General features: G+C 42.6%; 1 protein-coding gene across 1 annotated transcript; it reads right to left on the reverse strand.

Moving 5' to 3' along the window:
- Nucleotides 1-9,454: 9,454 nt before the first annotated feature.
- On the reverse strand, nucleotides 9,455-33,170 carry ST3GAL1 (ST3 beta-galactoside alpha-2,3-sialyltransferase 1). The gene is made up of 6 exons (XM_054385445.1): nucleotides 32,767-33,170; nucleotides 23,275-23,471; nucleotides 19,963-20,142; nucleotides 12,779-12,824; nucleotides 10,792-10,911; nucleotides 9,455-9,673 (listed from the first exon to the last, which is right to left on the reverse strand). Exons 1-6 carry the CDS (start codon nucleotides 33,076-33,078, stop codon nucleotides 9,500-9,502), a joined length of 1,029 nt encoding a protein of 342 aa, XP_054241420.1. The 5' UTR covers nucleotides 33,079-33,170; the 3' UTR covers nucleotides 9,455-9,499.
- Nucleotides 33,171-72,089: the final 38,919 nt, after the last annotated feature.

Here is a 72,089-nt window from a genome sequence, read left to right on the forward strand (position 1 = left end):
TGAATCTTCCTGTGCTTTCCATTATTATGAAGGAAGCATTGAGCAAACAGCTCAGAATTACTGCTGCAAATGAAGGTCAGCATGGTCACTGGAATGTACCCTAGCTGCTCCCAAATGTAGGTGACCCAGGGCAGGATTATTCTCAGTGAGAAACATACACAGAAAGGATAAGTCCCGTTACAAACCTCAGCTCATCTCTTCCTTACCTACTCTGGGATTTTGCTATTGATGAGCTATGAGTGAGGACAAACTATGGTGCTGCTGAAAATAACTGACAGCTGAGCCATAGTGGCTAGAGTGTGTGCAAGCTGGGCTGGCCAGTTTTGTCCTTGGGGTTAATTCTGCATCACCCATGGTCAGTTGTGAGGATCTGGCCAATTAGATTGGAGATACTGGGCTTGGTGGAGGGCCTCAAGCAGATCTCAGAGATGGTTAAAGAATGAGAGTAACAAATAAGAACTCTCCAGCTCAAAATGATGAGTGGACCATGGAAAGCATTCATCAGAAGAGATGAAACAGGACAATTGTTCACTGCAGTGATATCACAATATTGCACTGATATCACAATATTGAAAACCCAGGGGTCAAATGAGGCATTCAGACAGGAAATTAAAAGGCAATAGCTGTTCAAATAGCACAATTTTAAGATGGGCGGTGTACTGCCACAGACCCTGGAAAGGGCTCAGTATCATCATGTGAGCTGAGTGTGCAGGTCAGTTTCTTTTGTTGGTCTCTTGGGCCTGGCACAAGCATCTGCTCCCACAAGGTGGGTGGGTGGCAGCTCTGTGTCTGTGTAGGGTGACTATGGGTGATGTCAGTGTGCCCCAGCCAGAGCCATTTCCAGGAGTGCCCGAGGTGTGTGAACTATCCCTCAAAGTGGAGAAGCAATGGGATTTGGAGCGGTAACGCAGCAGAGCTGTTCTCAAGGACCAAAGCAGGAGCCAGTACCCTGAGGTCCCTGTCCAGTGCTCTGCCGAGTGGTCCCCACTGTTCCTCACAGGGCACTCCCCTTTGACTAGGCTCTGGGGCATAGCTGAGGCATGAGCATAGGCACTTCTGGCAGTCAGCAGCAACATAAGACTTTTACTTCCATTGAACCCAGTTAATTAATTTGCAGCATTGATTACTTTTTACAATATATCTGCCCCTCGTTTAACATCTGAGTGCTATGACTGAGAACAAATAAATCCCAAACTACACGAATTGATTTGATTACATTGGTAGCGTAATATGCAAGTCCTGTTAGAAACAACTGAGTTGTCTTTATGGTCCACAAAGGACATTTTGATCTGCTAAAACTAAAGCTTTTACATATCCAACTAGAAATATTTGAGTATGACCACACAGCCAGGGGTCCTGAATATTTGTCCCTGGTCAGGGAACTGAGTTTCAAAGAAAGAATTAAAAAAATTTAAAAAAAAAAAAATTAAAAATTTTTTATGATTACAACGATTTCTAAAATGGTTGTGATTACAACCCTTTCTAAAAGATGATGCACAGGTAGTTGGGACTGTCATCCTATCTCAAAGCAGAAAGGAAAACTGCATGAATAACAGCACTGAGGTAAACCCTCAAGATGTAAAGCTTTGCAGAGCTTCTCCTATCTCATGCTCCCCATTCCTTTTATGGCCAATGGGCTCCTGCATTTAGTTCTCATTCGGAGGCCAAAAGAGAGAGATTTAGCAAATAAATCCCTAACGTTACAGCTGTGAAGACAGTCGGGTGAGGTGGGAACAAGCTGTGACCCTGTGATGTGACCACGCTGCTATGAGGGAGCTGCGTGCTCCAGAACCAGCGGGGACGGGAAAATAGCGCCCTCTAGTGGCGGAATCTTTACAAGCGATTAGAAAACAACACTGCGCTGAGTGCTCCGTGTGAAAGCAGCTGTTTCTTCATATCTGTACCCAATGTTCCTTCTCCCTTCGCTGTACATCTCCACTCACTTGTTGCCTCATACTCATTATCCCAGAGAGGTGAACAGTACCTCCAAGGCTGTTCTGCCTACTGTCGTGCAGCCTGGGCTGATTTCTTTTTCAGGAATCAGAACTGAGCCCTCTCCCTCTGGCTTGTTGAGCGGACTTAGTGTATTGCATGTTTGCCCGTGCCAGTGTGGCAGGGCCAATTACAAGGGTGCGGAGAGGACGGCTGGTTCGGTGATGATGGTGGCGAGGTGCCCCATTAGCACACTAATTAGAGGGCTCCTTTCCTCTCTCTCCCTTTCACTGTCACCCAGTGGAAAACTCCGTCTCCATTAAGAAAGAGAACTCATTACTGGTGAAACAGACACTAATCAGACATTAGTTGTACCCATTAATGAAAAAGCTAATGAGGTGCTGAGATTCCCAGCACCGACTGAAATGAGTTAATCACATCTCACTACTCAGAGACCCATTAATCTGCATGTATGATGTTTCCCATTCCTTAGTTTATCACAGGAAATAAAAACGTTGTTCCAGCTTTGTTTACTTGCACCTGCTCTGTCTCTCTGCTATGAGAGAGACTATGTAAAGTCATGCAGTTGTGGGCCAGACTTGCAATTGGTGATAAGCAGCCAGGTTCCCCTGACCCCCAGAAAAATCACCAGAGAGAGAACTGTTGCCGATGGAATGGCACACACCTTCAGGGAATGAAGATCTGTGCCTGCCCAGGGAGGGAAGCAGCAGCACATACTGATTTCTCATCGCCTGTGGCTGATGGTTTAAAGTTATTATTCTACTGCTGCTGCTCTAGTAATAAGAACTGAACCACCACCAGTGCCCCTGCCTGCACTCCTCCTGAAGCAGCTCCTAGTTTTTCAGTTTGGATCTTGTCATTCCTGCTAGTGACAGGTAGCAACCGCACCTGATTCCAGTGGATTATCTTTAGGATCCGTGAGTAATGGAGAACAACTAATACCTGAGGTAGTTTGGTGTAAATTTGTCGTAAGGATTTATGTCAGGTGTTATTGGTTTTACCTGCTCTTAGACTTCAGGAAGGCTCTTAGCAGCCCTTGAATCCATAGACTTTTTAAAGTCATTAGTTAGTGGAATTAACTCTCTTCATAGCAGCTCATACAGTGCTGTGTTTCGTATTGGTGGCTAAAACACTGTAGATAACAGACCAGAGTTTTTGTTGCTGAACAGTGTTTGTACAGCATCAAGGACTTCTCTGCTTCTCACTCTGCTTGCCTCAGCAACTTGGCTGGGGTTAGCACTGCCTTGGGAGGGGACAGAGCTAGGGTGGCAGAACTGAATTGCCCAGAGGATTATTCCATCCCATGTAACGTCAGCCTTGCTTGGTAATAAATTGGGATAGAGGAAGAAGGAAATGGAGGTTGTCTTCTGTTAGCAGTTGCTCAGACACTGGGTCTGAGCATTGTCTGCTCTTAAGAGGTGGTGATTTATTGCCTTTATGTAGTTTAGTTTGTCTTCTTTCACTGATTAATATATATCTTGACCCAGAAGTTTTCTTCCTGTTCTCCCCCACCATGCCACCAAGGCAGAAGGGAAGTAAGCAAGTGGCTGTGTGGGTGCTTTGAAGCTGGCCGGTGTCAAATCCCTCCAGCATCCATAACCCAAAAGAATCACCAACACAATCCACTCCTTTGTTCATTATACTTTCTTTCCAAAGGTTTTCTAGGAGCATTATTGACTTTATTTCTGTTTCCTTATCTACCTATCAAACTCTCAAATGACAAAGCCTGTCATCTTGCAGAATTTCTCTCTACAGCCAAATCTGACATTCCCATTGACGAACCATTGGTCATCAGCTGCACCCATGACCCTGCCTGTGACTCCACCACTGCAAGCTGAAGCTTGAAGCCTCATCAGCGTCTTGGGGGATGTCTTCACATATACCCACCCCATGATATCTGAACATAAGGATGTATTATACAAAATAGTCCAATACTCAAAGGAGAAACAGGGAAGGAAATCACATTTTCCATAATTTTCCACCATATGAAAACCACTTATGCATGTGCTGAACACACAATGTGACTGCAAACTGGACATGGTTCAAAGTAGTTTAAGGACAGATAGGTGATTCAAACACTCAGCTCTAGACTGTGGGTTTGGGTTGAGCCTGGAAGAGCATTTCCCCCGGATGGTGAAAGCTCTTTGGGGCCAGCCCCAGAAAAACAAGACCACCACAAAAATTCACATAGGGAAAAAATTGTTCTAAGGGGCTTCTTGATTAGATCTGGAGTTGATCTGGAGGCTTGGTTGGGAGATCCTTGGAAGAACATCATGATGATGCATTGGTGGCATAGGCTAGGATGCTTTTCTTACAGATTTAGTGTCTGGGTGGACAGGGAGGCAGGTGGTAGTTGTGTGACTCTGGAGTCTCTGATCACGTGGAAACAATAACGATTGTGGGAAATACCCTGTCTTAGTGTTAATGTCACAGATACTGACAAATTACTATATTTGTACTCTGCCAGTCAAAAATTTATTTTGAAACTAAGGAGCAAAGCAACAGGCCACATTTCCTATAGGAGAAAATAGAGATTTACCTTTGCCTAGACATACCGAACCTTGGAGAACTTTTCCCTGTGCGAACCACATTTTATGTCACATTGCCTGAAGATAATAAAATGTAATGAGATCTCCTCCCTGAAAGTCTGTGGGAAAATAACAATTGAAAACAGAGATTTTAGAGGTGGCAAAGGACTCCCTTGCTTTTTGATTTGTTTGGTGTAATTGCTATCCTGAATGTAAGGCATCCAAGGAACCCATGCCATGAACAGAAGCCATATTGCTCCCCCATGGGCATTTTCTTTCTTCATTTTATAGCATAAGCAAAGTCCTTTGTCCAATTCCTATAGTCGGTCCATCTGTCTGGATGTTGCTGTTGTCACTGCTGCGTGTCTTACTGGTCCCAGGGTGTCTTTAGATTGTGGTTTTATGCAAATTAATTTCCTGACAAAATAATTTCAGACCTGGAAGCCACTCTTCTTGCAAGTGGACACGAAGCAAAATGACAAATTATTTTAAAGAGCAAGCTGTTTCTCAGTGCTGTTTTACTTTGCTGAGGATGAGAGAGAAGCCAAATGCTATGCATCTCCTCTACACAGTGGCAAATACAAAGGTACAGAGCTACTGTGAAGCATAGTCTAGTTCCACAGCCATCCCAGGTTAGCACTCCTACTTTGTGTGTTTGGAACATTCTGTGACCAGCCTGGTTATAGAAGTTCTGGGCAGAAACCAGGACCTGCGACCTGAAGTGACTGGGGTCACCTCTCACCAATTCCCACTCAATTTCAACACGCATGATGCTAGCTGGGCTATATCCATTAGTAGTAGTTAGCATCTCACTGATGCAGCTTCTTCAGAGCCTGGACTGAGAAGGATAGTAAGAAGCAACTCCTGAGTTTGGTTCTCTAAAATCCTACTGGAGCACAGCTCTTGTGACCATCAGACCATTGCCTGTAACTGAAGGGAAGCTTCTTGCGATGCCTTCTTACACTCCTACCGCTAAGCAACCAGGTTGGTTGCATTTCAAGGGGCAATTTGCAACATTGCTAGTCTGTGTACCCCACTCACTCCCTTAAGCAATGATTGGAGATGACACTCAAGAAACCTGAGCAGTTTATGAGGTCCACAAAAAATAGCTGAGTCTGCCCACGGAAAGCTGTGGTCACACAGATCAAGGAGTGTGGCATGCTGAAGTGACACCTGCTAACACCAGCACCCACTGAGGACTGGGTTTGTAACATTTGTCACGTCTCCCAGACTGGGTTCTAATGGACAGACATGACCAAACTGCCTGTGTGATCATAACAGCTAAATTAGGCCCTTAAAAAGGGACCTGGGATGGGTCCTCACCCTCTCTCCTGTGAAAGAACACGGGTCTGTCAGTCCCAGAGAACTGGTGAGTTGTATCTCTTTTCAAGTCACTGACTTCTGAGTCTGCCTTAATTTCCCTTATATATCACCTATATTCAGTATAGATCAATCAAGATACCAGAGGCATATAAAATTGTTTTTTTTTCTTTCTTTCTCCAGGGAAGCCTAAAGCTGCCACAAGCTAAGCAGTGTGATGCCCACGACCACAAGCTTTCCAGCAATCTCAAGTATGCATTTCTCTGTTGATGCCACCTGAGGGATGAGTAGGAGGGAAGTGGAACAAGGCTTCATTAAACTGTTATGTGGCAGAGGACATTCTATGAGCTAATGGAAATACTGTGAGAAGAAGTGTGCAGAGAGAAATGCCTTTGAATTGATTACAATAAAAAATTTATTTTGATTCATATAATAATGAAAAATTAAATAAATATAATGACAAAGAATGATCGAGACACCCCACCATCAGAGAACAAAAAAATTATTAGCATAATCAATTGTCCAATCAATAGTCAAAGAAATATAGAAATTAAATCTGGTCATGGGAGAAAAAGTGCTCAAGAGATTTGGCTTTGGTAAAAGAGACAACACACATTCAAAGAGTGTTTCAGAGACTTTGCAGTGGTGGCAAATACAGTTCAAGAGTTTGAAGCCTTGACATGTTGCTAAATACTTTTCTTTGTTGTTCTTTAAACAAAATAAGCCTAGAAAGTTACCAGCAGGTATTCCATCTTCAGTATTGGCAAGGGGAATTAGTTTTTCCATCAGCATCATCTGTTGATATCTCTTTGCTCTGAAGGCATTTGAAATAGCAGCAAGATTGTGGAGAAACTGAGCTAGAAGATCTAGCAAAACAGTCAGCTGCCTAAAGGACTCTAGAAATAAAGCTCTTCTTGCACAGAAACATGATGGCACAGACTGTACCTCATTCTATAGCTAGAAAGCTCTACTCTCTTTTCTCTTTATGCTCTGATAAATGGACATCAGTGGTAAACAGTTACTGCTTGCTGTCGGCAAGAAAATTAAGTGGGAATTGCAGCCTGTTCTATGATGAAGACACTAAATCTATCCACAATAGTATGAGCCACAATGTTCCATATTTGCTGTCAGAGGCAGAATATTGAGAGGAAAATTGGAAATGTAATCTGGACAGCATAAGGAAACTTTTAGAACAACACAGGCTAGAAGATAGCTGATTTTGGGATTTGGATTCTGAACCATCATGAGTTTTCTTCCAAGTCTTTCTAAAAATGACTGAAACAGCAACAAAATGTTTCTGAATTACTGCCAACTGTCCAGGAGAAAAAAAAAAAAAGTATTTGAAGCTCATGATGAAAAAAGTATCTCTAAAATCCAGCCACAGAGTGATGATACCCTGTCTTTTTCCTCTTAAAGTTGCTTGCTTGTATTACTGTGATACCTCAACAGAAGCATATTGATTAACAATTTAAACAGTGGGAATGCTTCAAACAAACACAGTTCAGGTAGAAATGTTTCATTCTTTTACAAAGGACATGTAGAAGACAGTGAGCCCATTGAATCTGCTGTGTCTGTGACATACAGATGAGTAGTTCTGCTGGCCACCATGCTGGGAAAGGGCTTCTTGACATGAGAATCATAAACAGGTCACATGAGGCATGAGGTTCTGAAAATTCTGCCCTTTTTGTGTTGCTAAACTGAAGGGTCAGGTGTGTGCAGTGAAGGGAAATCAATTCCCCACTCAGACATTCAGCATCCTCATCTATTTGTACACTCTGAGTCCAGTAATAACGCACATGGGTAAAGCAGTTGATGTTGGCAAGTGGTACTGTGGCCCAAACCAGGGGTCTTTCAGGTGGCCATAACATTGTGCTGTGGATTGCTGCCTTGGAGCGGAGCTCACTGTTAACAAATGGCACAGAAAGAGAAGGGTAAATCTGGGACTGAAGCACATCATTGATCAAAGGGATAGGCTTTCACTGAGTTCAAATACTCATCCTCTTGGACATGCTGTCATAACTGCTGTATGAAAATCCAATCATTTAGTTGATGATTCCTAAAATGCCGCAAACCTCAACCATTGTAATACATTAAAAATAAAATATGCCCTATCTCCCAAGCCTGATCTAAGTACCTTGAAGTCTGAGACAGGATCACCATTGGCTTCATGAGAGCTGAAAACGGGTCACTTATCCATGAATCCTCTTTTCATGATATTGGGAATTTAAAAAAGCCACTGTTCTCCATTTTTCACTACCTGATTTTTTTTTTTCTTGGATTCATACTTTATCTGTCCTTGAGGATGAAATGTGTTGATTCCAGCAAAGACTTCTGGATATAAAATCTCCACTGCTACTTCCCTCTTCTGACTGCCTATCAGTACTGACATTGGTACACTCATTCCTCCAGAGATGAACATAATTTTGAAGTCTGGCTTACAGTAGTAAGAAAAGCTTGCGTAGGCTGTATCCTTGTAGGTGCTGATACAGGGCAAAAGATTAGTGATTTATTACTAGCTGATATCCCAACCCATGATACTTCTTCCATTTCAAATAGAAACCTTGCAAAGAGATACCACTTTCTAAATTTGTAAAAAAATAAGAAAAAAAGGTTCCTTGGAACTTCTGGATATTTTCGCATTAAAAAAAGGTAGACTCTTCCTTTAAAAATTAATCTTCTTTGCTCAAATACAATATAGGAACTGCTATTATTGGTTTTGACTACAAAAGTATACCACATAGAAGCTAAACTTTGGTTAATTTTCCCCTCTTTTATAAAAAAGTGTAATTTAGTATTTGTCATCTTAAAAAAAATCACCTCTGTTGAACAATTATAAAAGGCACATATAAGTGACTGAAAGAAAAAAGTCCACTTTCCAATCTTAAACTAATTAAATAAAAATGAGCATTCCAGAGTACTTTCCATTAACAAAACAAAACAAAAAAATTACATATAGCCAAACAAGATAAACAATGAAGTGGCTAAAAAGGTGTTGGTTTTTTTTCTTTTTCTGGAGTTTTCAGTATTGTTTTCTCTTTCATTATGGCTGTATTAAATAATATATGACCAGGGATGATTTGATCCATGTTTTCTAAGCAGTATCAATGTAGGATGAGGCAATGGATGAAATATTTACTACTCCAGGCAACTTCATCAAGTTTTTTCCTTAATACAACATGAAACCAGAAGTACTAGAGGAAATAGAAGAGAGTTCAAAAAAGAAGATCAACAGCAGAAGTGAATTCATTTCTTTGAGGTAATCCTTACTATGATGTTCACAGCTGCCCTAGTGGGTCTCATGTCCCAGAAGCAATTTTCACTCTTCTTCAGTGATCTCTTGCCTTTCTCAAGGAAAGAATGGACACACAAACAGCAGTTCCTGTGCCCAGGTCTCCCCTACTTGCAACAGGCATATTTTTCATGAGTAATTCAAGAATCAAGCTGTAGAGGCTAAGCAGTGATTCATTTATTCCAACAACTGATTGGTAGTTCCCAGCTATCTATAGAGAGGAAATCACGTGCAGCGTGGAAGCTGGTCCTTGGCCGAGCTCTCTGTGGAGAGCGTTGCAGCAGTGAGACGCTCCTCTTCCACCAAAGATCAATGCATTGAAACCTGGCTGGTGTCCAAATCCTCTTCACTGAGCTTTGTTCCACTGCATGATGGAAATTGCAGCCCCTATTTCTCCCTGTAGCCAGGGTCATCTGCCCTTGAAAAAATTTATTTTTTCAATGGAGGCAAGAGTCAAAGTTATATTGAACTCAAAGTCCCCATCATGGACACCTGTCTTCCGGAAAGCTCCAGCTGAGGCGTTGTTTTCCCAATAATGATGCCAGTGTCCTTTGCTGTCTGCTCCAAAACCATACACGTTGACCTAAGGAGCAAGAGAGAACCCATGTTATGGCCTGGGAAGCGACTTGCCTTCATCTGAAATGTTGAAGAAACATTCTTGATTCTCAGTTTATCTACAGGCAGCCTGAGGACCATAATGGTATGAGAAGCTATTCTGCTGCATGAGTTGATGCAGCCATAGAAGCCCGAGGCTTACTCAGGAGACATCACATTCTAAGACGTGCTGAGACCACCTCTGAGACTGCTTTCCTAGGCCAGAAAAGGGAATTTTTATCCAGAAATTCTGTTTAGCACTATGAAAAATACATTCCTGTTTCCTAAGCATGATCTTTGACCTCAGAAGGCTTATGGGACATCTCCTCTTTAGGTGATTAAAACCGTAAAGGGTGGAAACATTTCGGGTTTGCTCCTTGCCTTCCATATGATGGCCAATGTCAACTCCTACTTGTATGCTTAATTGTGAGATATTTGTAGTTGCTCCAGAGGCAGATGAACATTATGGTCCTTGTGGGCATGTATGCCTATGACCTTTCCTCTACCAAGGGCTCACTAAGATGACTATGCCTGTCTCCTCCAGTAGTTAAAATCCAAATATCAGTTTATTTAAACTGAGAGTGGCAATATGACTGGGTTTGAATGGGTCATAGGCCACAAAAAACCAAGTGTCCTAACCCACCCACATCTGGACCCACTCAGATATGAGCTGCTTTTAAGTTGGTTTTGGTAATGTCATAGTTTTGCTCGTTGCCTGTTTATCAAAAAACAGACTCCCCCAAGCCACCTATCCCATCTGCCTTAACTAAAGTACAGTTTCTGCCAGCATCGTTAGTGTTTCCATCACCTCTCCAAACAACAGAGGCCTAGGTGACAAAAGCTCTCCTTCATCTCCAGATCTGTGTCCAGGCCAGGGATGTACCATAGTGAGATTTTTTTTCCCCCTATGCCAACAATCCCATGCTTTCAGAAATCTGTAGAGCTGACGTGACCTGGCCTTACAATAACAGTCCCCAGTCACCTAGGAGCAGAGAAGATGGAGAGGGGGAAATAAAGGATGAGGGAATAGCGAGGGCATGTTCCTGGCATTTCACTGTGAAACATCCTAATTTTTTATCCATATATCCAAACACAGCCAGGTTTTACCTCATCACATACGTGGAGTGCAAACATCAAAGAGAGAAGGCCTGTAGAGGGGTATCTCCCATGATTCTGGAGCCAGTTTTCATAGACATATTTCATAAAAGCTGGATTATAAACCAGTATCTAGGAAAGATTGGAGAGAAAGACTCATTAGTAAAATGTTGTTGGAAAAAAACAATGGTAGCATGTCAACCCTAACCAGCTGGGGTAGGGGAGAAAGAAATAATAGTTATTCCTTGAAGGCAGGTGACAGGGAAAAATAAAATCCCATAGTTAAGTGCATCTGGGAATATTTCTCATGTGCAATTACACATGAATATTCCTTCCTTGGTGTTGATACCCCACCTCCTTACACTAATGTAAATCTTTGGTGATTCCTACTCAAATCAATGGGTATGAAATGGCACAAGTGAGAAGAGAGTTAGGCATCCACCTCTCCCTGCAGCATCTCATTGTAATGCAGGTGAGCTCTGGGGAGTGGAGGCCTGAGCAAGGCTGCAAGTATAAGATGCCATGCCAGATTTCACAGAATCAAAGAATCTTTTAGGTTGGAAAAGACCCTTAGGAACATTGAGTCCAACTGTAATTTGGGTGGGAATGTAAAAGCAACTGCATCTTCTGCACAATATGCCAACCCTATCTTGGTATCTCTGTAGGTATAGATCTAAGGAAGGCAGAGGTCGGGTGTAAACTATCAGGAAGCCTATCAAGTTGCATTAGCTGCATTTCTCCCATCTTCCAAACATGCAAATTTTTTTTTTTTTTTTTTGGTAAGACATAATTTGCTCTTGTTTATCTCCTGGGGAAATTATGAGTCCACCTAATGGAGACAGAGCACCTAGGATCAGACCTGAGTGCACAGTATACCCAAGGACTGGTGCAAACCCCTAGTTTCAACTCCTTCCCTGAATCAAGCAAAGAGAGGTTTTTGCTTCCACGCTGCGTTTGTAATTTGAGTGACAGCATTTCAGTGGTATCTGGTTAGCTGCAGGGCTTTTCCTTTTAAACAAAGTCAGAGGTTAATTGCTGATACTGTATCTGGGTGTAATCACTTCTCACAGGGTGCTTTGCACTGCATGGTGTGGGAAGGAATGCAAGCTTCTCATCTCCCTGCTCCTCAGGAAGCTGCTGTGTATCACCAGCTGTATCCTGGGCTGCTCCTACTCAGCTGTGACATGAGTTTAACAGCCTGCCATACTGCATCTCACAAGGGATTTGAAGAAGTTATTTTCTTCCTCACAACAAGTAGGGATGAGCTAAGTGATTATTTAATATAGCCTAAAGCTTTGTTCATGGTTTGAAGCACAGAGATATAAACTGATACTGGTTAAAGGTCTCATCTGAAGCCTTTAACAAAACCTGGCCTCCTGAATGAAGGACATTTACTTTAATCTGGGGCTAATGCCATACTTTACCAGCCCCTGAGATGCTAGGAGCCTGAGGTCCTCTGAAAATCAGCCTCTCCAAAGGCTGAGAGAATTAGACTTCTATTTTACTGGAAGATCTATGGAAGGGGAAAGATTTTACTTCTCCGTACATTGCTGCCTTGGTTATGTCCTCAAACCATGCAGCCTCAACAACAGAAGTCTTTGCATGGTGGCTTTAAGGTTCAACACAGGAATGACCTTCATGGCCCATGGGAAATCCTGCTTTCAGCAGCAGAGCAACTCCTGTGTGGGTTAAGCTCCATTAGCCAACAGTGCACCTCACGTCTCCCTCAGCAGCAGCAGAGGAAGCAATGCAACCTTCAGAAGAGTGGTAATGCAATGGCATAGTCACAAGATCAGTTTCTTTCCAGACTCAGTTATTTAGTGGTTAATCTATGACCTGAATGGCACACAGGAGCTAAAGCTTTATCTTAGCTGAGCCTTGTGGTATGTGTATTTTGGTTGCAGTTTTATGAATATAAAGGGCTTCCTTGGATTCTTGCCATCTCCCAAAGAGGCAAAAGACCTACAAGTGGATTAGCAGAACAAATTCACAAACTCACCTTGTCTTTTTTGACTTTGATTTTCCGTGGAACTGGAACATATGTGCTGTTAAAAGAAAAAAAAAAACAAAAACAAACAAACAAACAAACAAAACCAAAACAGAAACCAAACACCAAGATTAATAAAAGCCCAACATATTAATATTTTCATGTACTTACAAAGAAAGCAAGCAAGAATATTCTTTATGTACAGTAATAAATTCAAATTATTTGGAAGTAACATTCAAGAAGTTGTAAAATGAAGCTTTAATTAAGTAATACAGGATGAAAAGAACTGAGCTCTGAGAGAAGCAAGTTTATAGGAAGCCATTAGATTTTTAAATTTTCAGGTGAATTATTAACAGTAGGACACCAGAGATGCAGTTGACAACATACTGTAGAGTCAATATTACATGGAGCCCATGACTTAATTCTTGGACCATGACTGTTGCAGTCTGCACTTTGCTGATGGGATTTCCATTTAATTTCATGGCAGAAAAACCTATTTCCACCAGGGGGAGACTTTTCCCCTCTAATACTTGTAGCTACTGCTCGATTTTCAGAGCAGTAGTAGAGTTCCTAATTTCTGTGGTTACAGGCAACTCCAGCATTCCCAGTACACAGCCCTTCACCAGCAAGCTATTCTCCTCCTCCCCAGGGCAATGATGGTTTCCAGAATGAAATTTCCAAGTCATTCCGTATGACTGGGTCAAAGTCACGAGTTATGTCTTGAAAACAAAAAATTCTTTTCTTCCCTGTGTTTCATGCACAGTTCATGATGGCATTACACAGCTCATCATGAGTGTTGTAAAAAAAACAACCAACCAAACACAAAAAATCTCTCCGCGTTTGTTTCAAGTGAAAAAATTGTGGTGAACTGGCCTCATAATTGGAATGTATCCCAAAATACACCCTGCATACTTTCTAGATGGGTTGTAGTAAAACAGACTTCCATTAATTCAGTATAAATGTTTTTGTTTAACTTTTGGTAACAGCAAGTTTTCTGTCATTAAGGGTTTATTTCCCTTTGAACCATGGATCATCAGCATTTTGAAACATCAGTTTAAGTCTTCTAAAACCAGCCTAAGTCTTCTTAAACCAGTGGTTAGCTGGCAATGTCCTCATCTCCTCAGGTACTTCTAAAGCTGTGATTCCCTGCTCTAGGCTGTATGTAGTAGGAAAGGTGAGGGGTGGGTTCCAGACTTTCCAAGATGTGGAATGCTGAAAGGGACACTCATGCATGCTTCTTAATCTACTCTCAGCAAATCTGCACTTGCATCTGCTTCCCACTCCTGCCTTGATTACCAAGCTCAGTAGCAGTGAAGGCCAATCTTTTCTAAAAAGGTGATGTGGGGAAAACAAGGAGGCTATATTTCAGGGACATCTAGCTAGGTATAGTAGAAGACAAAAGATAACAGCATGCGATGTTCAAGACAGTATTTGTAGATAGCTCTCATCCAAGCATGTAGCTCTTGTCAGATAATGTGTTAGCCATTTTAATCATGGGATATTTCATTTATTTCAGACAAAATGTCCTAGTCCTGCTGTCACTTGTGTACAGAATTTCATACAACTGCACAGAAATTATTGTCATGCTGATTAAGACCAAATGGAAACCTGTGCCTTTATGATCATGCAAAACCTGGGACACATAGAAGCCAGGGAGTTAGTGACCCTGGAGTGAGTGAGTACCACACAGGAGCAGGGCAGAGAATGAAGCCTGTGATGAAGCTGGCTAGGGGTGGGATACATGTAATTTGGGAAACATCTATGAGCCACTTTGTAGGGCTCTACTGAGATCTGCCATCATTACTGGCCATGTAGTACAGGACATTTACTGTACCCTTGACCCCAGCAGAAGGTGTGAAACATTTCATGGAATTCAAGAATTGCTCCTTGTCAAACCAAATGGAGATATATGGAGCCTTTTCCACTATGCAGATTCCTAAAAGACTTGAGAAGGCAAGCTAAAGTAACTAGGCTAAACATGTAACTGATGATGGCCTGAACGTTTTCTGTTCCAGAAGGGTTTTCTTGGTGTTGTCTGGGATAGTACTAAGTCTTACAGAGCCACTCTGAAATGAGATACCCATCAGTCAAACAAGGCATGGCTGAGAGACTCATTTAGCTATCCACTCAATCTAATATTAAGGCCATCTGCAGTTTGGAGTTTGTAAAAATTGCTTGGGAGGAGAATATGATTAATTCACAGGTTTTGAGTCTTAGAAAATTATTACTTCATATGAATGGGATACAGAAAATTAAACATTGTGTAAAAGTCTAACCAATACTACATACTTATGTTTTTAACTATGAGTGCACTTAGCTTCTTGTTAACCTCAGCTGACACGAAGCAGCTTGTGCACAAGGAATGATGGCCACACAGGTCAGGATAAGGAGGTGAATATTTCTTCTCTTCTAAAATACCAAATGGATTTTATTTTTATTTCATGCCTTCTCCCCTTTACAAACATACAGTCAACAATGTCCTTATACATTGTATCTGATATTGTGTATTTAATGTGTGCTGATAGCTTTATTCTGATGGCTTATTCCCTGCTCCTAGTATGGCAAAAATCTTAAAATGCTGGTATTTATTCCATGCTGTTAAATACTCTCATACCTATTTATACCAGATGCTTACCAAGCCCATGTATACAATCTAATTATAAATATCATTTATAAATGATTATAAAATCATTTATAAACATCTATTAAGCAAGGATGCTTCTCTTTTCATGTGCTGTGACTGCCTTGTAGTCAACCAGCTAGATCTTCCTGATAGGCTAGGGGCTTACTGAGCTTTACCACTGCAATTCTCTTGCTGCCACTTGTTCCATAAAAAATAGTTAACAGCTTTGCAGTCTGGGCACAGAGCAGTGACAGTGATGGGTGATGGTGGCTGCAACTGGCTCTCTGTGGACTCCTCTTGCTATCATGGGCATGGATGTGACAAAGATTCAGCAAGGGGCTTAATTCAAAGGCCACCAAAGGCAGTTGGGAGTTTTCCATTGCCTCTGATATGATTTGGATCCAGGCTTAATGGCAGAAGTTCTCAACCTTTTTTATCGATACAGCTTTTAAAATAAAAAAAAAAAAAACAAACCTGCCAACAGTAAGCCTTGCAAAAAAAAGGTGATATTATTGGCCAACTTTCTAGGTGGGCTGATTTCTCCAAGTTAGGAATGTGTCCTGAAAATGGATTTTTTCAAGAGAGGTTATAGCTCTATATACTAAGTACTGGTGACAAAAAGGTATAAAGAAATAGAGCCACATTTGTTACAAGTTAAGAGAATATTAGTATGAAGTAAAAAAAAAAAAAATCTAAAATGCATTTGCAAAGAGAGGAAAGAAAAGGAAGAAATCAATTTCCATTTGTTGTTCCATCAAAAAGTTTTCCTAAAAAATGTGAAGTGTCTTAGGCTCAGTCAACAGAGACGTTTCCAAATTTTTAATCTTCTGAGACTCTGAAATTGGGAAAAAAGTTGAAATGTCTTGAAATACTTCTCTCTGGAATAAAGTAATCTGATCTGCTCTTGCTGTCTGCAGCAGAGTGCCAAGAGCAATCCCACAAGGCTGTGGGTTTACATCCAGCAGATAACCTCACACACAGGACAAATGTCATATATTTTCATTCTCTGGATTAGGAAAAGCCATTTTACAGGAACGGAGAAAATCTGCTAGCAAGTGTCCAGAAGAAAAGTGACTTTGTTGCATTTCTAACTCTAGTGCTGCCATAAATGTATTAAGCAGGACAACATTCACTTCTGAAAGTACTCACAGAGTAGAACTGGAGAATAAATATCAGTGTAGAACGTTATTGCCAGGTAAAACATGTGAATTTAAGGCTACTGCACACAGGAGATACACAAAATGATAGTGCCTCCTCTGCATGTCTCTCAATCATGTTCCACCAGGAAAGACAGATTGAACTCCTGACCAACCTGTTCAGGGAAGATGCTGTAGATGGAAGACTAAGTGCTGTTGTCTGCCTCTGCTCTCATTGGTTTGCATGAGCAATCTGCACATGCCTCTCTCTGCCTCCTTGTCATCTTCTGAAAGCTGGATGATATGTTTGAAGACCACCTGGCCACCCAAGTGTCTCAGGTGGGATATTCATGTTGTCTAGGACCACCACTAAATGAATACCCCATCAAACACCTGATTGTGTCATGGCTTTCTGGTGGGTATGTCTGGGTAGTGATGCTGGCTGTAGTCACTCTACCCTCCATCATCTTTGAAAAGTCATGGAGAACAGGAGAGGTGCCTGACGACTGGAAGAAAGTAAATGTCACTCCAGTCTTCAAAAAAGGCAAGAAGGAGGACCCAGGCACTACAGACCACTCAGCCTCACCTCCATCCCTGGAAAGATGATGGAGCAACTCATCCTGGAGGTCATCTCTAATCACATGGAAGACAAGAAGGTTATCAGGAGTAGCCAACATGGATTTACCAAGGGGAGATCCTGTCTGACTAATCTGATAGCCTTCTATGAAGTTATGACGAAGTGGGTAGATGAGGGCAGAGCAGTGGATGTCATCTCTTGACTTCAGTAAAGCTTTTGATACTATCTCCCATAACATCCTCATAGAAAAGCTCAGGAGATGTGGCATAGATGGCTAGTCAATGAAGTGGATTGAGAACTGGCTCCACAACAGAGTTCAGAGGGTCGTCATCACTGGCACAGAGCCAACTTAGAGGCCTGTGGCAAGTGCTGTGCCCCAGGGATCGGTACTGCCTCCAGTTTTCTTCAATATCTTTATCAATGACCTGGATGAGGGCATTGAGAGTACCCTCAGCAAGTTCCTGATGATACAAAACTGGGGAATTGGCTGACACCCTGACAGGCTGCACTGCCATCCAATGAGATCTGGACAGGCTGAGAGCTGGGTGCAGGCAAACCTCATGAAGTTTAGTAAGGACAAGTGCAGGGTCCTACATCTGGGGAGAAATAACAACAGGCACCAGTAGAGGTTAGGGGCTGCCCTGCTGGAAAGCAGCTCCACAGAGAAAGACCTTGGAGTGCTGGTGGACAGCAAGTTCTGCATGGAACAACAATGGGATCCTGGGATGCATAAAGAAAGGTGTGTCCAGCAGGTCTAGGGAAACTCTTCTACCTCTCTGTTCTGCCCTAGTAAGACCACACCTGGAATACTGTGTCCAGCTTTGGGCTCTCCAGTTCAAGAGAGACAGAGACCTGCTGAAGAGAATCCAATGGAGAGCCATGAGGATGATTAGGGGACTTGAGCATCTCCCCTGTGAAGAGAGACTGAGATCCCTGGGGCTGTTTAGTCTTGAGAAGAGAAGACTGAGAGGGGAGCTTATCAATGCATATAAATATGTGAGGGGTGAGTGTCAAGTGGAGGGGGCCAGGCTCTTTTTGGTGGTTCACTGTAGTAAGACAAGGACCAATGGGTTCAAACTTGAACATAGGAGATCTCCTTCTATGATCAGGTGACCAGCCTGGTGGACGTGGGAAAGGCTGTGGATGTAGTCTACCTGGACTTCAGCAAGGCCTTTGACACCGTCCCCCACACCTCCTGGCCAAGCTGGCAGCCTGTGGCTTGGACAGCAGCACTCTGCCCTGGGTTAGGAACTGGCTGGAGGGCCGAGCCCAGAGAGTGGTGGTGAATGGTGCCACATCCAGCTGGCAGCCTGTCACTAGTGGTGTCCCCCAGGGATCAGTGCTGGGCCCCATCCTGTTCAATATCTTTATTGATGATCTGGATGAGGGGATTGAGTCCATCATCAGTAAATTTGCAGATGACACCAAGCTGGGAGCAGGTGTTGATCTGTTAGAAGGTAGAAGGGCTCTGCAGAGGGACCTTGACAGGCTGGACAGATGGGCAGAGGCCAACAGGATGGCATTCAACAAATCCAAGTACTGGGTGCTGCACTTTGGCCACAACAACCCCATGCAGAGCTACAGGCTGGGGTCAGAGTGGCTGGAGAGCAGCCAGGTGGAAAGCGACCTGGGGATACTGGTGGACAGGAGGCTGAACATGAGCCAGCAGTTTGCCCAGGTGGCCAAGAGAGCCAATGGCATCCTGGCCTGCATCAGGAATAGTGTGGCCAGCAGGAGCAGGGAGGTCATTGTACCCCTGTACACAGCACTGGTTAGGCCACACCTTGAGTACTGTGTCCAGTTCTGGGCCCCTCAGTTTAGGAAAGATGTTGAATTGCTGGAGCATGTCCAGAGAAGGACAACGAGGCTGGTGAGAGGCCTTGAGCACAAGCCCTATGAGGAGAGGCTGAGGGAGCTGGGACTGTTTAGCCTGGAGAAGAGGAGGCTCAGGGGAGACCTCATTGCTGTCTACAACTACCTGAAGGGAGGTTGTAGCCGGAGGGGTTTGGTCTCTTCTCCCAGGCAACCAGCAGCAGAACAAGAGGACACAGTCTCAAGCTGCGCCAGGGGAGGTTTAGGCTGCAGGTGAGGAGAAAGTTCTTCACAGAGAGAGTGGTTGGCCATTGGAATGTGCTGCCCAGGGAGGTGGTGGAGTCACCATCCCTGGAGGTGTTCAAGAGGGGATTGGACGTGGCACTTGGTGCCATGGTTTAGATAGGCATGAGGTGTAGGGTGACAGGTTGGACTCGATCTTTGAGGTCTCTTCCAACCTTCTTGATTCTTGATTCTTGATTTCAGCTCAACATGAGGAGAAACTTCTTTACAGTGAGGGTGATGGAGCACTGGAACAGGTTCCCCAGGGGGGTTGTGGAGTCTCCTTCTCTGGAGACTTTCAAAACCCATCTGGATGCATTCCTGTGCAGACTACCCTAAGTGATCCTGCTCTGGCAGGGCGGTTGGACCTGATGATCTCTTGAGGTCCCTTCCAGCCTCAGATATATTGTGATACTGTGATACTCCCAGGGAACCAGAGAAGAGGAAGGATAAGGCGAAGCACAAAATAAGGTACTGAAACCCTGTTGCTCAAACTGGCCATCTCCAGGATCAAACATTCCCCTTTTTGTTTCTCTAAGACCACTATGTGGGGCTGTGAAGAGCTGGATCTGGATCTTTGCCTCCAAGACTGAACAGTAACATTACGCTTTTCCTACGAAGCAAGTGTTCAGGACTCAACTCTGACCTGAGAGGGTCTGTAAAACCCCTCTAGGATTTACCAACAGCAGGAATTTGCCCAGGCTTTTATCTCCTACAGTAACATGATGTGTAAAAGCTCCCGCCCCTTCAGCCTGCCCTTACTCACAAATTGATGGTGCCTGTGGTGAGGGCGGTGACAACCCAGCGCAGATCCAGGGTTTTGAAGGGGATCAGGATCATGCTCACATTTTCTGCCAGCTCTTTATAGCTCTCAGGGTAAACAAAGTGGTGAGTGGTCTTGCTCCCAACATCTGATTCATAGCCAGCGGTGGGGGCACGGTTCATCCTGCAGCCCAAAAGTAAGAAGTAAGAAAATGATGACGCAGGAAAGGAATTAGGTAGGTACAAACACATGTCAATCTTCCCCAAATCCTCTGCATCAGGTGGTAGGAAAATCCTCAAATGGCTAAGGAGAGTGCTGTATGCAGACTCTTCAGGCAGCCTTGAACAGGTCCTCAAGCAGGCTGAAATGACCACAGCCCATGTGGATAAATTAAGAGTAAATGAAAGCTCAGCTTTAGTGTAGGACTCCTTGGATTGAATGGGAGTGTCAATCAAGCAGGTGTATCTCTGAGTTCATCTCTGTGTTCCCTTTACAATCAGTAGGGGGTTTGAGTCCATGTGAAGACATCTCCTTTCATCTTAAAGCTGCAGCCTCCAGTTAGTGAGAGAAACATTGGCCTGAAGTTGCTCAAGCTTGACTTCTTGCAGTTTCATTCCCTTCCATCTGTACAGGTGTATTTCTGTGTCTAGGGTTGAGGTAACAAACCATGCTATGCGAGATGAGAAAACACAATTTCATATGGACCTCCCATAGGAAGACACCAAAGCCACAACAAGAAGTTCAGGACCTGCTGCTGACAATTCACTTCCTCAAATCTTTCTTTCTAGTATGTTCTCCAATACCAGTACATTTATTTACAGTCACTCGCATGCACATGGTGTGCTTTAGGTAACCCTGGGATAGGCACAGGAAATCTGCCCAGGGCCCTCCAAGGCCCAGTCAAAACATGCTGGCCAAATAAGGCTACCTTATGTTGGGTGTATCAGAGAACAGTGAGAGTTTCAGAAGTCAGGACTGCAGAAATGCCTCCACACTTATATTCATTTCTGAAGGCAAATTTATGGACACGTGAGCAATTTTTTCCCTGATGCATTAGCTCCCCACTGGTAGAGTTCTGCATATTTCTGTTGTGAAATATTAGAGATTCTCAAAGTAGCTCTGACTGACCTTGCATGAATCCATGGTGCTGTACAACACCATGGAGAAAGCCTCAAGCTGGTTCTGAGCAGAATGGGGTTTCTCTGCAACCCAGCAGAGTCTTCTGCAAACACACTGGCTCAGCTCCTGTCAGAAGTGTAGGGAGGACAAGGAAGGATGTAGCTGACAAAGTGAGGAGGAGCATCGTACATAGCCAGACAATACTCTGCTCTACTCACTGATAACTTGATTTGTCAATCAAGACTATGCCAGGCTGTGTTATTGAAATGCACACCCAGGTGAATTAGTTAGGTACCTTCTAACTCCTTCAGAGGGAGTTCTTAGCATAGGTAGAACAGCATGCCAACCTGCATGGACTTGTAACTGAGTTAGCCTCTTCGCCTGCCAGTGGCCCACATCATACTCTCTCAAAATACTGGTAAAGCATGAAACTTATTATGTCTTATCTTGAGATAAGTCCGTATAAGGTAAAAAATGCAAGGTTTTCTTTCTGTCAGGACAAAGTCAAGGGTTGCACCTTAGTTACCTTGCTCACAACTTGCCCTCTTTCCCCACTACTCATGGTGGAACTGCCTGTGTAAAACAGCAGAAAACAGCATACATACCCAGTCTCAGCTGGAAGGACTGAGCAGGAATTCCCTTTTGTCGTGAAATTAGATAATTAAACAAATAACTTGGGATGGAACATGGTGTTTAGAAGGAATTCTGTGATTCTTAGACTTCTTGGCTCTTCCCTGTGCTTGTCTATTACCAGAGCATGTGCAAGTGAGTATCAGGTCACCAGAGATTTTGTTTGTTGCATTAATACAGACAGCAGTCACCTTCTCTGCACAAATTGTGAATCCTAAAACCTCCTGCCATCTCTTCAGATATAGCCTGAGATTAATAAAATATAAATGTAGGAAGTTCAATTTGAAGTCACAGAGAGTTTCTGACTTGCCAGAGGTCCATGACTACGGGAAGGGCAAGGCCTCAGAGCAGAAATGTACATCTAAGTGCATTACTCTTTGGTTACTGCTCCAAAAAATAGCTTTTAAGTCTAGCCAAGCCTTAGTTTTGTTTTGTTTTGTTTTGTATGGATCTGGAAATACAGGCCAGGCGAGATAAGAAAATCCACACAGGAATGGAGCTGTCTCCACAGCAAGGGATGTGGTGTTAAGCATAAACACACCTCAGCTGCCTCACATTTGCAACCTGCAGGTCTAATGTAGAGGGCTCTTCATTCCCCTTTGTGGATCTGAAGATTAGACTGGCTGCCTCTGCCTTTGGGAAGATACTTTTGACAGAGAGCAAGGCACACAGCTGAAGGAAGCAACTCCTGAAATGATTTATCATGAACATTTACAGGACATCTGAAGACTCTAGTGTGTCCAAGCCACATTGGAAACCAAGTGGCTTAAGGTGTCTTAACAGTTCAAAAACTGTGGATCTTCTGATGATTCACTCCTGACTTCAGTGCACAGCTTCCTACTGAAAGTTATGTTATTTCTAAGTCTATAATCCCACAAATGCTACTTTCAATAGCAATCCCTCCCTTCCAAGCCCTCTGACATGCCCTTCATTGCTCCCCAAATTGTGCTGGCAGTTGTGGTGTGAAAGCTGGTCAAATCATTGGAGACAAACTTAGTCAGCCCAGATATCTTGGCTGCCTTCTGGCTGATTAGCTCTGCTTACCTAGTTCCTGCTTGCATTTCAGAGGGACAGAATAGCCAACCTTCACTGCCTTGAAAGGAAGAGGTGGTGCAACCCTTTACAAAGTTGCTGCAGACAACCAGTTGTCTCCTGTCCATTGCATAGTGATTTTGGCTTTCCCACTCCACCATTGCTTAAGAACGAACCAGTGCAAGAAAGTCAAATCAGATACAGTCAATTAAGTGAGTAAAAGATCACTTTTGAGTACTAGCTGCAGAAATAACTTTTACTCAAAACTGCCAAGATTTTAGCTATATTTTTTAACAAAGCAATTATGATAGTGCAGAACAAGCTACAGTATCAACACCTATTCATGTGTTTTTCCAAGCTAAAATGTGAGGTCATATCCCCACACACAATTTACATCCCTGGAACTTATTAGTAAGTCTAAGATTTCACTAGATCGCTTGTATGTTCTTGCTTGCTCACTTGTCCTCCAAAATACCACTGAATCTTTGTTGTTAAAGAACAGAGATATCTGGATCTGAGGTGGTGCTTACTCACCTGAGCACAAAGTCATGGGAGTCAATATCTTTGCCATACTGAGACTGCCGAAGGTTCCCAGAATTGCCCACAACAGCACACCGTCTGCACATGTAAGTGCCTCTCTCCTGCAGTGGATCTCCATCCCCAGGAATAATTCCAAACAATTCCTTGAGAGTAGCATTAATATTCTTCGGAGTTTTCTCTCCTTGCAGTTTCTGGTAGGGAGAAAAATGACTCCAGGTTACCAATAAAGCTAGCTTTTCTGTGAGCGAGATGTAGCCCCAGATGTCTTTGCAAAGGTCATTCTTGCATCTATTTGCAGACTCCAGCAGTATGTGATACAAGGCTTTGGGTCGGAAATATGAAAAAAAAAAAAAGTGAAAAATCCCTTCCTGTGAACGTTTTTAAACTTGGTTCCCTTTTTGCCCTCCTTATCCTCAGATTCCCACATCTCCTCAGTCTCTGTCTAGCCATGGTAGAAGAGATCATGTGTTCTCCCTAAGGCAGAATAAATGCTCTGGAGTCTCTAAGCCTAATTCCACCTTGGGCCAGACATCTTCTGTTAGGATACGTATAAGACTGTTTTAATCCTCCTAGGAAGGACAGGGTAGTCTCAGGGAACCTAGTGGATCACAGAAGTGGCTAACACCCCTTCCACAAATTTGGGCATGTGCCACCCATCTTACTGCTGTATTATGGAGGAACCAGTGGCTGGAGCAACAGGAAACTACAGCAGAGTTAGCTCTGAGGGTAACTCTGGATATGTAAAATCATCTAAAAAAATTTCCAGGATGAAGAAAACCACCCAGATGTTGGTCACTGTGACTGTTGCCATGGAGGGGAACTCTTTTGTAGCAGCTCTGTGGTGCATGGTGGAAACAATGGCTGGACTGGGAAGGTACGGGTGGGTGATGATCAGACACTCCCTCTCTGGGGGTCTGCTTTCTAGAGCAAATAAAGCAGTTGGGAGTGCTGGCAGATTCACAAACAGAATTGTCCACCCTCATGGTGCTGCTTGCTCACAAGCTCACAGAGGGAGAACAGCTCCTAACACAAAATCTGCCAAGAGGCTCTGTCCTTGCTGTGCCTGCCCAGGGCAAGGAGGGACAGGAGGAGAGAGAAGGAAAACACCTTTTCCCACAGCTCCTAGCAGTGTCCTGGAGTGATTTGGCTTTAGGTTTTGAGGTGTTTCCCTTGACTGCACCAGGAACTGGTAGTTTGTTCTGCTATCTCTCTCTCTCATGCACAAACACAAACAGACATATCATTGTAATTTTTGTTTAAATTTCATGCTGTCTCTTTCCAGAATTGCGTGAAGGAATCTTATTTGCACTGAACAACAGGTCTGTGGAGGTCAAAGCTAAAGACATTGGGATCAAGAACTTCAAACAAAGATGATGAAGCAATGTTGCATACATAGACTTAATCTTTCTGCTAGCCCTTGCTAGCCTCTGTACTCAGGTGGACTACACAAGGTGATTAGGATGCAAGGTAATTAGGATGCCCAGACAAGCACTCTCATTATTACCATGTATGTCACTATTCAGTGGATAGCTCAATCACTTAAGTAAAAGAAGTCATCTTCTTTTAAATTTGTGTGTGATGCTACAAACACATGTTCACATATCTAAACACTTGTGCATTCTTTATGAATCCAATCTAGGATGGTTTTACCCTGAATATATGAAAAACAATGTTAGAAAGCCCTAAGTTGTCAGAGTAAATGAAGACTTCATAGATGTGTTAGAACATAGTGTCAGGTATATAAGGTAGAGAAAATCCAACCTTTTTTTTTTCAAAAAAGGAACATCTTTTGAGTTATCTGAACACATCTGTGCATACACCCATGTGTACCCTCTCTCTGTAAAAGACTTTAACTGTCTTTAAGAAATTAAAGGGAAAATCACCAAACCATAGTTATGGATAAAAACCCCACCAAAATCTTGAACTGATTTTGCTTGAGAAAATTCAGATGAGGAAGGTCATTTTCAAAAAATTCGAAGTACCTGAACCCCCTTTTATAATTTAAATTTCCTTTTCAGCCAGAATGCTATCACTCTGTGGCAGTGCACACACACAGCCCAGAAGGCAAATCATGTCCTAGGGTGCATCAGGAAACGAAAGGACATGGAGTACTGACTTCTGTTCTATGGTTTATAGTAGTATGAAATATCATGGAGGGGCGCCTGCATTTACACAGACAGGGATCTGCTTTTTCTTTCCTTTACCTGATGTTTGTCCTGAATAACTGTATTGCAACCAAGACAAAATGTGGGTGCCAACACCAGCCTGAAAGCAGGACATCATCATCCTGTGATCCTCTGGTTGTATGCAACTTCCACAGCAGAGAATCACTTATGTTAGAGACTCCCTCAATGACCTCATATAGGATGATGACCTTACCGCACTGTGTGCTGAACAATAAGACATCCGTTCTTAACTCATTAAAAGTGATCTGTTTTAATTTCCTCAGTGATTATCTCATTGGACTACCCTTTTCAGTCCTAATCTTCAATCAGCACTGGCCAGTCTTTGACATTTCAGAAAACAGAGCAGACAACGAATCCAGTTAACTCCAAGGCAGATACAACTTTTACAAGTCCAGACTTAATGTACAGAAAGTTCCTCATTGCACAATGTTGCACTTGACTTTCTGAAGACCATTTTTATAGCATTACAATTACAAGCCAGTTGTAGTTGACTTTCCCACACCAAATTTGTCTTTTGGGTGTTTTTTTGTTTGTTGGGTTTTTTTTTTTTTTGTTTGTTTGTTTTTACCACGTCCTGTTTATGTTCTTTCCCACAAATCAGCAAAAACGCAGGGTGAAAAACCTGACCCCTGTGTCCTGAGTGATGTGGCTGCTTTTCTCAGAAGTCTATGCAAGAACAGCCATGTCTTAACATGCAATTTGATCTTTTGCCCAAGTCCAAAAAAGCATCTTAACTCACCTTGTGTGCACATATGAAATATCACTAGATAACTTCACATTCCAGCTCCCCTCCATAAAATATGTTTGGCAGTGGAGTCAGTTTTTCACCTTAGGGTCTTAAAAAAATGTAACTGAGAGTCCAGACTGAGAAGTTTCCTAATCATCTTCACAGAGTAGACAAACTACCCTGTCCTCCCAGCCTTAGAAACTCCCCACTTCACACACAGAAATTTACTAGCTGGTTTTGTATCTTCTTATTTAAAAGAGGAAAAAGAAAAAACAAAACAAAACAAGGCCTATGTCCTAACTACAGAGATGATTCCTACAGAGTACCAGAGGGTACAAGGAGCTGAGCAGTCCAGCCCAGTGGGTGGACACAGGAAATGTGATTATCCCATTACCAGAATGCCTGTATCTCTCCTTTATAAGGGAACAGCACAAGCTATCCAACTCCCTTCTTCTCCCTCACTCTCTCCCTTCCTGGTGGGCTCCCTTATCTTTGCTATGTGGGGAGTGGAGCCTGCAACAGCCTGGCTGGGGAGCTGGCAAGCTAAATTGTAGCTGTGTTGCTCAGATTTGGTATGGGAGGGAGGACAGAGGCATGGTGGCCAGGGCATTGGACACCTGGGTTTTTTGGCCTGGTTTGAAGGAAGGTTTGTAGAAAGCTTTGCCCTAAGGAGGGTTTTGGAGAACCGTGGCTGAGGTGGACTATGGATTTGTATATTTTATATGCTTTTGTAGTGTTGTTTGTAGTTATGAATAATACTTCCATTTAAACTTCTAATTCTTTCCAATCCAGTGAGGAGTATTTTCTTCACTCCTTTTGGGAAGAGGTGAAGAGCATCTGTCTCGCTCCTTAAAACAAAGACATAAAACAATACAAAACAAACACCACCCAGACCTCACACAAAACCAACCAACACCAAAAAAACCCCACAAAATAAACCAAACAAGCAAATAAAAACAAAACAAAAAAACCCCAACAAAGTAAGAGAAAAGAACACTCAAAGTTCATGCATTTGCTTTCTTTATCCATGGATGGCTTTCCAGTGAAGAGCCTTTTGCTCCTCCTCTCATTACTGTATGCACATCTCCATTAAGGATGACAAGGGACTTTGCTGCTTTTTTAAACTTCTCATCAGGCTTCCCTGGACTCTCCAGTACCACCACATTGCCAGGGTTTGCCAAGAAGCAATACCCACAACTCAGCTAAGGCTATGCAAAAGGAGGGTGTGAACTGAGTCAAGGCCACTCAGAGCTAATACTTTAGAGTGTAAGGACTCAGCTATAGTTAGGAGAGAATCAAAAGGAGGATCTCCTGGTGCCTGTGAGTCCTGCCTGCATCCATTGACAAGTTTGGCAGCCTATTAAATACTCCTTCATGATAACTTATTAGGAGGTTATTAGAATATATTCTGCTTAACCTGCAGTCATTGGTATATATGCAGATGGAGGACGGATTGAGACACAACCCTCATGATGGGGAGGCAAGGTATAGCTGTGGGTCTGACAGCAGGCAGCACTGTTGGGGTAGCTCTGCAAGCACACAGGAAGTTGGTGCAGCAATACTGGGGTTTATGTCTTTTCTACATTTTTTAACTGTTTATAAAAGATAAAGGAGAGACTACAGCCCCATGAGAATCCCTCTTGCACATCTACTAATTGCCTCACTGCTGCAGTTTGGAGGCATTAATACTCAAGCAGTGCTTCCCAGCTATAAGACACGGTACAAAGATTAATCCTAGCAACAGTCTGGTGGGTCAAATCCAGGTAATCTCCATTTTGCAGCCTGGAGGAGAGATTAAAAGGAAACTATCAATTTTAAAAATGCCTCCTTGGTCTGGAAAATATGGCATTATTATTGTTATATTTAATGTCCTGTAATTACTATGCATCAAAGAGATTAAAGGGAAGAATACAGGAGCTTTCAAGAGTTCAGGCTTTGTTTAACAATTTGTGTCTGTCAAAAACATTCATTCTCAAATATGAATGTAATGTGCATATAATATGTAAATAACACACAATAATATCCTTATGCCAAATTGTATGATTTCTGACTTCCACGGGTGACACAAGTCACCTCCACGCTACTCTAATGAACAAAGACCCTGCCTCTACCAGCTCTGTGCACCCCCATTTCTGGTTGCAGCTCAGTAGAGCACATTGCTGTGCTGAGAGGGACCCATGAGATCGGACTCCCTTCAGATTCATCTGTCATGGTAGAACATAGGTTGGACTTGATCTCTGAGGTCTTTTCCAACCTGGTTGATTCTGTGAACACCCTGGAGCTGCAGCCCAGATGGACATACATGGGGGTTGCTAGTGGGGGTAAGAGGTAGCCCAGAGTCAGGTTCTCCCAGTGTGTCTATGGCTGGTCTAAATGTCATACTTGCACCCAAACAGTACAATACCAGGTAGGACTGGCCAAATAGCATGCACTGGGATTAAAACTTGGGACCAGGCCTGGGTTTAGTACCACCTTCTGCAGCTATCATGCTTTAATGTGCTGAGGTCTTTGTATTGCTTTCAAAGTATCACAGACAGCATGCCACTTTTAAAGAAGACTTTTGGTTGATCAAAGTATTTGAGCAGATTTCCTACGGAGCATTTGGAACGCATGACTCAGGTGCCAGTAGCTCTTCTGCTTTCTTAAAAAGAAGTGCAGCTTCCACAACTTCCCCAGCACATGTGTTGGGGATGCCCTTTTGTTTGCCAACTGGGTAGCAAACCTAGAAGCTGGATATTACATTTCTTCCTACAAACATAATGACTAAAAGCTAATATTTTCTTTTAGATATGCTATCACATTGTTCCAAGACCTGATCATCCTTCCAAAAAGAAGAACGCAAAACCCTCAAATATCCTAAGACTCAAGATAAAAATTGTTATGGCATGGTAGTTTATGAACAAAGTGCTATAGATGAGGTTGCCAGAGAACTCTGAGCCTGATTTTGCTTATCACAGCTTTAATCCATCAACCTCAATGGGGTTATTTTGGATTTAGAACAGTAGGTTCTGATCTCATATTTTTAATGCTTTCTGACTACCAAAAACATTGCCAAAACCCCCTGAGAATAAACTGAGAAAATCATAAATAAATGCTATGCGGTGTTATAGAAGATAATTCTTGCCCTGTTTCCTCATACACAAGTTATTAAGTGTAATGGAAATGTCCACAGCATTTGTGTCATGGAAAAAAATGAAAAACTTGCAGGTGAACCAGCTTAGGGAGGAGGGAAAGAAAATATAAACAGAAAGGAATGCATTGCATAACATAAGGTGCCAGCTTCCTGAGACAGACCAAAGGAAGAAAGAAAGGAAGGAAAGAAGGAAGGACCCAGAAAGCAAGTAACAGTCCTGACAAGAATCCCCTGTTCTCATGAACACAGAAACAGGCAGGTACATTTTCAGGTGTCTTCTCCAGAAGCAGTACTGTCCAATGAAGCATGATGAGCCACTGCAGGGAAGATCAGTGCCACTGACCTTCTTTTCCCTGCTCCTTCCCACCCATGCAAGGTCATACCACTAATTCCAGTACAAACAATGCAGTTTCATTCACAGCAGCCAGGAGTATTTCCTTCTAAAAGGCCACATCCTACCAAGCTGGTAAAGCTTAAACTATACATTCTCCAAATAAAACGTGAAGCAGCCTGGCAGCCAAGTGAAGAGATGTAAGCAAGTTAAATCACCTCATTCTCTGTCCCCAAATGACACTTCATCTCAAATAGAGGCCATTAGGCTCTGAAATCAGTCCTTATTCTCCTAGAAGAGGAGGGATGCTAATACTACAGGACTATTTGGATGAATAATGTTATTCACAAATAAAGCAAGAGGGTTAATAGGTTAAGGGATGTCAGACTGAGCCTGGTAGACAGACAGACAGCTCTCTGGCAAGGGCTCTGCTTTGTTTAGTCCAAGCACATCACATGGGTCTCCCCGTGATGGGAAAGTCACAGTCAGATAATAAATAGCTTCAGTGCAGTCACCCTGGTCTCAGTTACAGCATAACGAAACCACCATGCTGTCTGAAGTCAGCTGCTGAGAGCAAATGCAGTCATTTCTCCCCTGAAATGAAGTTTAAGCAATCCTAGGTCTCCTCACATCTCATCTTTTAAGTACAAATGGAGTAAAATGTCACAAATTATTGAGTCAGCAAGCAAGAGTAAAGCATGGCCATGAGCAATGTTTTCTTCAAGACTGGCTGAAATCTCAGAATCACTTTGATGACAAGTCTAAAAACAAGCAGTGAAAAGGAAGCAGAGACAGGATGCACCTGGGAATGAATTACTGTAGAAATGCCACTGACTGTCTCAAAAAGGCTTCCTCAAAGCAACATATATATAGAAAACAGGCTGCAATGAGAAGCTGAGGACACGTCATGCCTGGATACCCAGAAACGTCAGAAGAGTCAGGATACCTTCTCTATCTACCATAGAACCGGGCAGGTATTTTCAGTAAGTAACTGATTTCCAACACACAATCCAGTTTTGGGGGACACCAAAGTATTTCACACATTCTAGCTGAAGATAATTTCTGGTTGATAAAAAGTAAAGTGGAAAAAAAGGAGACAAATCCTAGAAGATTTATTTTTACCATCTATGAAAAAACTGCTTTGATTCCATGTTCTGAAGTGGTGTATTCCCTTGACCTGAATTGAGAAAAAAAAAAAAAAAAAGAATGGAAACACTAAAAATAAGGTTAGACAGCCCTGAGAATTACTGGACAGATTTTATTTGGGATGGGTGGGGGTGGGAGGAGAAAAAGAAGACTTTTGGCTGTCCTGAAGTTTTTAATTTAGATGAAAAAGAACCACCCTGTCCCCACAAAAAAAAAAAAAAATCTGTTTCAGGTTGTCCAAAGTGAGCTATTTTCCGATTCTTCAGTTTCACTACAAGAAGGATAATTAGAACGTATGGAAGTGCAGAATGCAGAGTGTCTCTGCTTGGGGGCAAGGTGCACACCTTTGTGGGCAGAGACCTTCCTTAATAGATGCCCTCTGCCCACCTAGCCATGTCTCACAGAACTCTTCCTCAGCCTGGGGGGTGCAGGAGCACAGCCAGGGTTTAGGATCGATTGTGCAGTGCTCCCCTTGGCACCTCTTTGAGATGCTGAGTGCTCCTGGTTTCTCTGCTAAAAGGCAATCACTTCACAACCATCACCAACACTTATACTATCCATAAACAACCTCATCCTCTCATCTGCTAAGCTTGATTTGGGGTATCCTCCTCCTAAAACCATCAGGTACTAGATGAGCTCAGCTCCCTGGTGAAACCTCACCCTAGACCTAAGCTTACCATTTTCCCTTCTCGTGGCTCCAGCAAAGCATAGATAGGAAATGTGGGGACTAGAAGGAAAAGTGTCTGAGGGCTGCAAGAAAAGACACAAGCAATAGTAATTTGTGCTATGGCCAAGGAACAAGTGAAAGGCTGCAACACATTGAATACAAGATATGTAGCAAAAGGGGAAATGAGGATATTGTTTATGAAACATCAGAGATCAGTGGCATCTCTTTTTCAGCAGTAAATGCAACACAGCAGAATGAGAAGTGATAATTTAGGTAGAGCCTCACTCCCATATCCCCTGACAGCATCCTCCAAAGCCCAAATGCTCCCACTCTGAAAGTGGGTGTCTTGCTGGAAGGGCCTGCCCAGGGCACCAAGGAAGGGCTGAAAGCCCCAAATTTAGCATCAAGGGCTGTGCTTGCCACAGAACACCAGTTGCAGGCTGTTGTGTGTTCAAAGAAAGGCACACAGAAATTGTGTTTCCTGAAGAAGGGGAAAGCAAGTCATAATGAAACTGAAGCTGGGGTTGCCACAGCCAGAACCTGTGCTTTAGGAGCTCAGCAGTGCAGGCTGTGAGTAATTAATTTAATCAATGTCTTATTTCAAAAGGACATAAAAGAGGCTTTCATCAAGCAAAATATTAGGATATACCTTCTTCCATTCTTGGCTTTCTTAACAAGGCATCCACTAGCTTTCATAATGCTTGGATCGAGCTTGTTGCACAACCCTGCTCAAGGATAGACAGGGGGCACTCCTTCCCAGTGACCCATGGACACTTGTTCACTTTACAGACCTGTTTTACATCACTGGCCACAATGCAGGCTGTTCTCATACACATGGAATTAATTATTTTCCATTTAAACCTGCTAATTATTTACATGTCATATAGTAGAAAGAGCCTCTGGGGAATTACACGCTTCACAACAAGTTTGCTTTGCCACCTTGATGGGCAGCAAAAGCCCTTTTTAGCATCCCAAGTGAAACAATCCAGCTTACTGCGTCTAGTCTTTAAAAGAGGGGGAAGAAAAAAATCAATACTGACATTTGCAAATTCTGGATTCCCTGCCTAACTCTGCAAGGGACTTTTCTAGCTTGGAGCACGTAAACGTGTGCTCTGAGCACCTGCAAGCTAAGCAGTGTCAAGAACATCAGCTGTCTTCCATCTCTGCCCACCTTGTCAGCTGAGACAGCAAATGCTTTTGGCAAAAAACATCTCTCACTATCTGCTCAGCATTGTCTAAAGCCAGATACCACAACTATCATGCAAATAACAGGCTGCATCCACACCTCCCACTTACCAGCCACCACCTGTAGCTGTCTTCTGGGATGAAGGCATTTTGTGAGGTCAAGAAAGGTTGCATAGTTGAATTAAACCTCTGATCAAACCAGAGGGAATGTCCCAACTCAGAAACGCACGTATGACAGCTGCACGGTCTTCTGGGGTACTTGAAGAGTTTTTGGACTTGCTCTGATAACTGCCTGATGAAATTTCTCAGATCCCAGGTGGATGTAGTCACCTGGTGTGTGTAGTTCAGCAGAAATGATGTTACTGTGATGAGCAAAAAGGCAAAGGTGAACACTTTCACGTTCCTCCTCCTTACGATGACCATCTTTCCTGCTTGGGCTCTGCTGTCACTGCTGACCAAGTACAACGTAAGGTCCAATGTAAGGCAAAAAGGAAAGGGTGTTGCAGGCAACTGGCAGTTACCACCTTGAGCTTAGGCTGAACATACCATCTGCACGACCTCCATCCATAAGGGGAGAAACCTTGTTTCCCAAAAATGGGCTTAAAAAAAAGGCAAAGCTGGGTATTTCTTTCACCTTCTCAGTGTTTCCAAATCTTTTCCACCTCTCTGTGGCCTGCTGCTAACCTCTTCCGATGGGAGTTCAACAAAGATGGACCCTTGTCCTTCCATGTACCAGAATATTTAGAGGGGACCAATATCAGCATTAAAATTCACGTTTTCTCTGTGGGAACAAGCCATAAATGAAAGCAAACAAATTGTAGAAAGAAGAGGGTGTGTTGGTTTTTTTTCTTGGAAGTTAGTTCATGAAGGATCAGATCATCTGGGGATGTACAGTCCAGCAGAGAGATGTGCTTTGATGTCCATTTAATCCATGATGAACAGTTTGCAGCCTGGAGACACAGACACACAAAAAGAAGGGAAAATTACTGTCAGAAAAGTTTTTTGCGTTCCTCTCAACCTAATTTCTCTGCCCATCCCAAAACCTCTGATGAGCTCAGAGCTCTCAACACAGCAGCACCAGCTGCAATTTCTGCTGCGATGTCTGCATGCTGAAAAGTTTCAGGGTGAAATTTCTGAAAGGGCAGAGCATCGACCTGTGCATGGACATTGAGTCCCTTTATACTGAATGAGCCGCGGTGCTCTGGCCTTATTTGAATTACAGTCTGTAGCCATTTGAATGCAATGACTCACCTTCCCTTAGGCTGCCCTTGATAGCCACAAGATACACAGCAAAGTATTCATAACTCAAAGCAGCTGAACAAAAAGCACTCGGCAAAGAAGGGAGGAGTAGGACAGGGAGGAGTAGGACAGGGAGGAAGAGGAATCGTTTCCTTTCTCTTCCTCCCCACAAATGACTTAGCTTCTGGAGTCGTGATTTAGAGAAAGCCAAGCAAGAACAGCTCATACATCCTGGGACAGACAGAGGAAATAAAAGAATAAATGGCTTTTGTTTTGTGTGGATTATTGCTATTTTTCCTGCCAAGGAAGGCTAGGTGAGGGCAGCCTGCAATCTGAGAGCACTCCATGAAACCCTAACTCAGGTAAAAAGGCAGAGAGCTCCTTCACCTTAGTGAGTCAGGATACACAGAAGGACCTGGAGCTGCTCTCCAGTACCCTCCTGGTGTTCCCTGCCTGGCAGCAGTGATCTGAGCAAGTTTTTAAAAGTAAAAAAATTGATCCCTATCTCCCACTAAGTGACTGTTTTGTAGGAGGAAAAACACGTTGTGCTTTTAAAACCTTGGATGCTTGCAAAAAGTCCCCAAAGTGCCATTGCTTAAATAACACTCCTTTGTTAACAAGTTGGGTGTTTTTTGTTTTTTTTTTTTCATTTTTAATTGAAGAGTTTTTGGACTTGCTCTGATAACTGCTGATGAAATTTCTCAGATCCCAGGTGGATGTGGTCACCTGGTGTGTGTAGTTCAGTTTAATTTTTAATTAAAAAAAAAAAAAGAAGAAAGGGAACAAAACACTAGAGAAGCAAGTGTGTCAGAATGTGTGCAAATTTATGAACAAGTGAAAGCTAGCAGGAGAAGTCTCATTCACTGCACAGCTGCACACTTTGGGTCAACTAAGAGCAAAACTGAAACTGTTCCTGTTAAAAAATATTTTAAATCTATTCTGTGCACCACACCAACAAAGGATCCCCCTCATTTCATTACCCAAATCCTGACATGAGGGAAGTGCATCTGATGACCACAGCTCTGGGCTAGGTACAGCACCCCCAGTTTTACTGCTGGCTTTTCTCCTGCAGACCTGTGAGGAGCTGCCTGAGGCCAAACCCCTTTTCGAAGGGGTTTGACATGGTGTTTTGGAGACTGCACAGGCTTGGTTTTAACAGGTGGTGTGTAAATATTTATCGAGTCTTCCAAAGCCGAATTCGAAGGCAGGAGCCTCAGACTCTAGTCTTAAGCATTTGCTCTGCTTCAGGTTTCTTATCTGCAGCACGTGATGGGTAGCGTGTGCCCTTCAATTAGCTGCTGTTTGCCAAATGCCTCAAGATTTATTTTAAGTCTGTCCCCTACAAATGCATTTACAGGAGCTCAAGGGCTGACAAGTGGGTCAGGCTGGATAACAAAAGGCTTTATTAACCCCAGCTGTTGGGGCTTGCTGCAGCGGTAAATCAAACAGAACCAGGGTACAATACTGTGCACACTCTAACTTTTTAGAGGGAAGTTTTTGGGCTAATCAGAAATTTTCCAAACTATTCCCAGGTACAATTTGGGAAATGCAATCCAAAGGGCAGTAGGGATGCTGCCGGCTGTGCCTTGGAGAGTTAGAAAAGGAGCTCAAGAGCACAGCCCCTAGGCATGGCACCCATCCAGGGCAGCTGGCCTGTGCTAGAGAGCAGCCCCAAACACATCAGAACTTTAATAGCATGGGTGTAGTTGTTTAGTATAAACAAAAACACAGCTCCAAACCCCTCCAAATATGCCAAATCCCAGAAGCAGATTGATTCTCCATTTATGGATCGGATAATTTAAGAGTTGTGGTGCTGGTGGGTTGAATCCCTACTGCTGTTAATACTGGGGCAATGCAGTATTTGCAAACACACCTCCTGCTCCTCTATTATTTTTTTTTAAAGTGGAGGAGGGAAGGAGATTATTCAGCTTTTCTTGGAAAATCCTATAAAATGGAGTATTGTTCATAAAAGAAATAGTTCTGGCTTCCAATGCAAACACCCATTTCACCAGGTTTATTTATTTATTTATTGTAACTGAGCTAAGGTTAAACTTATATTTAGAATTTGAAACAAAAACCCCCAAACCAGTGTTGATGAAGTGTACTACAGTGTTTTCAAACTCCTAATCTTCTCATCTTTTATAGCACATGATAGGAAGGAGAGAAACCAGAACTCCCAAGGCCTTTTTCCAGTGTGGAAATAAACACCGGATACTCTATTTTAATGCCTGCAACTGACAGTTTCCTATGAATGCTCATGATAGAGTAAAACAAAAAAAAAAATATATATATATATATATATATAAAACCTGATATATATATATATATATATATAAAAAAAACCTGAGAGAAAGGCTCTGGGGACTATGAATGTGATTCAGGGCCTGAGGGAAAGGAGAGGTGAAATGAATGGAAAATGTTTTAATCGAGTTCCCTGTGACTTGGACTTAGACCACTTTTCTCTGTTTTTAAAACACACATTAGATCCAACCCAGGGATCAGTATTTTCAGCCTTCCCAGCACCCTGCACCACAACTCAACCTATTCCTGTGTCTCCCTCTGCTCACATATATTCCTATCTTTACAAATGAGTTTCCACAGGATTCGCCAAGGTGCCGGGAAGCAGTTGGTGTGGGAAAACACACAGGGCTGCCAACCCAGCTGCTGGGAATGTTCTACCTCCTGATACTCTTTGTGATGGTTAATTTTAAGCCATTATAAGTAAGTAGTGTGATACCAGCCACAGTTCTTATCTACATACCATGGTGTGACCTTGGCATTAGTACATCTGTGAATAGGCTATTTTGGCCCCAGACTCAGAACAGGACTTCAGGTACAGAGATTTAAATTACGTGCCCACCTACAGCCCCCTGAGAGTTAAACAGATTTAAACTGCAGCCTGCTGCGGCTGTGCCTGTGGGCAGCTATCCCAGCTTAGCTCATGCAAGCAGCAGGTTAAGCTACCTTAAGTGATTGTGTGCTTAAGGTCCTATTTGTGATCAGGATTTCTTCTGCTACTCTCCTACCTCATCCTCCTTCCTACCTCTACCCTTGTCCCATGTAAGACACCCACGTACACCCCAGGATAACTTATTAATGCTGCCAATGTCCATTGACATACAGTGAGGGGAAAATATGAAATGCTGCATCCTAAGCAAGAGCAGAGAGAGACAGGTTCAGAAGAAGGGGCAGATTCCTCCAGCCTCTGTCCTGAGCGTAGGAGTGGGTCCAGTGTGATTAAATGGCCATAACGGAAGGCAGAGCTTAATCTTTTGTCTACATTTTACAAAATATACCAGGACTAATCCACTGTGATTGTTTGTCTTCATTATCTTCTTGCATTTTAGAAAGAAGGAACAGAAAGAGCTTTTCTTTTCCTCCTTTCTTTTTTTCCCCCAGGGTAGATATTTTTTTTTCTTTTATTTTGTATTGTAAACTCAGTCTGAAGAATGTCCCTGGTCCCTTGCCAATTTGGCAATTAACAGAGAAGGACTAACATAAAGCATTTCTTAACACCTTCAGGAAATATTTTTTGACAAATCCACCTAAAAATGCAACGTAACTGCACTTGTTATCTGATCATATCTCATCTGCACACCCTCAAAGGAGCACACAGAGACAACAGCGGGAGGGAGAGTCCAAATAATACCCTGCCCTAGCTCCTCCTAGGCCCATCCCAGGAGCCAGAAGCCCATCAAAGGCCTGTCTGTACCAGCCCAAAGGAGCACAGGGACACATAGGCAGGTGGAAACTTGAAGTAAGGACTCAGAAGAAGGGACACTGTCTGGGTCCCTCCCAGGGCTGGTCCAGAGCAGCCTCAGCCTGAGGCCTGGGGCTCACCCAGAGGAGTGAACAAGGTCTGCATGGCCAGCCACACAGTATTAACAGAATGCTTAATTTCTTGATTTTAGTTTTAAAGATGCATGTAGAAAATAATAATGAAAAAATATTGAGAAAAAAAATCACACCCCCCAAGTTGTAAATGTGCCACTATACTACAGTAGAGTTCTACCCACTTTTGATGTCTATATGGATAGCAAAGAAGTACATAGTTCCCCTTTGTTAGCTTGTGCTGATGGTTCAGGATCCAGCTATTGCCTTCTTGTCCTTAATTCACATTAAAACCTCTGTGTGAAACACACTTCTCTAGTTTGAAGTTGCCAGCACATTCCAGACAAAGCATGTTGGGCAGAAGAGCACAAAGGCAACAGGGTACAGCATCCCTCTACAGAGACATTTCCAGCTTTCCATTCACTATCAAAGGTCCCAAAGTTCTTTAGACTCAAAACCCACATACCCATCTGCCTCGATGGAAGCTGGGGAAGGACACTGTGATGTACTGCAGCTTTCTCATAACTGGTGGTGGCCATCATACAACCCTTCTATGACCCAGAGTATTTTACGACTTCAAGGAGTAAAGATCTGCAGCAATTTGACTTCAAGAGACTGTGCTGCCCTAGAAAGGTCTCAGTGGCAGAACTGCAGGTACCCATTTCCAGAAGCACAGTTCGGTTCCCCACACAGCAAAACCTTCAAAGATGACTTAAGTGTTCCAGCTAAGCCACGTTGTTCTAAAGCCTTTTCGCAAAACAAACAGTATTTCCTCAAGCATCTTTTCAGCTGCTTTGGGACTCTCCATCCACACTCCTCAGGAGTAACTACTTGAGTAACCCTAGGTCTCAAAGCCCTGGCCTGGGAGAGGATGGGAGGTTCAATCTTGCTTTACTGCACTTACAAAGCTCCAGAGCAGTCTCAGAAGATGTCATCCTGGGGCAGCAAAAAGTCACTGGAAAAATACACATAAATTTCCACCCTAGGTCTGTGCTTATGCCTGGAAAGGAGCAACAGAGGGGACTGTTTCACTCCAAACCACAGGCTTGTCTGCCCTGCCCTGGCTCATCGCTGGCTGCCTCCCACTGCCCAAAGCTGGCTGACATTTGGAAACAAACACTTCATTGGTCTGACACCTTGCCAGAGACCTCTGAGCATGAGGCTTTCGTTATGTGAGATAGATTGTGCAATCAAAAGACAGCCTGGCAGCCCATGAGAGTTAAACACAGGGCAGAAACATGAATCTCCCTTAACCAGCTAATGCTGGAAGGACATGCAAGACCTCTGACCCATCTTTTCTAGCTCCCAAGCATTGAAGGCCACATGAGGGCTGAAGACATAAGGTAGGGGTGGAGTGAAGCCTGTGTCCCAGCATAAACTCTGCAACTTCAGCCTGTTCATGGTGTGACTTCTCACGTGCCCCTGGCCACACAGCACTGGCAGGTACAGGTGAGCCCTGTCCTTCTCAAACACCAAAACCCACTGCAGGGTGCAATTTTGAAAAAGAACCATGTGACATTTCCCTTCACCATGCATAACTTAATAGAAATCAGACTGCATTTGGTTTTGCAGAGCTAACTGGCTCCTCTCTCCTGACTACTGTTACATCCTTTCCCAGGATGACAGAGGTACTGCTTTCCCATGTGTGACCACAGCCATAGAAAAACATCCCCAATTCTAACCCGCCATTTAATCATGAAGAAAATGATCTGCAGCTTTTCTGACCCAACCCTTACTGTGCTGCAAGACATAAATCTGTTTGACTGCCACTGTCAAATTGGGTCACAGCACTGAAGTCACTCAAGCTAGTTGACATATTGCTCTTGGATTTATTAAAACGTTCTCCTCAAGCAACTGCCTAGAATAAAAACACCAGGCAACAGCTGCCTAGAAAACAAAGCCACTCAGGAATGCTTAAGCCATGAGAAAAAGAAGCTTTATACAGATTTGAAGGCAGCAACTCCTCCATGCCTCTTGAATTTGGAGCCTGCTTTTGGACAGTGTTTCGTCTATCACAGTGAATAGAAGAAAAACTGGAGGTGGTTCATGGAGTGTAACTGCATGGCATTCTAGGTGCCAGTGATCTGAAAAAAATCATTACCTACTTGTGTCTTATAAGTGAGCAAGTTTGCTGGCACACTTGGGTTGGCCAGGTAGATAGGAAATCTCCCTGCCTATGTGCAAACATGTCTGGCAGACTTTGGAATGTTGCAGAGCGGTCTGGAAATGAAAATTCCCTTGTGATGCCTGAGAAAAGGCCTGGAGTCTCTGGCTGAGGAAAGGCCATACCCTTAGGTGCTGGATTTGCCATACCTGCCTCCTCCCACTTGGCTAAAGACATTTTGTTCTCCATCACATCTTCCTCCTTCACATACTAAGAGCTGATTTCTGCAAGTGGTGCTTGGTATAGATAAATTGCAGTGTTAATACATCCAGGATTAATTGTACTGTCTTCCATGGGCTATAGCTGCTACTCAAAACTTCAGGCCAAGTGAGAAATTTCACTTTGGGACATGGTTTATATTTCATGACACAGTTTTATGCCCACGGTGGTACTAGGTCAATGGCTGGACTTCATCTTAGAGGTCTTTTCCAAGCAAAACAATTCTATGATTCTATAAATTTTGCTTTGAATTGGGCTAGAAGTGCCATGAAAGATGGTGTGGCTCTGCCCTGGTCTGTTCATCATGGGTTTAGTACAGCCTGCCAAGACAGAACAAGAGATAACAGCTTCAGACTAAAGGAGGGTAGATTCAGACTGCATATAAGGATGAAATGTTTTACAATGAGAGTGATGGAACACTGAAACAGCTTCCTTAGCGAGGTAATGGATGCTCCATCCCTGGAAACATTAAAGGTCAAATTGGACAGTGCTCTGACCAACCTTATCGAGTTGAAGATTGCAAGGGAGTTGAACTCAATGACCTTCAAAGGTCCCTTCCAAGCCAAACTATTTTATGATTCTATGAATAAAAATTGCTGATGCTGCAAATTTACTGCAATCAAACTGGAACTTTTTTGATAAGCACTCTGTCCCCTACTGCCATCTCTTCATAGAGCACCACTGATCTTCAGCCTTGAGAGAGAAGCAAAACTGGATTTGGGGTGAAGACAAGGCTGAGGAGAGTCCAGCTTTCTCCCCTGGTGGTACCAGCTATGTGAGAACAACATTCACTTGGGTACCACTTATCGCTAGGAAACACATGGATGACTGTGACTGGAGATAATTCATGATCAATTTATTTCCAGTGGGAGCTATAATGTAAGTCAGTCACTATTTATCTACCAGCCCTTTGTTACTGTGGCCAGCCATGGTATCATGCCAGGCTCAGTGAAAAGGCCCACTGATTAGGTATCAAAACTTGCCAATGGAAGTCTAGTCTTAACTTTTCAAGATTATGGTGCCAAGACACATCTGAAGACTGTGAAAGAACCATGCTTTTCAAACTGACCCCTGGGTGTCTTCTTCATGAGAAACTGAGAGGCCAGTGGACTTCATGGGCAACTCCACTCCTGACCTGTTTATGTTCCATTCCTTTGGCTAAACCCTCAGATCAAGTATTTTAAAGACAAACTATGAGTACCAGAAAGAAAGCACTGTCCAGCCAAGCCACAAATAGTACTGGTTATGCCTGGACACCACCAGGTCTCACCAGGGATGTGCTGAAAACCAATAGTGGAAAAATAAGCTACTGGTAGTAATGTCTGCCACAGCCCCTGTCTTGCTAGAAAGTGATTTTGGAGGAGCCCTACTTCTTTGCACACAGTCTATCAATCAAGAAATATCATTTTGCTTCTCTGGTGGTACTTCATTTCCTTTCATCCATTCCAAATCCCCTTTCCCACAGACACACTGGTGTTTTAATGAGCAAGTGGATGGCTACAAGTTCTTAAAAAGAATATTCTTTTCCCTCCTCATTCTGTAGTTTACAATGCTGGACAGACACATAGGTTTAACCTGATGAACTATGAGAGCTTTTCTGTAATGGGCCAATACCTTTTGATGAGTTGGGATGGAACTTTTTGACTTGCCATTATACGAGCTGTCATGCCAAGAGCCCAAAGCTGGGTCGATGGAAACAATAACCCTACAATGAAAATCCTAAACTAAAAATCACTCACTCACTAGAATTCATTCATTTTGCCTTTATGAATGGCTCTACTTCAAAGAATTCTTCAAAAATAGCCATGCAATGTGACACATCAAACTTGCAGTTTGATTTCTGTTAACCACCTTTCATGGCAGAGAGTCCAAGTGGACAGAATCCCTTTGGACTTTCACATCCTTCTCCTGCCTTTAGGTGGTTTGCAGGCCAGAATCAAAACTCTGCTGCCCTTTGCTTGGGAAAAAGGAGCTATCAAAGGGATTTCCAGGATACCTATGTGTGTTTGCACCTTGCATAATTTTTTAATGGTTCATGATAAGACAACCATAGAGCTGGAGCTGGCAAGGAGTTTTTCAAGTACAGTTTATTTTTATGGCTTGCTTTGTTTGTTTTCTTCTTTTTTTTCCCTTTTTGTTATCACTTTGTCAAAAACTCAGCTTTCTGTAGATACTTATATTTCTGCTAGGAGAAGTGTGAAAAAAATCTCATTATTCTTGGGCTTCTTCATATTGGGGTCTGACTATACATGGTTTTTAGTATACAGTCAATAGGGACTTGGTTTAGTGGGCATGGTGGTGTTGGGTTGATGGTTTGGATTTTAGAGATCTTTTCCAACCTTAATGATTCTACTCTTAATGACTCCCCAGAGAATTTCAGAGATCTTAGGTAATCCAAATACAAAAAGACAAATTAACAATGGCAACAGTAGAAATAGAGGCAAGCTAAAAGTATTACCTACACAAATTCCTGTAAATGCATTAGTTTCAGTTTTACAGGATTACAGGCAGGGATATAGGATTATTTCAGATTATGGGACACTCTAAACTAAAGGTGGAACTTGATCACATTGACAGTAGGTGTTTTGCTAGACTGCCCATGAGAAACCAGCTCAAAAATAATCACCAATCTATTTCTTGGTTAAAACCGTAGGGAAATGTAAGTGACTATAAATGCAGTTGTTAATTTGGAACAGAATTCCAAGAACTCTGACTTCTGGGATTAAGAATGATTAACACACCACAGGGACTCTCATGGCATTATAATTTACAAATGAAGAGGAACATCAGACAATAGCGATAGTATTGATGGCACTGTCAATAACCCCTAAAATCTAGGAAGTGTGTTTCCTTGCCCATGTGAGCATATCTGACTCTCTTTGCTGGGATTCCTGCCCTGAAGCAATACCAAGCAGTTGTTGGCACTGTGAGGTTGTTAACTCTTCATGCTGATGGGCTCCTTGTTAAACCAAGAGCATCTCCTACAATCAATGACACCAACTGATACAACTCTGCATTAAACATTTATTCAGACAGACTGAAATCACTCTGCAGAAGGTTTAATGACACCATGGAGATTTTCTCCTCCACTAACCTGGGATTTACACTTAGTCTTTCTTGTGCTATGGAGGTGTCAAACCATCCACAGTTAAATTCAGAGGTATTCTAGCATTTGGGAATAGTCTGAACGTGGTAGTCAGTGCAAGCTATGGCAAGTACCAAACAATACTTAGAGTTTTCCACCTAGCACACACACTTCTGAAAGTTTTCATTTAGTGTGCACACAGTAGCCACAGTAAGTTTACAAGGAGACAAAAAATAATCCATTACAACTATATTACAGATATGTTACACCTTTGATAATTAATATACTGTGTTACAAGCCATGATTACAAAGCCATTAGGCAGCTACTTTAATTGATTGATCATTTATATGTCCCTAATAGAAGTACTTGACCTGTTTGGATCCAAATGCACTCTGCTCTTGCACCCAGCCTAGGAACCATTCAACCTCTGTGCATTCCAGCTTTTGCCCTACATCTACAACAGTGTTGACAGTCAGGAAAGAAACAAATGATTCAGACTGCCAGATCTCTAATATCTGGGTTGTCTGAAGGATGAAAGTAGCTGTCTGGATCAGACAAGTATGTATATGATCCCTCAGTGTTCCATTGGTGGAAATTATTCTTTGTACTATGTGCTACTTTGGGTACAGGAAAACCACAGGATCTCAGCAAAGAAATTTTGTCTCTATGTCAAAAGCATTTAAAAAACACTTTTAAAGTGTTTTTAGAGAAACAAAGATTAGCACACATCAGACTGGCACAGAAAAAGTTTCCTGTAATCATGAATATGAAAATATGTCAAGAGCTGCATGTAGAATTGGCTTGCATACATCAGAACTGCAGATACAGCCACTCAGCTGAGCATCCTGAAGTGCACTAAAAATGTTAATATTAAGTAACACGGATGCTGATAATTGAATACTGGAGAAACACAGACAGACATGCACAAAACTATGGTATCTTTTCCACTTTATTCCTTCCACATCTAAAAGATGTCTCCATTTTCAGTGGTCCAGTGCAGCCTTTTCTTTCTGTTGCAAGCTTTTGTACATATTACTGTTGCAATGAATGTGGGATCCTGTTGTCACTTTGATGAGAAGTTGCATAGTAACTTTTAAAATGGGGCTACCAAAACTGCTTCCTCTAGCAATAAAACTCCCAGCAAGTTTTAATGGGCACAGTGTTAAGAGCTAACAGTCTTCAATGACCACAGGCAGCAGAGTCCTAGGGCTTTGAGCTTGCTTTTAAATGAACCAATTTATGTCCAAAAGTTTGCTTAGCAAGTGAGAGCTGTGGGATTTTGTTTGTATTTTGCCTTTATTAAGCAAAGGAAAAAGAAAAGTCATCTCACCTTTAATTAAAACCTCTCAAGGATTTGCTGGGAACTGTACATCAAGAAACTTGAAAATACACTATTCTGCTTGGCTTGGTTTTAAACAGGGTAAGATTAAGTGTTCAATCTTTTTTAATATGCTTCTCTTGCTAAAAAGAAAAAAAAAAAAAAAGCAAATGCTGAAAAATACTGACTGCATCCAAAGGGAAGTTATTACAAAGAGCCTAAACATTCCCAGAGGAGAACTGACCTATGACTGCTTATGGAGGAGACATAGCATCAGTCGTAGGGCGTAGTTGTTTTTAAGTTGCTCTAAAAGGGGACAAGAACCTCAGTCACAGAAGAAATGTCACACTCAGATACAAGGTGTTAATCCAGAATGTGGTAGTTGTTGCTTTTGCTTTAGCAGAAGATAATGGATACCAGAGCATCCTTTGCCACAACAGATGGAGAGATGGGTTCTAGGTTATTCGTCTAAAAGATGAGGTTTTCAGTGACCAGCATGGCTACTGCACAGACATTTCCAAAACTGCAGCTGAGGGAAATCGTTCTCATTTTACAACCTTCTGTATTTCTTACTTCTGAATTTCATTGACCCTGCTCTGATTTACATGCATGGTAGCTTTGGGGCATCACTGATTTGTATGAGAAAGAGTGAGGAAAGTGCGTGAGACAGACAGTGACAGGTCACAGTGACAGCACATGGCACACAGAGGCAAAATGATCTTGTCCAAGTTTTACAAATATATGCAGTCATTTCTGTTCATGGACATATCAGCCAGAAAGGCAGGTGAGGAGAGGACTGCTTACCCTTTGCAGCCACTTTGCTAGGTGCAGCTCCTGGCTGATGCCCAGAACTGAGATGGATTGGCTTTAGTTCTGGACATTGGATCATAGATTTACAGGAGACTCAGCTGGGTGAGGTGCCGAGAGGTTTCCTCCTGTGCAAAGGTGGCACCAACTAGTTACACATAACTATTTTAATAGAAGTTTATCTAACCTCTTCCGAAAACAGTCAGTAGAGGAAATCCTCCTGTGTCTCTCCAAAGAATTTGTTATCAGTACAAGGCCATCTCTGGCTCAGATAATAGCAAAAAAACTCCCTTCCCCAAACCTGCATTTGACTTAATAGTCTTAAAGAAAGAAACTAGACCAGTCTAGCCTTTATGTGAAATACTACTTGGTAAACCTTTCAGCCCTGGAACACCTCAGAGAATCATTCTGTAGTGTGTGCGAACACCCGCCTGCTGCTGAAGCTGCACCCTGCCCTGCACAACAATGCAGACAGGAGCAAGAACCACAGAATCATTTAGGTTGGAAAAGACCTCTTAAGAGTCCAACTGTAAACCTAACAGGGCTGAGTCCACCACTACACCATGTCCCTCAGAACATCTATGTGCCTTTCAAACACCTCCAGGGATGGTGACTCAACCACTTCCCTGAGCAGCTGTTCCAGTTTTTGACAACCCTTCCAGTGAAGAATTTTTTCCTAGTATCCTATTTAAACCTTCCCTGGTGCAACTTTAGGCTATTTCCTCCTGTCCTATCATTTATTAATTGGGAGAAGCAACTGACCTCCCCCTCACTACAACCTCCTGTCAGGTAGCTGTAGAGAGGGAGAAGGTCTGCCCTCAGCCTCCATTTCTCCAAACTAAACAACTGCTGGAAGAATGTCCCCTTGCTTTCAGATATAGGCATCCTTGGCAGCAGCTGTGAGACCACGAGCGTTTCAGTTGCCTCAAACAGCGCCACTGAAGGGTGGGCGTGCACATGGCTCTCCCCCGCGCCTGCCGTGTGGGGGGCGAGGGGAAAACGGAGGCTGCCAGTGAGCAGGGAGCGGAGGAAGCCAAGCCGCTCCGCTCCGCCTGGCCCCATGCCGCTCTGTTCCCACCACTGTCTGTGTCCCAGACAAAAGCCACATGGCACAGCCCTGCTTGGCGCAGCCTGCAGCCTGGAGAAGACCACGTGGTACGGTGCCGCTCCCCCACCGCTGCTCCTCTCGGCGTGTGCGCCTGCCGCCAAGAAACTTGGAACTGTTCCTGTGACAATTCCACAATTTCAAGCCAGGGAAATGCTGACACCCCTTCTCTTTGAAATATATTTTCCCCACTGCTTTCCCTTCCCCTTTTCCCTCTGCTCCAGTCCAATTTAATAAACCCAGTTCTTAGCCGTTTGGCGTCATTTTGCCTTTATTTACTGCAGAGGAATTATTTGAACCTTAGTCCGAACCCCCTCAACTCCTGCTGACTAGGATCATGACAACAGCTTCAGCACGCGATCCCATCCCTTACTTACAGAACACGACACTATGCTGGGAACAACAGGAAAAAATCCTGATGCTGCAGGGCCAGGTAGCCAAGTGGGGAGGCTGAGCAGACTGCACACAACAAGCACACAGCCCATAGGGATAGTGGAAGCTGTGCCTGAGGAGACTGATTTTGTCCTCATGCACATACCAAAATGGATAAAATGTGCTTCCATAGCTTTTCTTCATCCTCATCTTTTTAGTCCAAGGTAGCGGAAGAAAGAAGAAAAGGTATAAGGAAAGAGGATTTGCCTGGATTAGGTAGGAGGGTCTAGGAGCAGGTTTACTGCCCAGCTGACAGGGCTTACAGCTGGAATTAACTCCTATATGGGTCACATCACTGTGTGCAAGGAGGTTGAGGGCACATAAAGATCTAAACACTGTCCAAATTTCTGGTTGTCTGAACCAAACCAACCTCCTACCATGGCAAGAAGCCTCTTCTACAGTGAGGGTTGAAACAAATGAGAAGGACGTCATCTCGCTTCCTCCCCAAGGCTTGTATTAGAATCACAGAATGTTTTTGCCTTGGAAGTTACATTTAAAAGGGCACCTACTCCAACCCCTGCTACCATGAGCAGGGACATCTTCAACTAGATCAGGCTGCTCAAAGCCCTGTCCAATCTGACCTTGAATGTTTCCAGACCCAGGACATCTACCACCTCTGTGTGCTGCCTCTGACAGTGTTCCACCAGGGTCATAAAAAATTTCTTCTTTGTATCTAGTCTAAATCCACCCTCTTTTAGTTTAAAACTGTTACCCCCTGTACAGAGGCCCTAGGGATTTACTGGTACCCTCTCCAACTCATCCTTTGCAAAAGAGGGCTGTGGCTGCAAAGTACCTGTGGGGTGAAACGTGATTTTCATGCAGGACAAAACCAGAATTTGTTTTCAAAAATGGCTTTACAAAAACCATGGAGGCAAACTGCACATTTAGTGACTGGGCTCCACAACATCATCAGAGGAGACAGAGGGAATGAAGAGGTTTTTGCAACCCTATCCAGTACCACTGGGAGCAATAAAGTCCTTTTGCTGCCCAGATGTCCATCAGCATACAGGTGTGGTTCCTGTCGATGATACCTGCCCCAAGCCCACACAACACAGCTGTGTGAGAGCACATAACATGTACACGTTCTCCCAACTCTAGGCTATCGAGCCCTGATGTGTAAAGCCATTGGCTTGAGAGGTGTTGCATATTACTTCAAGTTGGCCAGACATCTTTGACATCAAATGACTGTAGATACACCATGTTAACTAAGAAATGAAAATAGACCTGTCTTCCTGATGAGCAAGCGGGGAAAAAACCCAGACCCTAATAGCCCTAGACATAAAAATGAATTTAAAATTCCCAAACAATGCCAGATTTGAAGTGACAAAATCCAGGCAGCAATAGCCAAAGCACTCAATGATTTCATTTGGGGAACTCTACTTGAACTGTTTGGAAGCTGAGTTTCCAGAGAGACTGATCATCTACCCCTGACTGGCTTCCATAATTTTAGCTACTCAACACCCCCAAGCAGTCATAGCAGAATCCTTCAGGACTGCTGTTCCTCACACTGAGCACTCTTCAATTTATCCTTGTTTTAAGCAAAATCCAGCTTTGGTCTGACAGCATCTCTTCCCACACTCACACACAGACATCACACACACCCTAACTGAGACAGGGCTTTGCTACCAGTTTCAGAACACATTGGAAAGGTGTCACAAAAAAAAAGGACATACAGAATCCTAGAATTATTTTGGTTGGAAAAGACCTTTTACATTATTGAGTCACCAAGACACATCTCTGTTTTCATTTCTGACCCACTGATGCTGGTTTGCTATGGGAGGAATAGCCTGGGGTGAAATCCTTATTCAAATCACTTATTCAACCCCCATGACAACTCTTCACTACAAGTCTTTTTCTCCATGATCACTCCAAAATATCACCATGCACTGGGCAATCTGCTGCCACCTCTGCTTCACAGATGGGGAAGGGGTAAGTGAGTCTGCAGGCATCTATTTTATTTTCACCCTTACAGAGCTTGAGGGTAGAAATGCAACATCCATCCCCAGCTCCTGACCCCACTGCTGACTCTGCTCCTTCCCTTATCCCAGTGCTGTTCAGCATTTCAAAGGTAAATCATTAGGAATGGGAAGCTGGAACAGCAGCAGAAGTGTTACTTTGCCCTCTGCAGCTCCCTTTACACCTCTGACCTGCAGCTTTTTCAGGACTGTGTTTCAGCCTGGGTCCTCTGAGCACTTGTTAGGCAGCCGTCCCTGGCAGGGGTAAAAATTAGTTTAAGATGGAGTTGGCTGCTGTTCCCATCATTCTTTGCCAAGTCTGATGCAGCCCTCTGCAAATTTTCTGATATAGTAGGACACAGCTGGACTGAAAAAGAAGCATAAGCCATTTATCAGCTACTGATAAGGGCAATTTAGTTGCAAATGCATGGCTAGCTATCTTAACACCAAGAAGGTAATAGAGGATTCAAAGTATAAGGTGTCTTCAGTCCAATTCCCATCCCTGTGCATGTGTTTGTGATGGCTCAAGCTGAGTTTCATCGACGTTCATCATACAGGGAGTGCCGCATCCCATCAGTGCTGCCAGCAGTGCACAACCTGCAGTCACAGTGGTTACTCCTCCACCATTACGGATAGTGGTTTGAGGATCCACTGGAGAGCCTTTGTCCCGCTCTGTCCCCAGCTTCCCTGGGACATTAAACCCTGTCATTTCCACTGCTCATTTTGCAGTATCTACAACAGCTTCTTCTGCAGAGATCTGCCATTCCCACCTGCCTTTCTGACACCAACAGAGCAGCTAATTTGAGTTCCTGTCCCACATATGACAATCCCCATCTATAGAACCCCTAGAGCTAAGAGGTGACATGCTGCTTTTTCTAACTTTACCACCAACTCAGTTTTTAACAGCCTTTATCTCCACTACTCTGGAAAAGAGTAACCACTGCAACTTTGTGTTGCTATGGCATTGATAAAAAAAAAATCAAAACATTTCTTTCTCTTCAAAAATAAATCAATCAGTAATTGCCATTACTGTATAAAGTCCCTGATATTATTTATAAATAAATATTTGACCTGCTAAAATTGAGTGAATTTACAGCAGCAGGCTGTATGCTGCTGCTGAAACCTATGTGGCTGCCACAATACAGACACGAAATATAACAAGTATTGGGGACTGCAGTTTGTGTTTTATTGCCTAAGAAAATGAATGTGCAAATAACAATAAAATGCACAATTATTTAGCACAAAGCCAAAATGCTCCACAGCATTTACAGGCTGATGGATGGCTTGCCTGCCTGCTCTAATTTACCATAAAACAAGGAAGACAAGGAGGGAGGAAAATAAACAATAGCTCCTGTCAATGTGATTAGATGCAAGACACCAGGTGAGAGCAGCTGGGCTCTGAACAGGACAACACAGCCCTGCTTCAGCTGGCTTTGCCTTTGGTCCTTCAGTCCAGAGTGCCATGCTGCTTTGCAAAGGCAGCATCACAGAAGCCAAGTGGGGAGATAGGGATTTCTGCTCCCAGACTCATGTGCCCCATCCCTAAAGCCTCTGGCAGAGGATGGAGCAGTCACTTGGGGTGTCGTGAACGCTTTGTGCCTGTGGCAGGAAGAGGGAGTTATTAGGCACCTTTGCAACAGATCAGTTTCTGGACAGGAAAAATGCTTCCTGGCAGAAGTCATTGGTCAGCTGTCAGGGGCATCATCTGTGAATTGAGAGGCAGGGAGAGCTTAAAAAAGACTGGGAAAAAGAAAAAAAAAAAAAAAAAAACAAAAACAAGAGGTAACAATCCTTCAACACCATCTGTTAAAAAGCAAGGAGAGAGAGAGGGAGGGGAAAAAATGCACTCAGAACACTTCATGGGATAAAGTAAACTGCAGGCAGAGCGAGCAATACCAGCTGGTTTGCTGGCTGTGATTCAGTGACCCGCACCAATGCCTGCAAAGGAGGCATGGGGTCCCAGCAGCAGGAGCCAGTTTCCCCAGCACCAGCATCTAGGAATAGGTGCTATTGTCAACCATCCTATTGCAAAATATTTTTGAGTGTGAGATGGTACACACTATCAACTCAAGGCTTTTATTGGGTTGTTTTCTAGACACGTAGGCATATGAGCCAAAATTTCACATAGCGACTGTCACTGGGGCAGAGAAGCCACATGCATCTACTCACATTTGCACAACACCTTTTAGGTCACTGAGGCTGCAGAGACATGATCTGGTGCTTAATGTGATATTGTCCACAGGTTCCTTACACAGATAGTGGTGCTCCTGCAGAGGGTAACAGAAGTCGTTTAGGGATTTTGGAGCAGATGAATGGAGTGGATAACCTCTTGGGTCACTTCTCACAAAGAGCTGGGATGACAGCCAGGACTTGTAGCTTCAGCCCAGTGCTGGAAGACACACCTCAGTCTCACTTTCAACTCACACTTGTAATTTCAAAGTCAAATTTCTCTGCTGAGGACCATGGTGAAGGGGCTGGCTTGCTCCCTCCCTTGGCAATGTGGGGGACCCTGACCTTCTCTTTCACTGGGTTCCTAATTCAGACACTAAGTACCTAAGGAGAGGCAGTGTGAATAACTTGGAGTGCAGGAGAAGGATGCATTAGCAGACAACAGGGATCTTTTTCACTGCTGGACTTGTCAAGAATATTTTGAGCCTGCTTCAAGTTCACATAAAGCCAGATGAGTCTTCCAAATAATTTCCACCAGCCCTTTTATCTAAAGTCCCTTTTTCAAAAATCAGAATGAATTTTAAATCTGCTCCTGTTTACAACAGAATCAGGACAAAAAACAAACAAACAAACCCCAACAACAAACATCCAAAGTAACAGAATGGGGTCAGGTACTTTCTATCAAGATCTACTCCATTCACTTCAATGAGAACTCCAGAAGCAAGTCCTGCAACAATGATCTTAACTCTAACTAGAACAAGGGTCCTGTGACAGACTCCTGAAGTGGCTTGTCAGACCTGCTTCAAAGTACAACAGAAAAGCTTTCAGCAATGTGCCAGGATCTTCAATCAATTATGAAACTGCAATGTAGAATCAAAAGTAGAATACTAAACACCGAGTTGTGCCCACACATTTCCCTTTGTAAGTGGAAAAAAAATAAAATCAGTAATCATTAGTATGACTGGATTTGAAAGCAGATAATAAATAGTACATTCATCTTTTAGTTATTAACATAACTAAGCTTACTGCATAATATCTGCTTATTTTTGGAAAGTGGTCCTTTATACCTGTCCCAACAGTACAACACTGAGCTGGCAAGAGGCTGGAGCTTTTGAATGAACCAGAGAGTTTCTTCAGGTCAAACTCACTTGCCAAAAATTTCATCTCTAAAGGTTGGCTCACCAGTTACACAACTTTTTGAAAGAGAAAGTATCCTTGACTTAAAAGTCCCTTTGTTATAGTCCTCTTGACCAGCTTTGCTGTGGCTTACATTTCACTTGGCTGTACAACAATTGCAGTTTATTAATGTCACAAATAATTACAAAGGAAATTTTGGTACAGAGAATCATCTGTTGGATCATACATTCAGGGTGCTGAGATGACACATGTCCTGCCACCTGTCTTTGCTCAGGACAAAAGCTCTTGCTCCAAACCCAAGGTAAAACTCTCAAAAAGGTTCATGATGGTTATCATCCTGCTCTCCATGTCATTTCTGCTCACTGGAGCTGGAGGCTTGAAGCTGGACCATGCAGCAGATGAACCCCCTAAAATACCATGCTTGGGCCCCAGGATGTCCTGTTCCTGTACCATCAACAGATCTGCGACAGCTGAGGAATTCCTGTAAGGTTTTGACAACTTCACTCTGCTGTTGTGTGCTGGCTCTCAGTAACTGGATAGATTGGTGGTGTAGTCTGAATAGCCAGTCCCACTGTGGCTGTCGTCCACTGTTTATATTCCTTAGTTCAAGTCTCATAAAAAGCCCAATTGCTGGTCTTGGAGTGATATATCAGCATTTCAGAATTTACTCTTGCTTCCATGCAGTGCTATCAATCACATCCAATATGTATTTTATGGTCCTTCCCTTTGACTTAACCTTACTCATTGTACAAAGCACAGTGTTGCAAGGGAGGACACCTGCACGTATCTGAATACAAACAATTGCAAGACTTTAGGGTTTAGGGTGTTTTGCTGGATCTCTATTCTGAGTGGAGTTCAAGTTTTTAAGAAGACAAAAAAAACCCTGCTCCGTGCCTTGGGATGCCTTAACCCTCTTGTGATTACAAAGCTGATAGAAAGAAAAAGGCCAAACACATTAACCTTTCTGACTCTGCTTAAGTCCAGTTTTGTGCTAGCAAGAGAGACTGTAGGAATACATTAGCACAACAAATAAGGCATTAGTTGGCACTTTAAGTGGCTCCTAATGTCCCTCCAGAACAGTGAAATGTGCTGTCATCCTGACAAGTCAAGGCAACAGATGCCTTTACTTTTAATTTCACTGAAGAGATACTGGTCTCATCATCAAGGCTCTAACCCAAAGGCAATAGAGGTCACGGCCACTCCCCAGGCAAGTGCTGCTCCAAGATGCCCTTTTCCTGCATGTTGAAAAACCTCTCTAGCTCATAATTCATGGCATGGGTTCAAATATCTCTCAGAAGCTCTTTCAGCCACATCCACAAATATGGTTCCACTCTTCAAACGCTACCTTGGCAGCAAAATCAAAGGTTTGCCACTGCTCAGCTGTTCCAGTTTAGAAACATTTTTTTTTTTTTTGGCTAAGATATCTCCAGTCCACCTAATTCCCACTAGCTATCAACTGCTCTGCTCAGATCAAGGCAATAGTCTGAATGCTTTGCCTACAAAGAAGTAACGCCTTGATTTTGGTGGTCTGCTGTTTTTTTTCCTCAAAGGTGAAATTCCCTTCATGAACCATTTCGAGAGAACTCTTCTCCCTTCTGGCTTGCTATTGAACTGTCTAGGAGACAACATTTAAATGCAAGGAGGCAAAACAATAGTATTGACTGTCCTTTGCCCAGCTTTATTTAATCTGTAAAGCAAACAGTTTGTGTGAAAAGCATTCCTAGTAATAAAAGCGTATTGCACATTTGCTTATAGAGGGTCACTGGGGAGAGTGAATGTGCCTGTACTCAGCAATAAATGTTTGATTCTGTGTTGCACAGCAATTATTCAAAATGAGAGAGACTATTGGATCCAAGACTGCTGCCCTTTAGGAATGAGCCTGTCAAACTGTATTGCTCTGGATTTTTTTTTTTTACCCAAGTGGATTTTATCTCCACACTCTTATTGCTGGGTGATAGTCAAGTCTTTAAGTCCAAGTTGTGTAAAGCTTGAAAAACAACATTTGACTACCAGACTGCCCTTTCTTTGTTAAAGGGAATGCTGTGAGGTTTTACTGGTGTTATTATTAACTATCAATATGCCACAGCATATTTAAGAGGTAAAATTTAAAATGCCTGGATGGTTTATTCTGAGATGCCAGGGAGAGACAAGAGATTTCAATTTCATTATCCCTAAAATTGCTTCTTGGCTAGAATTAAAAATGTCGTAGCTTTAGTTATCAAGGGGAATTTGTGATGCTATCATATATTTATTCTCTCTGGCTTTTTTACTTACTTTGGAAATTTATCAGCAATCTGGTATTTTTCTGGCTTCTGAAGTTAAATAAGAAGTTATTAATATATTATACACATACATCCCTCTGTAGGTACTTTCTTGACATTTATTACCTATCCAGCCTATCCAGCCCTTGATAGACTTCTACATATTGCTCAGTGAAATGAAACAGAATTCCAGAGAGTTTAAGTGCATGCAGAGATGTGTGCCATTTCCCCTCAAAGTAAAATTTAATCAATGCAGTGCCACCTCAGCCTTGACCAGATGATCAGTCAACACAGCTCTGAGTAATATCTTGGAAAATCTGAGCCTACAGACAATTGCAGACCACTTAATCACAAAATTTAATCAAGATAATAATTAGGCACTGCATCCTGCGCAATGCATAAGGATGTGAGCCTTCCAACTCCTGCTGCCAGATCGGAACTGAACACAGGAATGAGGGGGAAAGAATCAGTAAATTCAACAGACTACATCCTTGATGAGAGAAGAAAAGCTGAACTCAGACAACTTGCCAAATCCTTAAGAAGAGATCCAGTGCATTGTGCCAGTTGAAAACCAACTCTACAAGATTCTTTCAAAGATCTATTTCTTCAGAAGACCAACCTGATATTTTTTTCTTTGACCAGGCTTGAGAGATAAAACTCAGGGGGCTGGCACAGTAGGTACTCTGTTGATGCTTGGTAAGCACTTTTGCTCAGATAAACCTTGCACTGCAGAACGGACAAGACTGAAAAGGAAAAGCTCTATTAAGAGATTCTTTCAAGGTCAACATGAAGAATATAAATCTGTCAGTCATCTTAGGCACTGTACTGCACTGCCTCTGTTGGGTCATCTTTGTAGGTCTAAGCAAAGAGCTAGAAGACTGTAGTTAATAAATTTTAAGTACTCACATTTACTGCAAGCTAAGCAAAGCCAGTTTCTGGGATAGATGCTATTAAGAGGATTTTTCCATATTTCCTTCCAACTTCAAAGGACCACGTGAGTTTTCTTGTTCGAGCTACGTGACACCCACACAACACAGAGCTGCAGAAACAGTAGCAATGCATCTGTAAACACTAAAAAGTATAGAAACACAAAGGCTTGGAAGAAAGATTGGAAGGGTATAGAAAATGGACTAGACAACCCAGTAGGTCACTTTCATTTCTAAATTCTACCAACTCTATGGGTTAAAAAGAGGGTGAAAAGCAGATTTTTCTCCCCTTGAATGGTGTGATGTTGTAGGTTGAGTGGGTCACAAGCAGAGAGTCAAAAATAAATAAGTATATGCTGTGTCTGTGCAGAGAATGTCTGTGACAGGGTGCTGAACACTGCCTTTTTCTCAAGGCAAGGACAGACATGTTTTAAAGATCTGTTGGACTGCTTGATTTGTATTAAAGATCAGGTTAGTCACAGTGGTTGGAAATCAGGTGCCAAGTCATTTGAGACCACATCCCAATGTTACCTACATACTGTCCTTTCTTCTGGCTACGTGTGGTTTGCTGTGAAAGTAAGAGGGGCAGAAGAAACTAAGGTGCACACCTTCATCCCACTGAGACTCTACCTCTCCCACTGTGGTGCTGGAACCAGTTCACAGCACCTGAAGGCACTGGCTAATATTTTAAATTCAAAAGGCCAGTAGCTTTTCATAGAGGGCAGCAGAAAATCAACTCCACAGAGGAAGAGAAATCTTTTCTTTACACATATGAGACTTCCAAAAAGGAAAAAAAAGTAGAGCTGAATGATAACATTTCAATCTTCAGAGCCACTGTGAGCTGCAATGAATCTGTTTTGTAAATTCAGTGTCTTAGGCTGCAAATACTTAAAGAGTTTTATTATCAGTCATCTTAAGCCTACAAACAAGAATTCCCACTGTGTTTTAATGGCTGCTGGCCATATCCATCAAAAAGGGGGCTCTAACAGACATACAGTTATCATTGTTCAAATTTTAATGAATATATGGCATGCCCATTCATTATTTAAGTGACATTCAGACACAGCTTCAGTCAAAGCTGCCTCTTCATAAATGTTATTAGCTACAAATGTGCCTTTTAATAAAATATTGCATTGTGCAAAAATAAGTGTTGGACTGATAAAAGGAGAACGAATGGAAGGAACTAAAATCCACAGCAATACAGTTTGAACTCCTTATTCACTCAAAAAAAATCTTTTGATTTAACAGGCAATTTCTCAGCCCAGCACAGGAATGCAGGGTCAGGCCCAGTGGCAACAGACAGGGACACAACAAGCACCTTCTTCAAACTCTTTTGGCTCGAATGAAAACTGCTACCCAATTATTTGAGTCAGAACTGGTCTATGTGTGGTCAGTTTGACCACAACTCAATAATACTGTCTGTAAATAATACTGTCTGCAAATCCAATATACATGGCTCTCTGGACAGCTTTGCATTCATGATCAAATTCTTTGGGCTGCACACTCTGAAAACCAGTGTTTGGGCTGCTGCCCAAAATTAAATACATTGGTTCAATGTATTTAAGGCTCTGCTTTTCTCACAGGTCCTTGTATTTTTTGATAAACTAGTGTGTTGGGGTGTCTCAGCTTAGGTACTCAGAACTGAAACATCCTACATCTAATCAGGTTGCAAATGCTGGCCCCAGACTGCCTGCTATCCAAGCTAAGGAAGTAGCTATTTATTTTCTCTAAATTAATCCCAGTTCAGCAAGTCATTTAAGCACACATCTAACTTTATAAAGATAAAGTGGGTTCCCCACTCAGTTAAATAAGGCAGATGCAAATGCTCTGCTGAATCAGGTTTATAAAATTCCAATAGCAGTCAGTAATATATACACTGTGACACACATGAACAATCTCTGCTCTGCAGCCAGGAGGCTGGAGTGTGCTGCTAGGATCTGTTCTGCAGTGTCTTCCCTAGTCCCCTGGGAATGCTTCCTCTTCCCTGCATCCTGCTCCACTCCCTGGGCTGAGAGCCACATACCTCCTCCTCCACTCTCTGTCTGGGAATAAGATGTATCTCTATATAGAAGGTATCTGTTATGCAAGACTTACCTTGTGTTTCCCTGCCTGCTCTAACTGTGTATGTGAGATGAAAAATGCTGTCAGTGCCTAGGCTGGGTGTCTGAAGCAGAAGGGGCCAAAGCAGAGGTGGTTTATTTGCCAGAGCAGAAGGCTTTTCTTCTGAAGTGACTTTATACTCAATTGGTTTTATTTCTACCAGTATTAAAGAGCAAACTGACACTTCACTTGAATTGTGAACTTGCCCCCACTAACAGTGTCTTTGGAATAAGGTGAAGATGAGGGTTGAAACTCATCCCTACTAAACCTGGTCAGCTCTGATAGACTCTGCTCCAGGAAAGGGTCAGCAAGACAACAAGAGACTAAAAAGGATGCCTGAGGGCAAGCTTGCACATCTAACCCCTTCTGCTTAGCAGTTCTCTTCCCACACAGGCACCTAAACTCTGCAGGGACTCTATCTTAAAGGAGAAAAAAAAAAATAGTAGTACCAATGTTCCCAGAGGTAGCTGGGGTGATGTTCCTGCACACTATATCTTAGCAGGAGTATTTGCTGTCTATCTCATAGATACACATAACAGACATCCAAAAATCAGACATTCCTCTGCCCATTCTTCCTTGGGGCCTCCACACTGTCTGTGTTGTGCCCAGCACGTGGACAAGACAGGGTTTTGCACAGAAGTCAGTCACAAACAGCAGTTTTGTTGAAGAGACTGGGTGACATCCTCCCTTCCTAGCACTCAGTGTCCTGCTCAGGATCTCACCTGAAGGATTAATATTCTGTACCCCAAAAGAGAGTCAGTAATGCTTGCTGGTTTGTTTTGGGGTTTTTTTGTGGTTTGGTTTGTTTTTTTTTTTTTGGGGGGGGGGAGGGTGTTTGATTTTTTGGGTTTTTTTGGGTTGTTTTGTTTTAATATATAGATATTAATATATATTGTTTTAATAATTAGATATATAATATATAGATATAAATATAATATAGAAAAGAGAAGGAGCTTGGAAGTATTTTTGGGTGAAGGTTCAAGATGAAGGACCTGGTCCTCAAAAAAAAGTCAGCCTCTTTGTAGCCTTATCTTGAAGACATGACTCTGTACACACATGGGTGCTATGGAAGATCTGGCAGGGACTGACACTTAGTGGATGAAGTAAAAAAACCAAAACCTGACATTAGCTGATTCAATAGCTTTAGAAGAATGGCCATCAGCATCAGGAAAGATGGAGAGACTAATTCAGCCATTTTTGGCACATACTCCTCCCAGAGAAACATACCACTTTCTTTTTGCCTTGATGATGATTTTTTTCTTACTTTGGACAAGCCCTTCACAGACACTCTCCATTTGCTCCTGAAGGTTTTGCTTGTAAAGAAGCAGCAGTGGGAGGTGTTTATCCTCCAGCCTGGGTGGAAGCTATCACTGTTGCCATTTTAAAAGGTGATTTTGAGAAGGCATCTCATCCAGGCTGCAAGAAAGGGCATCTGTTCTGAAGGATTATTTCCATGGAGTCAGAGGTAAGAAGCATCCTGTCTACTGCTGCTCATGGGGTAGAGATAAAATACTCTCCAAATCATACATTTATAAGCAAGACAATTTAGTAGTGTCTTTGCTAGATTTTAAAAATGAAAATTTAAGCATTATTAGGGGATAAGGGTCACGTATATACCCAGCCAACCAGCTGGCAATGACTCCACTAGGAACAAAGATTCCAAAAGAAACTTTTTTAATGAGAAGGATGGCAAAAAGCCAAGCAGAAGTTGCAGAGGATACCTCATTAAAGAAATTGATAAGCCTAAGTCAGGTCAATCTGTTTAAGTAACTCACTGGCTTCAGTCAGATAGGAATAGATCTATTTAATTTGCTTTCAGAAAAGCAGCAGCATAGTGGGAGCAGAGAAGGACACCTCATAGGGAGCCATAGGCTTTCCATAAAAATTGGTAATCATGTGGGAAGTTGCATCTGTGGTTTACTGACTTGGAAGAGAGACACCTTACACAAAGTGAGCTGAAACAGTTGTAGGCAGCAAGAGCAGCCACACATGAGGAGTGGATCTGCATCCAGCAGCTTGTGCTACCACAGTGGGATCCTCCCTGTGCAGACACAACCTGTACGGGGAGCACAGGGATGCCCAAGAGAGCCTGTCTGGCAAATGCAAGAAGTCAAATATAAAGCGTGAGCCAGAATTTGTTTCCTTTTTACACCTTGCAGTACTAGGAAAGCTTCAGTAGGAAAAGGTGAGTGGATTTCCTGCTTGAATGAAACACTCAGGATATAGTTCTTGTTTTGTAAGACAAGCCCAGGGGCCCCAAATGGGAAAATAAACTCTTGCAGTTCGAAAAGACTGCACTGTAACTTGAACAGCACTGCCTGCCTCTGTCAGGATGTCTGCTCATGCTCACCCATGCTGACAGCAGGATTTATCACTTCAGAATTTCCGTGCTGCTGAGAACAGCAGAGCCACCAGCGTGCTCTGCATCCAGGCTGGAAACTGCCAGCAGCCAAGCAGCATCTTTGCTAATGACTGCTGCTTACAGGGCACTGCATCAGTAGTAATTAGCAAACTGCTACTGAGCTCAGAGACCTCGTCTGCAGGTATCTGGGTGATCTCACTGATACGACTTCAAAGCTTATTTCATCATTGAGCAGAAAAATAATGTCTTTAAGTAACTGCATGGTTAGGTAATGGGTAAATAAGAACTTTGCTTTGAAAAAAATATTACAATAATCCCAGTGCTGGTTTTATTGGCCAGGTCACAGCAGCAACCTGATAGGAGGTTTTGTCATGCTTGGATTTAATCTACCCTTTAGAGACAATGTATAATAAATTATCATAATGATTAATAGTCAAACACGGCATAAATGGAGTTCCTATCACCCAGGCTGCAAGCAAACATTAAGCTTTATAACGCATGAGTGTACACAGTAATAAATAAGCATGGCTGTCAGGCTTTTGTTCCTTGCAGGTATACTCTGAGAGGTTTGGTGCATGTCAGCAACCTTAACCACTAAATACCCTTTAATCAGGCCTCAGAAATCTAAAGTTTTAAATTCTTTGAACTGACCTTTTGGTCTCAGCACTGGTAATTGCACCTCAAAGCTTCTCCTGTGATAGAAAAGTTAACTTAAAACACAAAGGGAGAGATTCCCATATTTCTGCCTAATCTGCAGAGGAGTGTTTCAGTGTAACGCCATTACAATAACCATGACAACATTATTAATCTCATCAACACAGCAATAATCCACAAGACTAAAACCTGCAGCTCTAATGCCAAAATGAAACCCATTTGTCTGGAACTGAGTAGATTATTTTTTAGCCTGGGAAAAGGTACTACATCTCAACTGAAGGCATGATTTTTTTGAAAGGGTCATGTTAGGGACATACTTCACTAGAGATGTGGGGATACCAGGGTCCCAGACACTTCTTGCTGTACCCACATCAATTCATGGCATAGAATTGTTTGTACTATATAACTTTAAACTATTCTCCTCTGGCTGGATATATTGTTGACAACTAAAGAAAGCACAGAGAGCTGAGTACCTGCCAAGCCTGTGTGGAGCAGTCACACCAAATGGAGCTAAAAAAAATCCACAACAAAAGTGGCTGTAAAATCGGAAGAAAGCCACAGACACTTGTTTGCTCTTACACCTGCAAAACCAATGCTAACTTGCCTTTTCTCTCAATGGAAAATCGGCAAAGGCAGAGCCTAGGGAGAAAACTACTCCCCCACCTCACTCTGCTGTTTAAAAAAAATCTCATCCCCATCTCTGATGTCACTTCCTGAGGTTGTACATATTTTGATTCATCATCTACTAGCAACTTGCAGGTCCTCTTCTAGGGGATATGAATGTTAAAGGAATGAGGACATGGGAAAAAAAACAAAACAACTGACAAATGCCCACATCCCCAAGACAGCCATCTTGAGCAGGTGGACACAGAAGGAATTGCTTGCTTCTCAAGAGTGGCAAGAGATGGGTGATCCAGATTTGCAGAGCTTGGGTTTATCAGATGACTTTTTCAGGGCTTTGCGCCAAAACAAAGCGAAATAAAACGGAGATAATCTGCTGAAAGAATGCCCCACACAACAGAATAGCCAGATGCTTCCTGTGCATAAAGTTTCAGGTAGCATAAGATACATATCAGAACACAGGTTCAGCGTGGTCAGCAGCAGCTGATCAGAGGGGAGAAAAAGGTTAAAAAAAAAACTGGAATATGACAATGAAAAAGCTGAACTACAGGGCAAGTGCTCTGTGCTGGGAAGTTGTCACTCCTTAAGATCCGGAACTGAGGAACAACAGCAGCTAGAATACTGGACACTCATCCCAGTACAAAGCTGCACACAGGTGGATAATTTGGGAGACTGTGTGAAACCAGATATTCATGAATGGCTCAATACAAACCTTGGAAATCAGGAAAGTATCACTGTGAAGCAGTATACCTAGCAACCTGAAATGCACCTTTATGTTTAAAAGGCACCACAATTAAAAAAAAAAATACAGCCTGCTAAAATGGCATAAAGTAGAGGTCTGTTTGATTTTCTGGAAGCATTTGTAGTTTGAAAATTTGAGGATCATCTGGCACTGTCATTTTAGACCTCAAAATAATTGTCCACAACATGACTGGTTTTGTGTTTTGTTGGTTTTTTTTTAACATACCTCCTTAAATGTCAAAAATTCAGTAATTCAGTAAATAGTGCCTCTAGTAGATATTTGGGCTTTCTGTGGTCAGACTTGCCATTTACATCATGTGCTCTTTAGCAACACCTTTATTTGCATCAAAGTATTTCAATGTCTCAGGATGAATTTTGATAATGTTATATCTAAAGCTATAGCTGTCCAGCTAGTCACAAATACTGAAAATATTAACACACAGAGCAGCAGAGGTGTGATGGAGAATTACAATTCAAAGTCTTCTGAACAAGAATCATGTTGTCACGTCCTACAGCTGCATTTTCAAGGCAGTGGTCCCTTTACTTCTCTAAAAATGACCAGTATTTTTAGCTTTGTTCTTTTACATACTTAGTTATTATCAGAGAGCATCCCTTCCTCATCCGTTCCTGAGAAAAGCCAACAAAAGCACTTTTTTGTAATGACAGTGAACACGAGTAAGAGCAATGGGCTATCAGATTAAAGTGTTAGAGTATCAGCATTGACTTGCATACACAGCAGAGTTATCCTGCTGAAAAAGAGAGCTCATGAATCCTCCGCCACAAAACATCAGACAGGAGCATCTGAACAGTGTGAACAAAGAGAAATCACCACAGAAATTACAACTGATCAGACATTCCTGCAGGAGAAATTCCATCCCCAGGTTTCTCACCAGCAACTGCTGTTACAGATCACCAGGAAGCCGTGAATGGCTCTTTAAGACCGGAAAAGCCATCTCCTCCTCAACCTTCTAGACAGCAATGCAGCCCAAAACATGAGATACAGCATCTGGCATATCAGAAACCCTCTTTTCTGGCTTACTCAAAACTGTAGCACAATGGCAAGTTTCAGGGTCAACCAGACTTTGACAAAGCAGCAACGCTTCACTGGAAATTAAACATTCCTGTTCCTTCATTTCAGAAAATGATGTGTGAACGTTTGCCCTGTGGCAGAGGGCTCACAGCATCCTTTCAAGCAGGGCACAAGGACAAATATTAAATACCTGAGGATGTTTTCTCGTCTGGAAAACAAACATTTTGCAAAAGGCTTCACTCACTGGTGGCCTTTGTCTCATCTGTAAGAGGGACTGGGGGTATACATAGGGGGAAGACACCAGCTGGGTTCATTTTCAGCTAAACCATGTATCAGCATGATGGATTATTTGGATTTTGACTCTTTGTTTATATTCAGCAAGCTTTTTCAAAAAGAGAGCTTGGCTCCTATGGTCTGTAGGGCAGGTCTGAACCAAACAGTCCATTAGTATTTTTTTCCTTCTTACAGGAAGTTTATTTTGGACTATAAAGAATTTTCTCCAACTCTTTCACACTCATCTACAAGGCACAACACCTATGTGCTGGGTATTCTTTCAAGAGATAACACTAAAATATCTTTTTTTTTTTTCATTTCTTTTTTAATGATATAAAAGAAGCAGACAGGCAGAGCTCTCAATATTTTAGTAAGGTGCAGATAATTTTCAGTGATGTTTAGGCTCTGAACCGCCCCACCCCCCATCAGCTTACCTGACAGACATAGCCTTAGGTCTTCAATTTTCCACAGAAGAAGAAAACCACAAACCCAGTATTAGATCCTTCAGTCCAGATGTCCCAGCCTCTACCCTCTACCATTTGCATCCCTTGCAAAGAGGTTAAGGAAAGCTCACTCATGGCCATCCTGAGGCAGGACCCATCTGATCTAAGGTTACCTCAATGCATGAGCAAGTCATCAAGGGTTTAACTGTCAACAGGGATCAAGTCCCACCTCCAGAGCTTTTTTTTTTTTATGTTTCCTTTAAAATGAGATGAATCACATGCTAAAGTACCTATTTCTCTTTGGGCCTTACAAAAGGAGGAGAGGTAACCAGCTCTGACAGCTGTGCCTGGATTGCAGATGCTCGCACTCAGTCAGAGGAGGCCCACACCAATCTCCTGCACTCTAAGCAAATTCCCAGCACAGGAGCTGATCCCTTGGCATCTGTGCTCTCTTTTGTTTCAGAAGGGAAGCAGTTTTCTCCCAATTAAAAGAAACCAGAGCGTTCGTAAAAGAATAAGAAGCTCCACTTTCCTTGGCTATGGCAGAGAACATACTCCTCTCTACAAGGCTATTGTTATATTATGGGGTAGCAGCAACATATTATTCCCACTATGGATTCTGCCAACAGCTTTGTCAGTGATCAGCACTTGAAGGGGGCAGATGGAGTAAGAGTCCTGTCCATGAGAGCCACTCATGTGAGACCAGGAGAGAAACATGGAAATCAAGTCCTACCCTGAGTGTCAAAAGGCAGGGCTTGTGCCAAGTCTGAGCATGGCTTTCCTTTGTATCTTAGTCACCCCACATGTTTTCACTCTCTGCTGTACTTCCTAAGGAAATGAGTCTCTGAAGCCAGGCTTTTTTCCTAGCTGTTTGTTTTACTTGGCTTCTCTGAGCTCTGACTCCATTCAGTGGCTTACCTTTGCCACTTTTTCTCCTCACTGCCAGTCCAGGACACCCAGGACAGCACTCTCAGTGCTTCCTCATCTGAACAGTCACAGAAATTAAGAAAAAAAGACATGTCTGGGAGCAAAATGGAGCTGCCTCAATTGGTAAGCCCTGCAAAACCAAAACTACATTCCCTAGCATGGATACTACTGCCACAATTCCACCCCTCTTCTCAGTGCTGTGACCAAGAGGAGGGTGAGAACACTGATCTAGATTTTTATCATGCCAGAGAAGAAAATATCAGTGTTGTGGTAGCAGCTTCCTCCACCCTCAATCACTGCATGTGAAGTATGAGAATAACATCTGAGAAAGTACCAGAGTAATTTAAATCCATATGGCAAGTAAGATTACAGGGTCTCCAGGGAAGCAGCAATTCCTCCACCCACCATGTTTTTCTGCTTGAAAGGTTGACACCTTTGCAGTTACTTTGGGCCTGTCAGCCGCCCAAACTATGATCTCATGGGGCACTACTGTGTACTTGGACTGATTCATTCCTATACTTATACCTCCTTCACTGCTCAAGGGTCATTGTGGCTGGATTTCACCTCTGCTTTCACCCTCTCCAAGGATTTTCCACCTCTTCACCAAGCAGGGACACCAAATGAGGGACGCCTGCTCTTATCACACTGCCAACCACATGCTGTCATTTGCAACAATGGTGACTACCTATCAAGAGCAATTAATCAGAGAATCATGGAGTGGTTTGGGTTGGAAGTGACCTTAAAGATCATCTAGTTGAAATCCCTCTGCCATGGGCAGGGACACCTTCCCCTAGAGGGGGCTGCTCAAAGCCCCATCCACCCTGGCCTTGAACACTTCCAGTAAATGAGCCACACTCATTCTTCTCAACTAGTACATTAAGAGTTACAAGGTTGTAGCTTTCAAAACCAAAACCTAACCTAAGCTTCAGTTAAATAGCTGATATATTGAAGCATCAGGTATCATAAACCACCTGTCCAGCCAATGGAAGCACACTTTTATTTTATAAATAGGTAAATTTAGAATGAAGAAAGGATCAAATTTTCCTCTAACCATCCAAACAATGGAGTCTCGAGGGATATTACTCTGGTATATTGCAACTACTCCTTGGTCATGCTTGCACAACACGGGATAAGAAGAACCCATAAAGACAGGGGGGAAAAAGCAGCCCATAGTGTATTTTTATACTACCAAAGTCACCTTATACTGCAAAATCAAAGGCTTCCCCTTTGTCTCCATCACCTTAAAGTCTGGATATCTGTGACTTTCCCATGGAACAAGCCATCTTCATTTCAGCTTTCCAAATGGTAGATGTCTAAGGATATCAGTACTTCAGTACCCTTTGCAGACTCACCCATCTCTGTTCCAAATGTTTTTATTGTGACAGTGCATTTAAAAAGGGGATAGAAAAGAACCATCAAAACCAGGCAAGTTCTGAAAGAGGTGCAAAAGTAGCAGCTACAGTCTACAGCCACATTAAACTGGAGTTCCCAGCTCTTCTATAGCTGAGGTTAAATGAAACCTTGTCTCGAATCCAGTGTCCTATCCAAAGTTCAGTCCATTCCCTTTTGCTCATTTTAAAAATGAGCAGAAGACCGTTTCAAAGGCTGGAATCAGAGATTGTATCACAGACTTCTGTCAGAGCAAAGATAAAGTATCATCTTGTTTCCCTGAAACTGTAGGCCACCAGTACTCAGCACACAATTAAATAGTAGTTACAAACTGAAATCCATGTTCTGAAAGCAGTGGCTAGAGCAGCAGCACCAGTAGAGGGGACAAGTGTTAGGCAGATGTTTTTGGAATGTGCAGTTGGGAGGTCAGTGTTTCAGACTTGGATCAGCAGAATAGTACAGATAGATTCTAGACATTTCATAAATAAGTCAGTAGTGTTTATCCTTGATCAAGCATGGGTTGATAGATAGTTGTGTGTGTGTATATATATATATATATATATATATAAATAAATACATCTTCTCCCTTGCTCCAAGAGGTACTTTGTGTGGGAAAATTCATGCTTAGCTTGTCCAAATGCTCTGTTTAAATATCTATTTTTCTTTCCCACACATTAGAAGGCAAGAGAGGTGTTCCCACTTTTCTTGTGGTAGTTTGAGACCTTACAATATAGACCTTGCTAGTTTTTATTATGCTCACCTATGGCAGAGTTCCCCTTCCCAATGTTACACACTGACACAGTCACTACAGGGGATAAAGGAAGAAAGCAATGACACAAACCACAAGGTATTAGTCTGAAGTTTATTCCTTTGGCTATCTGAGGCGCTTGAAGCATGAATCCAGTTCTGCTGTTTAAAAAAGGAATTACCTGAGTGAGCCACCTCTTGCTGAGTAAGAGCCCTCTAGCTTGTTCATCATGTGCCAGTGTTCAGAGCATGTCACTCTTCTGTGCTTACAGCAAGAACCTGATTTACTCCTGGGTCTGTCCTGGATTGCATGGCTTTGGGGAAATCACAATAAAACCCAGGAAAATTGTCAGTTTTAAACTCTTTTTGGGAAGGCAAGCATCAGCTTAAGTTCAAATCCTGAAACTGAAATTTTAAAACTTCTGCTGACATTTTCCATTAGCAGCATTAAACTGGGGGAAAATCTGCTATGAAATTTAGTCATCTTTTACCATGAAAAAGTGCTGGCATGGATGTTTGATGTTCTGAGAGGGGCTGGTTATGCAAACCAGGGAAGACCTGAGCTTTTTATGTCCTACACAGGAAACAGTAAGGGGTTTAACCTGAAAATAATCTTTCCTTTAGGGATCTGAGAACAATCTACAGCACACGGCAGATGCCTTTTCCCCCCCCTCCCTCCATGAAATGCTTCATTAAAGTATTGCTCACTCAACTTTGGGAACTTTGGGGAGGATAAAAAAAAAAAAGTTATGCGTTTTTATGCAAAACCATAGCTCCTGCACCTCTTTGCTCCTGTGCTACAAACAGCTTGCTTAAGTTGCAGGAAATTTGGCTTTGCACAGAATGTTTCCCAGAACAAGAGGGTGAAAAAAAAAAAAAAAGATTCTTAAACACAAGGAAAAACTAAGAGGGAAAATGCAAGATAAGAAAGTCAGATGAGCAGCTAAAGGCTCTGACACCTTGTTCTCAGCACATCAAATAGCATACACCCACTTACAAGCAAACTGTGCCCCTCTCCTAAAAGTACACAGCAGGGATATTCAACTTCAGATCAAAGAATTCTCAGGGCTTTTTTTCCTTTCAGTTACTTCCAGCCACTTCCACCAGTCACCCTCACTCCTTCCTATACCTCTTGATGCATGGGACAGAAGACAGCACTTTGGATTTGAGCTTTAACACCGTACATCACCATAACTGATCAGACTTGAGCAAAAAAAAAAAAAAAAAGTGTAGTGATGATTTAGGAAAGAGGGAAGATTAATTTTGGTGTGATGCCGCAGATCGATCTTCATTTTAGATTAATTAATTCCAGCAGATACCAGACTGGCAACCCAGGCACTGATGCTTTAGGTGCCCAGTAACAGTACTGCCCAGGCATCCTGCAGCAGTGCAAGCTACAGGCTTTGTAACCAAGACAGACTTATCACAGGACCCTTCTGCCCAGTAACTCTCACTAGTAAGACAGTACTACTGCCATGGGTTGCTGAGAGAGATGGTAGATGCCTCATCCCTGGAAACATTCAGGATGAGGCTGAATGGGGCTCTGAGCAACCTAATCTATCTGAAGATGACCCTGCTCACTGCACAGGGTTTGGACTAGATGACCTTTGAAAGTCCCTTCTACCCCAAACCATTCTATGATTCTTCTACCCTGCCACCCTACCCTCAGGATCAGAGGCAGAGGACTATGCTTTCAGGTTAGAGAAGTAGCAAACACAAGAAACACGTAAGGGAGCCACACTGCTCATCCAGGCAAAATGGGGTGAAAACTTGGCAAGAGTGAATTTGGTAAAAGCTGCAGACAGAAAAGAACTGCAGAATCTGATTTGCAGTATCTGGTTATATTACAGATCCTGGAAAATGCATCAATGATCCTGGCTTAATAATGAAGAGTTTTGAACTAAAACTTTGGGCCAAATTATGCTCCCATCTTAGTTCCTTAGACCTGTGAAAAGGGATTGAATTAGTCAAGATCTTCATCAATACAATAAAGCTGGTGATTCTGGCATTGCAGTCTATGAGTACTCATTACAGAAGCTAAACCACAGGCAGGCTCCAGATGGCTTGTCTCTGCAACACAGCACACATCCAAGGCACTTCATAAACTAATCACCTACTGATCACATCCCTTCAATTAAAAATTACTCAGTATTTCCAAGTGCTGGCATCCATTTTAGAAATACCAGAAAACTATGGAGTGCTTGGCCAATAACACGCAGCTTTTCCTATATTACAGAAATGTCAGCTAAACAACATTAACCAGTTCAGTAAGGCAGTACAGTTTATATTTGGCATGTGGTGTATTTGGAAGATTCTCCACCTCTGCATCTGCTGTGGCAATGGCCTTAGTGGGGCCAGCTGAGATCAGAGACAAGTAGGGAGAAAAAGTCTCTTACTCTACAGTGGAGATACAGATGGAGAGAATTTTTAGAGCAATTAGATTCAATCAAATGGCAAGAGCTCCAAAAGAAGCTCCAGCACTGCTCCTTTCCAACAAAGCAGACCCAGGTTGATGCACACATTGCTGCAGGGAAGAGGACACAGGAGGGGAGAGCTTTGCATGGCACAGGGTTAATCAGGAGGTGTGATTCCCTCACTAAATCACACGTTCCCTTACATTTCCTTATTCTGGTTTCTATCAGGTGAATATAGAAGAGTGGGCCTGAGAAAATAATGATTACTTTTTGAGGAAAGCTGAAAAATACAGAAAGCTTGCTATATGGTTTTCTGGGCTCCTTATACAAACTATAGACACAAAGCCAACTGAGGTTTTCGTACTTAATGCAAACTGCTCAGAGCATCGCTCACCAGCTATTTCAGCTTGAATCAATGAAGTCTCTTCTCCAGGAACACAGTCATTAGCTCCTCCAGTCTCTGCTGATAGACAGACAAGGCTTACATTAGTCATGGCTAACAACTTGGAGCAACCAGCAATAAAACTAAATTATTCCTTTGGTGAAGTAGCAGACTTCCTTACTCACTGTAAAGAAAATAAAGGGTATTCTCCAGTCAAACAGCTGTGCATGTCAAATTCACTTCAGTATATTTAACATTGTTGCCACACTTTCAGACAGGAAAAGGTAGCTCAGCTCCACATCAGGAGCAGATGTTTGTATGGGATAACTGAACCAGTGTGAGCATAATTTCCCTGGACTGTACCTTTTTGACAATTGTCCCAGAATTCAGTGGTTTTTCACTATGCTGGGTGCTATAGATATCCCATGGTCTATAAACACAGGAGCTTCTGCTGCCATCTAAACAACCTCCTATGTGCCTTATTTCCCTCTGTGCATACAGCTTGCTAGTCTGCTGAGACAGCCATTTACCATCTCTTCCCAAAGGCAGTAATTAAGACATTTGAGTCAGTCACTCATGTCCCCCATGCTTTTAGTGTTTATAAATATTAACAACCCTGATTGCTATGTAGCACTACTGTAGTTCAAAGCTTGAAACATCGCAGTACTCAGGAGATAGCAACAGTTATTGGGAAATGAAAGCTGAGAAAAGAAGTCAAGAATAAAATTTTCAAGGCAGGCCACCACATGAGGCCACTCATCTCACTCTCCACTATGATAAGGCTGCCTTTAAATAGTTCAAACACTGTGCAAGTGTGTCACCACACCAAACTCTGCTTTGCAGCAATGACAAACGTGACCTGTTCCTTTGAGAACATGTATAGGTGTCCAATATGCCACTTTTCTTTAAAGCAACCCTACAAAAAGGTGCATTCCACTTTCATCATGATACAGACAAGTATGACAGAAACATTGTCTACATGCTCATTTTTAAGGCTATCAGAATAAAAACAAAAAAGTGTATCAGTTTGGGGCTGTAAAGGAGTTAGCCATGACAATCTAAAGGTAACTTGTGCTTCCCTATTCAAAACTGCTGTTTGCCTTTGGTACTTCATTGAACACTAAATGAACTTAGCCTAATAAAAATCAATTTTCCTCACAGCAGAGAGGTATGTCATAGCATTTATTCCAGAAACTCCAGTATTTTCAGCTAGTGCTTCACCCCGTTCTAGGTTTTTCTAGGTTTTTCTTACAGGTGCCACTCATGACCAAAGACAGAGGGTACTAGCTAGCAATGGAAGTCACTGCAGGTCATTAAAGAGACTTGTCTGGCTGAACAACTTCCAGGACTGCAATAAATTAGTTATTCAATATCCTCAGATGAAAGGTACCACGCAAATAAAGAGCACTGTGTTGTATCAAAGAGGGTCCTCCAATTACCCTGGCTTATTAGTCCAGGAGAGGTAAATGGATTCTAGCCTGAGTTCTTGCAATACAGTTCTATGGATACAGCCCTTAGTTTAAAATAACCTCTGCTAAACAAGCTACAGTCCATTTAGCTTGACAAATTTAAACAACTAACCTGCAGGATGCCACACTCGCTTCATATTTGCATTTCAGCTGCCTTGAGACGCCTGAGATACAAATAGGCATTCAGGGCCAGGTTCATATTTCATTCAGCATGGTGTAAATCAGGAATAATCCCTTTAGAGATTAGTAGAAGTGAGATCAGATTCAGGCTCTTGGAATTAAGCACAAACCATGTGCTTGTTGGGCTTATTCTAATTCTGCTAAGTACAAAGCAATTCTCCTTCAGCATGTCCCTCTCTCATTCTGTCTAAAGCATTCTGAGCTGTGGAGCAAAGGAAGTGCTGCTAACATGCAGCTGGAGACATTTGTCATTGCAAAATACTTTTGCCTACAAAGTTATTAAATAAGCCTCACAGTTTAAAAAAAAAAAAAAGAAAAGTAAAGAAATGAAAACCAAGCCAACAACCCCTTCAAATTACACAGGCTGAGCAACACTGTGTTTAAAGATCCCTCCTGACCCCTGAACCATGAAATGAACTACAGTAACCATCTTTTACAAGAAACCAACACAATTACTTTGATTTACAGCTTCTGTCTCTGATTCTGGGTATATATATCAAAGGAAAACATAAGCATAGCTTTTGCCAGATGCATGTGACATCCTTAGGAATCAATAGGAATTCCAGCATTGCTACAAATGAATGCAATGTCATCTGAAAGTCACTTGAGTCCTTCCCCTGCCACTATACCCTTTGAAAGGTCAGGTAATAAAAAAAGTAAACATGCTAGTAAGTAGTACCTTGCTTATTTTTACCTAAGATCAAACACCAGTCACCACCTTGATAAAACTGTGCATCTCTACCAAGAGGATTTGATTTTGCCATTCAGCGTGCTTGCAAGTATATCCCTGCTAATACAGCAGTTTGAGTGTGCACCTAGAGAATTCTAGTGAAAAAGGCTAAGATGTAAGCCTCCATCCTATTTAGGTCATGATACAAGTCTCACAAGTGATGGAGAACTATAAAGTGGCTTGCTGAGAAGGATAGCACGTGCCTGCATAAATACTGTTCTCATTTGATGGGGTTTGGTTTAGTCTCTCTGCCATGATGCTTACATTGTTCATGCATTCCAAAATAGCCAACAAATAAACTGAAGGATATCTTTAGTTCTAGA

The sequence above is a fragment of the Indicator indicator genome, chromosome 12 (genome assembly GCF_027791375.1).
Source record: "Indicator indicator isolate 239-I01 chromosome 12, UM_Iind_1.1, whole genome shotgun sequence".
In the NCBI taxonomy this organism is placed as follows: Eukaryota; Metazoa; Chordata; class Aves; order Piciformes; family Indicatoridae; genus Indicator; species Indicator indicator.

Coding starts and splice junctions, on each gene's coding strand:
- ST3GAL1 (XM_054385445.1), bottom strand. CDS start 33,078: ATGGTCATCGTAAGGAGGAGGAACGTGAAAGTGTTCACCTTTGCCTTT. Junction 20,143..23,274: donor TCCCATGACTTTGTGCTCAG/GTGAGTAAGCAC, acceptor TTTGGGCTGCAG/GATGAACCGTGCCCCCACCG. Junction 12,825..19,962: donor ACCACAGGCACCATCAATTT/GTGAGTAAGGGC, acceptor TTCTTTTAACAG/CACATATGTTCCAGTTCCAC.